Genomic DNA, 57,100 nt, shown 5'->3' with positions numbered 1-57,100 from the left:
TGTACATCCTTACCAGCGGACACGTACAGCGAACATACAAGGTCATAACTCTTGTATAGTTTCACTGAAAGAGTGATTTTAGATCCTAGCGGAAATCAAAATCCAAGGACAAAGACCAGACATGGAAAGCAGACACACACAACATGGAACATAAAATAACAAAAAAGTAAATACAAAGTAACACACTAAAAAATGGGAGCATTGACCATTTGTGTACCGGTAGGGTAAGCGTCCTCTGTGTTTTGCTCATAAAAATTTTAATCCATGGTAGACGAAAGAGTAAATAAAACCATTAAATGTAGGACAAATCAGTTTTCATACTGCAGTTGGATACACCGTAACTATCAACAAGTTAATGACGACCATAAAAAAAATGTTGTGATGACTTTAATCTTGTAGCAAAATTTCTGTATTCCAGAAGCCTAATTGTAAGAGGTCAAACAGTATGTGTAGTTACGGCAAGCTCTGGCATAACTTATCAGTTGTGATTGGAACACTCCATACACATGTGTTGAAGGATGTTGCCACATATGAAAGGACAGTTGACAATGTGGAAAGAAAAGAAAGTCTAGCACGAAAGAAAGGTCCGCCTTGTTTCGCCAAGCTTTGCCATACCGTATAATTTGTGATATGTTAACTGCATTGTCATCTGAGTTGAAAAGATAAAAGATATTCGTGTTTGCAATTACGAGTTATTTCATTAAAAAATGTCTGTTTTTGTGAAAAAAAAAGTGAAAATAAAAAATGTAGTTTATTATTTAAAGAAATATTTGTACTATGAGGCAATAACTTTTGTTATTTTTAAAAATACAAAAGTTTGTGTTTTTTTAACGAAAACTCTCACTTCTTTGTAAATTGTTGATCCGTTTCTGTTTCGAAAACAGCAAAATATTTGACTTAAAAAAAAATACCCTGTTTTAATTAGTTTTTGTTATTCAAGCATCCGTGTTAACCTCTTTACTTCACTGAAATTCCAGCCAATTTTAATGTTCATATTACAAGGTAGAACGAAATTCACCCGTTCAATGGCAGCATCAGATCAAAATAAACTTGACACAAATGCTGCTAAAAAGTATATTATCAACATATATATTGTGTAAGTGGTTGTTATCATTTCTGTTTTCATTAAAGATCCATAAGTATGTTATTTCAATTGAACAAATGTCCATATTTCATAATAAATGGATCATTGTAAACATGTTTGTAGAATTAAAAGCGGTTATAAAGTGGATACTTGCTCAAAATTAAGTAACAAACCAATCTTCATTTAAGGCATTTAATATTTAAGGTATGATAACTTTTACTTTAAATCAAACAGAGTGTACACTATAACATAATTTGTAATGAGTTGGTCAATAATGAAAGAATTACCATATGAATATCGATTAGTGTCTGCTTGAAACCGAACAGTAGCATTTCAAAAGCAAAGTTTATTTTTCGATATTAAATGCATCATACTGACAGTCATCATTATTGTTCCCATGCACAGTCGTGTTATATGTAGGATCATCATACCCTCTCAAGCCTAACATTGTATCATAAACATTTGCATTTGTTGTCTCTGAGGTCATCTTAATTACACGATCAATTCTGTGATAATCATCTTCCTCCGCCTCCTCCTCCTCATATTTACGAAAAGGATTGTCTCGTTCATTCCTTTTAATAACAACAGCGTACTCCAGTCCAAAGTCTTCTGGTTCAAAACTAGTTTCAGCTTTGTACGTGATGTCTATTCCTAAATTTAGGTCACAGTTACCATTACCTCCACCTAATTCATGTTGACCTGTCATCTTAGATCTATATTTGTTTTCAGTCCTGGCACGTTGAAAGTAGTTAAATGGAATCTTTCTCCTAAAGGTAAATAAAAAATAAGTATACATATATATATTCATTTTTCGAATTTCTGAATATACTTGTATATTTATATAAATAAACTAGTAATTATCAATCGGACATCAAGCTGACAAATGTATCAATGAATATTAACTTTTCTCAATTGCAATCACAATGATGATAACAAATAAGCCATCGTTTAACCATAGATTGTCGTTTAAATATTGGTTATAAATGTCTCTTATAGAGAACACAGAAAAACTCATTGTTCGTGCTCACAACCTTGTAAATGAAATATACAACAATAATATATTCGATTTATTAGAAAAGAGATGATCTTAGGTACAACATGAAACCGTCTTAGTTTGTAACCACACTAAACATTAATTTTAACATATTAAAAAAGAAGTTACCTTACAAGTAATATAACCATAACAATAGAAACGCCCAAACCGACGACGGCTACTGTTCCTCCAATTATTAATGCTAGACAATTAAAATAAAGCACAAATATTTTAAAATACATCAATGTATATTTAGATTATTATATATGGCAAAATCCGAACCATATGCCGCTTTATTCCGGAATACCAAATATCAGTCATATGGCCTTCAGCTCGGGGGCTTATATTTGTCGAGGGTGACATGGGATGTGGTACGAATTTTGGCCATACATTATTTTTTTATATAATATATAAGCTAGCTATGCATTATACGCTGTAACTGTTTTAATTGTTACATTTTCACATCATAACGGTCTGCTATTCGGAAAATCACACAGAAACACCGAGTAAGTTAGGGAAATCCGATAAGGATTGTGATAAATGGGTTTCGAAAAAGAACAGGTATGCGACAAAAGAGTGCGATAATGGTTATGCCTGAAACTGATGAAACAGCAAATGCTGTATCAGACATTCAAAACAGCTGTATTAAGTATATATCAAATATATGATACAGATGTATGAGGCAATTGATAGTAAGCATTTGTGTCTGCGACTTCATTTGGTTAATGTGTTCATTGCATATCCTGAGTGGTTAAACTTAAAATCATTTTTGTTTATATCAGGAACAAAAATCGCTTGATAGGTATGTTAACTATTTTGTAATACTTATATGAAAAAAATACTTATAATACTTGTTTTCAGTCCTGGCACGTTTATTATAATACTTAAATTTTAAATTTGAAAACTTTTGTATTGGTTGTCTGTTTTGACTTGTCCGGATATGTCGTTTCAACTTTATTGCTAAGATGGAATGGTGTCACGAATTTGTTGATAATGTCAAACTGTTGGTAATTTGACCTTTTCTAGATTGACTTCCAGTGGCTTTTTCTAACTTATTTGTGTTACTTTGCTCAGTAACAAATTCCCGAGAAAATGATGGATGGCTTATTTCATACGATGCTTGAATAGATATGGAGGATGATCTCTGAAAAACTGGAAGTAAGCTTGATTTATTAGTCAGTCTATTTCCAACTTTAGAGGTTACAATAGTGGTTATTGAATTTTCTGCCTGTATATGTTTCACTGGTTTATTGTCAGGAATAATCGCAGCTATATCTAAAATTAAAAAAAAACATATAATTTTAAGGCTGTAATTAGTAAAAACAGACAACACAGTTAGGAATAACCGAAAACAAGATGTGTCAAAGAAAAAACAACTCTACAAAGCGGTGGAGAAAGCAACCAAAGACAATTTACTGCACTCAACTCCTTGAATGTCCCTTAAATTACAAATATACCGGTGTTACAATAAAGACATAGCACTAAAAATCTTTATTTTGTGTAAATTTACAATTAAAACAAGATATTGGTATTGTATATGCATTTCAACAGTGACGCGATTTTTTTATAATTAAGAAATGCAAATTAAAAAACTCATTAATAATTTCAATTTGCCGTTGGGTCAGTAGTTTCCCATATCTAGTCTTGAAATCGTTTTTAATTTATATTATTGACCGGCAAGTCACACATTCGAGTACCAATAGAAATGTCATTTTTCTGTTCTCACAAAATTTGATACCCATGAAATGAAGTAATACCACATTAGTAAATGATTTCTTTTTTATGTGTTGCAGATTCATAGCCAATTATTAGTACTCATAGACCTTTGTTATTCCAGAAAAAAATCTTATAAAGAAGGAAAACAGATTTCTAGTTATCTTTCTTTAGTCGTTGTATTTTAATGTAAATGTTAGCAGCAATAAGCAAAATCAGGCATTAAGCCTAAAGCCTAGGCAATCAGCTATTGACTAGTCAATAACCTTATTGACTGAAATGTGTTAGGCTTTAAGCTTAAAGACTAGGAAATAAGCCTAATGACTGAAAAAAAGAGGCAGGCATTAGGCCTATTGCCTGGTGCATATTTTTTCTTTAATTTCGGCCTTTTAAAATAAACCAAAGCTCATGAAATTAAATTATTGACAATTGAACACATTTACATTACAATACAGAAATATATAAGGCTAGTGCTTTTGTCACTTATTGTCACATGTGTTGGAAGAATGACATCTGCTGTTACATAACTTTCCCATTTTCCTGCATTTACATCTGTTTGTGTTGCATTTTGTCGTGCAGTTACAACGTTGGAAACCCTGGCCGCCGGAAATTGATTGTTTATTTGCAGCCTCTCTAACACTTAGTGATGTTTCACGACTTGTATCATTCTCACTAAGCAATGTCTTTTTACACACACTGAATTCATTTGAACCGTATTTCCCTTTCAGCTCCCCGTACTTGGTGGCTATTCTACTGAGAACATGTTCGTCTACCTGTAAAATATTGCTTACTTTTGAAAAAAGGATAATGTGTTAGTCATGTTTTAAATGCATATTTTTTTATATAAAATGTAGTTTCATAAAATTGATGTAGCATTCTTCTGCTTCTGTGTCAAGGAAGGGTGTGGCTTATATCTCTGTGTCATATATCTTTAATTTTTAGTGTTCACAATACTGACAGACTGACATACAGACAAATAGACGGACGGACAAAGTGAAAAAATATATGGCGCAACATTTTAATACGAGGCCGTAAATTGTATTTGATATGATATGTAATTAATGATGTAATATTTAGTCTAATAAATACCTCAGCTATCCACCCGAGTAGATTTTTACTGTCACACTTTCCACGGTCATACATTGGAATTGGCACTGCTACTGTTTGTCCAACCTCTGGAGTATCAAGTAGTTTCTTGCTTCTGTTCACCATAGACGCGGCCTGTTTGTCCTGCCTTTCCTTTGCCCCTCATCGATGACGAATACGTCTCGTATCAAGAAAGCAGTGTGGACAGAGAACTTTGGTACCGAAGCCTTCCTCTGAGTTTACGATTTCTTTACCACAAATGATGTGAAAGGAGGTATTACACTATCCACAACTATGCGCGCCTGATTTTTCTAAAGTACACACCACACAAATATGTTGAGGCTGAAATAAAAGTTGTATAAGTGAATGAATGTGACAAAAATACGAAATATCATGGTACTGTAAAATTGAACCTATGTATGACGGACGAACAGGCAAAAGGACTATACCAGCCTCAACAATTGTGATCTAAAAGAAAAACTCAAGTTTCAATAAATGAATGAATTCACGGACACTATATATTCTAATGGATTATTTATTTTACATGTGAATAAGAAAAACCTGTCGATAACAAAACTTTGTTAAATGATCTCGAAAAACCATCACAAATCTGAAATCACCATCTGGATTGAATTGAAAGTCAAACAAATCAACTTGACACCTACTATTGAACTCACTAGAAGATAATGGCCTCACGAGTATTCCTTTGGATACATGTTTTTTCTTCAAACAACAGTTTTCACAATATGCGAGAAAAAGCTCTATACTATCCCTCGAGACATTAGCATACCCCTAATTGACTTTCTTGAGCATTCTGTCTCTTCCCCCATGTCCAGTTTCTTTATGGGCTTTCTCAAAACACCGAAACTGCTGGTACTTTGGTTATTAGACGCTCAATCCCAGCCACAGAGAGAACATCAAATCTGGTAGAATAGTAATATTCAGTCGACGATTTCTTTTCATTTTTCAAAAGTTCCAAAATGTCATTATATTTCTCACGAGAATATATATTCCTAGTTTCCCCTTCTCATAGCGATTTCTCATTTCTGCGTTATTTTTTTCCTCAAATCGAGACATGTTGACACGACTACACAAGATGAGCAAATGAAAACCATTTAATGGAAATCAAGTAAGTAGTGAAAAGAACATTTACTAAATATTACTTGAAAACAACTCATAACCTTATAAACTTATTTAGTTGTACGTTGGTGTGTTTAGTGGCCTTTGGCAATATCTGATGTTCTCTCTATAGTTAAGGATTAACAGTATTAAAAAACTAATAATTTATATGGAAAAGAGTGGAAATGGGGAATATGTTAAAGAGACAACAATCTTTAAAAGATTAAAATGCAATGTTTTCTTTCTTTCATTATTTATTATTGACTAGGAAATAAGTAGATTTTGACCACTATCATTTCAGGGAATAAGCCTAAAGCCTGATCTTTTTAGGCAATTAGTAATTGACTAGTCAATAGCTTATTGACCAGGCTTTAGGCTTAATGCCTGATTTTGGTTATTGCCGCTAACATAAACATTCATTTTGTAAATATGCTTTATGTACCTGTCCCTGTAGTGGTTGTTGTTTTTTTTTTCATGTTCAATTGTATTCGTGTATATGTGAACATTGTTTCAATACATAAGATCGATTTCCTCTTTTATGAAAAGTTTCATTTAATTTATTTTGGGGCATTTTACAGCTTGCTTTATGATATGGGTTTTGCCCGTTATGGAAAGCCATGTGATGACCTGTAGAAATTGCATGACTTTTGGTTGATGACTGCCTCATTGGCAATCATTCAACCTCTTATATTTATATACAGATTAACTTTCACTGTGCTTTTTTTATATTTATATTTGCATACATTAAAAAATACCTGTCGTTTTACATGCATATCCACGAGTATTCGTATTACAACTTCCATAGAAACGTTCTAATTTATGCTGACTTGTGCAGGTACCATACATACATTTGACGGTATATGTCGAACTGTGTATTGCTACAAACCCAAAGGTTTTGTATTAAATGCAGTCTTGTATTGTGATCAATATGTGTTTTACCTGTGTTCTGATATTTTCCCGAAAAAAAAATCACATACATTACAAATTATACTTAATATCTTATGATATTATATACAAATTATGGTGTGATGTAGTTGCTTTCAGAATGAAAAGTACAGTTTTCAGATTACGGATATTAATTTTGGATTGTAAAGTGTAACTAATTTAGTATCAAAGTAGTTCCCTGATTACAAATATTATGCATAATAAATCCAATGTATAAGGGTTCATATTATAAAAAGTCAATTAGTTTAGTGTAATGTTCATTCTGTGGAACAAATTTACGAGACTTCTACTTCGGTGATTCAAGTGATGAAACTTGCTTTAAGAAAACGTAATCTTATAACCCAGTGCATAAGGTCATCTTGATATAAACCATACCTAATAACTCTTACCTTGCTTGCGTACTATTTGATTCTTTCTGTAACGTTTTATACCAGTCCAAAAATATTCGTTGGCATTATTTCTAAAGGAGCAAATCCTGTCCGATTTGACAACTGATGTAATCATTCTGCATTGTTTTTCAATTTCTTCATACGGGCCATAAAATACGGTAGATCCATTCTCTAGAAATGGAGAAACACAATCAATGAAGTAAGATGTAAAGCTTTTCCCAATTCCTGTTTTAATTTGCTTGCTTCCTGGTTGAATATATGTTATTGCTTATGTCGTTTCATTTTGGATTTATCTAAAAGCTTAGTGTAAAGAAATTTCATATTGTCAGACTTTCGTCATTCAATTTAATAAAAAAGAAACAGCAGTGGAATAGCAGTACGACGATACCAATATTTGTGAATTATGTAAATGAATAAATCAACACAAATATAAATTAAGAATCAACTGAAATTAATGTGTATAAAGGAATAAATTATGTTTTTTTTTTATTTTGTTTTGTTTGTTTGTATGGTTAATGTTTCAATATATATTTTTTTAATATTTTTTCCATTACAAGACAAAATGTTATCATAAAACTTTGTGTATTTTACCAAAATTGATTGTTTTTCTGTATCTTTTTTTCACAATACAATTGCTCTTTTCAAATAAGGACATGTTTGTATGTCACTACTGTTACATTGCTTTCTAGGGGAGAATGCTTGAACAAAAGCTGTGATTGAAAAACGTTCAAAATGCACTTCTAACCGACAGTTTTTATCAATACAGATCAAAATGTGATGATGTGAAAATCGGTCCAATGCATTCCCAAATTGATCAGTTTTATGTGCTTCACACCGACCAAATTAATACGTATATACAATTAAATAAAACGTAAACGTTGATTGGTTGTGTTTTCCATATTAACTGCTGCAATTTGTATCTATTGAATATAAATAGATATACAAAAACCTTGTTTACGTATTATTTGGACATGTTGAGTGTATAAAATGTGAAAGCATAAACCGTTTTCATTTGCTTTCATGCTTATAACCGTTTTTGATTGGTCGAGAACGTTGTTGCCATAGAGTTCATACATGCATGAACTTCGTCTGATCGTTCATACTTGCATGAACGCCAGTGAACTTGAAACCAACATGGCGGCTGTGTAGTTCGAAAGAGTGTGGCAACGAACTGAACGGCATAATATAGCCGTAAGAATAGTTTATTGCATGCATATTGATTTTACTGGTCCAGTTTGTTTACAGAGTGTAATTTTCAGCTCGGGGAAAGAAACTTATAACTGCGTCTGACTGAACCCTTGAAAACACCTAGTAATTTTCCTACTTTCTTGTTGTATGTCCTTAATTATTATATTCCTGTTGAATTGTTTACATCTCGTATTTTTCAATGCCAACTAACTGCCTTCACTGTCGTTTTGCACCCGATTATGTGTAAATATTCGTTCGCAAATTTGACAGTTCGAACATCGTTGGGAATTTTTCAGACACTTCTATATATATATATATATATATATATATATATATATATATATATATATATATATATATATATATATATATATATAGCCTGCACTAAGTCCAGCGCCCTAGACCACTCGGCCAGCTAGGCTATATAAAATATAGCTTTTGCAGGCCAGTTGATTCCTCCTCGTAGGATATATCTAGGGCTGCAACTTAGCACACGATGTATGGTAGTACGGGAGAGTTCATCTAGGTGTTATTATGTAGGATAGAGGATCAAATTAATGATGCATGTCACAACAAATCAATATTATACAACGTCTCAGAATGTGACGACTCTATTGTAGTGTAGTGAATAGAGTCGTCACATTCTGAGACGTTGAATATATATATATATATATCTTTTAACTTCAGAAAACTGACATTTTTTGGCAAAAAGGGATATGAAAAATGTGTAAATTTTCCACGAAAAAAAGAACCGTATTCACATATCTATGACTTATAATATCAAACGTATGCAACATTCACTTGACAGGAAATCCTTTCTACTTCCAATTTTGATTTCTGCTAGAAATCGTATAAAATTAATGTAAATGCACAAACCGTTAGCATTATTGCCTTTTAAATTACCTGTAACAGTAAACACTTCAACACTGTTGTCAGTAAAAGCAGAATTGCAGGCGCTGTACCCTTTACGTTGCGTAGGGGCTTCCTTGAAACGAAAGCACTTCGTACTCTACAATAACATGAATTGACAACAATCACAATCATTGACTAAAAAGAAGAAAGGTTTAGTTTCATTTTATAATTTCACTTGTACAGATAAACATGGTATAAATGTTAATACCTCCTTATCTTATGTTGTTTTAAGGATTGAAAATATTCTTTGGTGGCAATGTGTAAATGTTATAATATAATCAGAGTTTTACGTCAACAATTGTTGAAAGAGTAATCAAGGGAACCAAGGTTATAGCGGTAATTAAAAGAATGTAATCCAGGGACAAAGACCCGACATGGACAAGAGACATATCTAAAAGCATTGATTAATAATTAGAAAAGCAATTCTTTAGTCAATAGTCAATTTATACTTAAAGCAGTAACAGTGTGTGTGTGTGTGTGTGTGTGTGTGTGTGTGTGTGTGTGTTTTACAGCAATAGGTATTACAAACTAAAAAGAAAATACAAAAAAAAGTTGCATTCTCCTTTTACCCATCAATTGATTTGCATAATTACGTTTATTATCATTGTTATTATAAATATACCTTTCATTGGTAAACAGACATCTATATTCATTTGAAGTAAATTTAATATTTTGTTCGTACAGCATCAGTTATTTGCATGAACTTTTAACCTAAATTTTGTTTTATTTTTGCAACAGTCCCCATACACAAAATATACACGGTTAAGTAGTTTCTCACTTTGAATGTCCCATTGGCCCATATTCTTCAATTTGTTTACGTTTTGTTTGTATTTTATTTGTATGTGGTTCCTTTTTACCTTTTAAACGTGGTTACAGTTCTCTTATTCATTATTTTTATTTGCGTTTAATTTGAGACACGTCACAACTTATGTTATTTTTATCTGAAAAATCGTCGTAGATCGAGTCTTTCTAAAAAACCGTTACGTGTTTATTTTTCACATTATACGGTAAGTATAGGGTCGAAGCATCTGCGTCATACTTAATATGTAGATCTTCTGTCTAAGACGAAATGACTCAAATTCAAATCTTTCTTTCGGAAATGACGTATGCATATGGGATATTATTGTTTTAACGAAAAGGCACGTGTCTAGGTAGTAATAGATCCCTCCCTTTTTGGATAAGCCTAAAAATCACTACTTGAAATATCATACTACATTTTAAGAAAATTAATAACTTTTCAAAACCGGACGTCGTAGTGACGTAGAACCTTCCCCACAATGTTTCCGCCTACGAGACTTTTCATTTGTAACCAATGTCAAAGGTCAAAGATCCCAGGGCCCAAGCAAATATGTTCACGTTGAATTTGAAGCATTGATATTAAGAATACAATAAGAAGTAAGTGCTTACATGTATTGAACTCTGCAGTTTAAGCTTAGGTATACAATTGCGTGAATGCATGTTAAAACAACAATAATGTAATCATATAAAAAATGTTATTTTGGTGACTTCGTAGTCATCATATGACCTTGACTTTGATAATAAAATGTGTGTGTCTTTGGTCAAATATTGGAACTTCGTGTCTGTATGACTTCAATTTCTGTATTGCATAACAATAATGTTATGCAATTCGAAAGGTCTGATTGCGTCATTTAGAAAATCAAATACCAGAGATTAATGTCAGCAGTTCAAATGCATCTGATTTAAATGTTCATATTTAACATTTGTCTTGTTCATATTCATATTTAAATAATTGATTTTGCATTTTTTTTCAACTTCGCCAAAGGTAGTCATGTGATATATAATTTTGAAGGTCTCAACAAGTATGTTATAACTGTATGTAGGGAAGAGTCATTAAGTGCAAACATTAAAAGTTATTAAAATATATCAGGAATCCTGTCCTCCAGAAATGCTATGAAGATTTTTATCATGTGAAGAAGGTGACCACTGTCACTACATTAAAAGACCAAAGTGGTAAAAAAGAGTCTTAAGATAAAAGGTACGCATACGACTTTACTCATATGATCATATACATAGCCGATGTTCTTCTATAAAAATGCCTTTTCTATTTACTGCATTATCAAGGTCAATTAAATAAATGAAGACATATTCTCTGAATTTTAATAATTGATTAATAGTTAACCAGAATCTTATGTTAAATTAAGAGGCTGTAAATCTAGTATTTCTGATTAAAACACATCTTACGTGGAAACCAATATGGTCGGTGTCACACATTTGGATACATTCTGATACGTTGTTGGCATTAGAAACATTGTTGACGTTTTCGGTAAAATAACACCTGAAATGTGCATGTATAGATTGCATATTTATCAGCTTTGTCTTAGAATGTATATTGGGACTAAAACCGTGAAATATGAAATGTTACAAAACAAAACAAACTAAATGTAACTTCATCAGTATTACTGTAGATGTAACAACACTTTACCAAGTTTTACTATTGATGCATATACGAAATACAAGTTGAACTTTAAAATCGGTCATGATAAGAAAAACAAACATTCTGTAATTTAAGATACAGAAATCATAAAATGTTTCGATACAATCAACAACATATTATATTTTCTGGCATGCACAAAATACAAAGAATTATTATGTATAAGTACAATATTCAAAATGAATTAGACCATTTGCTGAAGACATTGGTAAAACGCTAATACCTATAGGTTTCAACCAAGTATATGTTTGTTATCTACCAAGCCAAATCGACGTGAATTCAAATGAGCATGTTACATCCTCTACGTTTGCCAGGGAAGTGCGGTTTGAAATGCATTTCATCTGAGCTTCATCCCAAGTAACATTTTCTTTGTGAATTGAGATTGATCCTAGAAATTTTATGTATAGTGATGAACTGTACAAAACTAGTGTAACAAATAATAAGATCTACATATCATATTGATTATGCTTTTGAAGTCTGGATACTGTTACCGAATGTAATGGTAAAGAACACCCGTTAAATATTCTAATAATATCATATATACTCATGATAACATGTAACAAATATCAACTCAAACACTTTCTATCCTTTTTTTCTTAATGTCATTGTAAGAAATTGAAAATATTTTATTTCATATAAGCTAAAAATTCTGTTTTAAAATTCGTTCAAACGGAACCCAAAGGAACGAATAACTAGATATTCTTCAACAAGTTTTCGGTTTATTCAGGATTCATTTAGCCAAGTCCTAGTTACTTATCGTTTAGCTAGATCCTTTAATCTCAGTTTATGCTATAAAGATGACGTATTATCTTTGAACAATTCTAGTTTCGGGGACTTAATACATTGCATCTACCCCCAAAGAACTTGAGATAAAGGATATTACATACACTGTGAAGTCAGCCTCATATCTTGACTTCCACTTAGAGATCGACAGAACTTGCCGTAACCACGCAAACCGTTTGTATTGCGTTAGTCTTCTTGGCTTCTGGAAAACGGTTATATTGGTACAAGACTAAAGTCATCACTGCAGAAGTGTTATGATCGTCATCATGAACAGAAGGATTGTTACGGTGTATCATCAGCGCCATGAAAACCGATTTGTTAAACGTGTCATAGTTTTTCTTTCCTCTTTCGCTTACACCGAACTTGACTTTTTATAAGCAACTCGGCGGCTGTTGCTGGAAAAAAACACCTGATCCATGTTTCCAGTTTTAGTGGAGTCCTTGTTGCTCATTTACTTTTGTTACTTTTTATGTATTGTTTTAGTTACTTTAGTTTCTTCGAGGCGATTAACTGTTTTCCATGCTTGGTCTTTGTCCCTGGATTACATTCTTTTGGTTTCCGCTAGAATCTTGGTTCCCATGATTACTCTTACTGAATTAAACAAACATTCCTCAAAAATTGTTATTTGTATAATTTAAGAAACAAAACGAAATTTTCAGTAAGTATCATAGCATTTGCCTTCTTCTGCAATGTTTTTATTGTAATATTTCATACGGATAATGCCTGAAAATACACTGCTTGGATACACAGTTTGTAAAGTCGAGGTTGATGAAAACTAAATACGTTTACAGAAAATATAGTGTCTGCGTTCATTTATGTTTCTTAAAGTCTAACAAAGTATACATTTTGTAAAACAAAAGGAGGAAAACATTTTTACATACCATTTACTTGATGAAGAAAACAGTGGTAAGAAAGTATACCATAAGTAACAGTTAAATATGAATTCATATCGCAAACCGTATTAAACTTCCTGTTTTGTTTTATCACATTTTGAAGTAAACGGATTTTAAATTCAATACATTTATCGATAATGTAAGATATCCAGACTAATGGCTATACTTAATTTTATTTATTTGTTGAAAAAAGGCAACGGAGTAAACAAATACTTTATATTTTATCACATTGTTGTAATCATTAGAGAAAGGGGAAAATATCAATCAGATTGGTTAGAACGATAATTTAGAAAAGTTTAACGCGTAGGTTGTTTCCTTTGAAAAGTGATATTTTATCTCAACACGTTGATAAACAATGAAAAATTGTAAAGCTGTTGTGTAGTAAATCTCCAACTAAAGGTGTGATTCATGAAATATATATTTCAAAAATAATTTAAACGATCATTTTTCATTTTATCCTTTAACAATCCTAATTGCGGGGATTTGATACATATTATTTACCCCAAAGAACTTGAGATAAAGGATACTGCAAACACTGTGAAGTCAGCCTCATATCTTGACCTTCACTTACAAATCGATGGTAAAGGAAAACTATTGACAAACGTGATGACTTTTCGTTTAAAATTGTCAACTTTCCTTTCATCTGTGGCAACATTCCTTTAGCACCTGCGTATGGAGTGTTCATATCACAACTCATACGTTATGCCAGAGCTTGCGCAACTACGCAGACTTTTTTGTATCGCACTAGAACTCTAACAAATAGGCTTCTGGAACAGGGCTATGTAGCTACAAGATTGAAGTCATCACTACATATATTTTATGGTCCTCATCATGAACTCGTGGATCGTTATGGTGTATCCATTTGCACCATGAAAACTGATTTATTCAAAGTGTCATAGTTTTCCTTTCCTCGTTTGTCTACCACGGACTTGACTTTTTATGAGCAACTCGGAGGGTGTTTCTAGAAAAGCAGAGGACGCTTGCCCTACCGGTGCACCTGGTCCTTGCTCCCAGTTTTTAGTGGAGTCCGAGTTGTTCATTTACTTTTGTTACTTTGTATATATGATTTTAGTTACTTTATGTTCTTTGTTGTGTATGTCTGTTTTCCATGTCTGGTCTTTGTCCCTTGATTATATTCTTTTGATTGCCGCTATAACCTTGGTTCCTTTGATTACTCTTCCATAATCTGCAAACGCGTTTCGCAGTTTGCAATATTTTATTAGAGGACTTTATAAAAAAAACCAAAAACAAGTTAACGACTTCATAGAATACGTACATGGTTAACGGGTGTTTATGGGAGATTATAATTCTAAGTAAATGTCTTGTGGAATTAGGTAAAACTATAACATAGACTTTTATGGATATACATATATTTCAGTCAGTGTGGAATGCAAGTTAACTATAAACAGAATTCGGAGGTAGTTAAGAACATGTGTTTATCTACAATTACCCAATAAATTTATCACATGTATTCAAAATTATCTGTAAAAGATTTTTAAAAATCAAACCGAGGCATACTGAATTAACAAAATATGAGTAAAAATTTAACAACAAAATTATTACTTTATAATTTTTTTTAAATAAATGTCAATAATATTAAGAATCAAAGTGAATAAAAATATTTTTTTAAAATACATTTAAGGAATATTATCTAGTGTCACACGTGCTTCCATCGATAGAAATAAATTGTAAACGACCGTTTGTGCAACTTATACCCCCACTTAACAAGATAACTCGTCCGTCTGTCTGCCATTTCGGCAGGCCAAATATCGTCGGCTCACCATATGGCTTGAATAATTTTAAATTTTGTGTTAGGCTTTATCTACAAAAGGCATACCTTGTAAGTGATTTTGGATTCTCTCCGATATCCTGATCTGTTAGCCTTTTCCACGTTCCCTTTAAGTGCTCACAATTGACGGATTGGTTTAAATATTTTAGGGGTGTCTTTATATAGATGGGGCAAACATACCTACGACTTTTTGCGTGATGTCTGATATTAACTTCCAGTAGAAGTGGACATATATATCTAGCGCGACAACGCATGTAATCTTCATGTTGGAAATGTAATTTAGATCCAACCATCAAATGATTTATTTATTTATGAATGTTTATGAGTTAGTACACATGCAAACACGTAACATTTTGTTGCGACCACTGGCTTAAGAATGAGCGTTTTTTTTTTTTTTGTTGTTGTTTTTTTTTTTTTTTTGTGCGACTGAAGTTCTGAAATAATACCCCAATCCTAATTAACAGATATCCGTTATAATGTATTTGGTAGACACTTTGTATTTATTTTCAATATTCAATAAATATTTATCATGTATGATAAACAAAATTCTTTCTTTGTACGCTAATATCTTTCACATTTTAGCATGTTCACGTTTTAATTTTACCAATCACCGCGTCTTTAGAGCGTTTACTCCGGACACCAGCATTTGTTCTTTACAAAGGGCGCAACCTACACTCATGTACAATCTAGGTTTCAAAAGGAAATAATGAAACATTTCAAATACAATTAATGAAACATTTCAAATGCAATTTATGAAAATTTAACTGGATCTTTACCGAATATAACCGAGAACAACGTCGAATTTAATTAGGAACAAGCTCGAATTTAAATGAGACCAACCTAGAATTAAAATACGCTGTGTATCTTAATTTTACGTACACACCGAATCTTATCGGGAATATCCGAATTTTAAATCGATACTCGAATTTAATTATTTTACTTTAATTCTAATGGCACAACTCCAAATTTAACTCGAAACATCGATTTTAATATGTAAATCCTAAAAATTAGGTATTTCACGTTTAAAGTCGATGTCACAGTAGCAAGATCTTTGCGGCGACGAACATGACATTGAGGGGCAAAAAGTGGAGGGCCCATAAAGGAAAGTATAAGTAGCTTACCAGTCATTTTAACAATCAATTATATATAACTTTAATTTACTTAGCTGGATGACTGGCGGTGATGTCGTATTTTTTGCCAGATTTATTTTGGCCTTATCTTGACAATGAATCGGATGAGTGCTCGGTAATTTTGTTGTTAACCTTTTTAAATGATTTATTAATTTAATAGAACTCAATCTTTTATTCTTAAACAACATATTTCGTGGTGGTTATTTACAGGTTGCTTGTTTGTTGGGGTTTAACGTCCGAGTAGCATTATTTCAGCTATATTCAGACGATGAACATGAAATTGATGATAAAATGAAAAAGGGATGGGACACAAGGACAATGGGATCAACAAATTTTGATTGCCACTGGAAATAGGGAGAGGTGGGTAGGGTCGGGCAATTTAGCCTTCCGTGGCGGAGCGCAAAGGTTCCTACTCCTATCGAATACCACAGTAGGTTTCTTTAACGTGCGAGGAACGTGGCATATTTCCCAACATGGTGCACCACTATGGTTTGCGGTCGGGTTTTCCGTATTATAGCCTTACAACCCCAGCATGTAACACGCCAGGGGTACCCCATTCCACCACCTGGGGCACACATCCCAGTTGCTCTGTGTGTAGAGCGCCCTAGCCCCCGGCTAGGTTCCTGAGCACTATTTAGTCGCCTTTTACGACAAGCTTAGCGCTGCTGCAGGCCTATTCTTTTGGCACCTAGACCTGAACGGGATTGCACTTTTTTTACCAGTGATGTTAAAATGAACTGAATCTTTATTTAAAAACAAGAAAATGTATTTGTTTGTGGTTACAACAACCAGCAATACAAACATATTAATCATTTTGACAATTTTGTTAAAGTGGTGAATAATAAAAATAACATTCATAAGGTAGTTATGGCGTGTTACATGCTGGGGTTGTAAGGTATAGAATGCTTGGATTTCCCGTCCATATATTTTCTAGTATAAAAGTCAAAATGATAAAAAAATAAAGAAGTGTGATGGTAGCATTTAATCTCCAATACAATTAATAAGATTGTAAATGCATACAGTTTGAATCCTCGTCTTAGAATAACACCACTTGAAAGAAGGTCTTTTAGCAAATAACTGAAAATTTACATGACCATATAACTATCAAGATGTTTACTATTTTCTTTTTACAAAGAATTTTATTATTGAAGTAAGAGTCTTCGCTTAATGCAAATAAATGTTATAAATATTGTGTCGATCTAACCAGTTTTTATTTCCCGTTTTGGGCCTTTTTTTACAGTTCAGTCAGAAGGTACATTATTATTTATATGGTTATTAATCCTTACAAGTAAGAAAATCAAAATGCGACAATAGTGTTTCTTTAAAATATACCTTTGACTTCGAATATTTGATTTAACTATGCAGGTATCAAGTAATATATTCTACTTCTAAGTTTCACAGTTTATAACACCGTTTGTAATTTTAATATTTCAGTGTGCAATAAGAAGGTGTTGACATTTAAATGAAAATATGTACTTTTAAGTGTAAACAAGTTCTAACAAATTTAGCATAGTTGCCATATCCTTAAATAATAAATCATGTTTGGAAAAAAAAAAACAAAAAAAAAAAAAAAAACAAAACCAATTTCTTTATGAATTAAATTTTGTTCCAAAGCACAAAAAAGGGACTTTGGCCACTGAGATACTATGAGTCCAGAAGACAGGACAATTTACTGGAATTTGATCAATAACATAGAAATACTTATTTCACAATAATTTATCTAAGAACTGCCATTTCAAAAACTTCTTCTTTATAAACCTACAAGTTTATTAAAAGTTTTATTTTATTTTCTCTTTCTAGCTTTTGCTTTTTTTAACTTAGGGAATACAAATCTAATGCGAAATTCTGAAGTCAGAATAGACCTCAGTCTTTTTAAGAGTAATCAAGGGAACCACGGTTATAGTGGTAATCGAAAGAATGTAATCCAGGGACAAAGACCAGACATGGAAAACAGACATACACAACAAAGAACATAAAGTAACCAAATCATACATACAAAGTAACAAAAGTAAATGAGCAACTCGGACTCCACTAAAAACTGGGAGCATGGACCAGGTGCACCGGTAGGGTAAGCGTCCTCTGCTTTTCTAGAAACACCCGCCGAGTTGCTCATAAAAAGTCAAGTCCGTGGTAGACAAACGAGGAAAGGAAAACTATGACCCGTTGAATAAATCAGTTTTCATGGTGCTGATGGATACACCATAACGATCTACGAGTTCATGATGACGTGTAACTTCTGTAGTGATGACATTAATCTTGTAGCAACATAACCCTGAAGCCTATTTGTTAACTCGGACTCCACTAAAAAAACTGGGACCAGGTGAACGGTAGGGTAAGCGTCCTCTGAATTTTCTAGAAACACACACAGAGTTGCTCGTAAAAAAGGTCAATTTCGTGGTAGACAAAAGAGGAAAGGAAAACTATGACACTTGGAATAAATCAGTTTTCATGGCGCAGATGGATACACCATAACGATACACGAGTTCATTATGACGACCATAAACATTCTGTGATGAATTCAGTCTTGTGGCAACATTACCCTGTTCCAGAAGTATATTGGATAGAATACTAGCGCGATACAAAAAGTCTGCGTAGTTTCAACAAACCATACCACTGTATGCAATCAGTGATTTTTTAAATTGTGTCAAATTATAATACCACTCTTTGTTCATGGAGATAAAATAGCCTTGAACCACGTTTTTTATATTCCTTTCTTAATCATCTGAATTTACCTAAATAATGAATTTAACATGTATCAGTGTTTTTCTTACTCGGTTAAAATTTGAAATCTAACCAGAATGTCCGTCATTTAGTTGAATGACAAACGCATTTTTTGTGTACATATAAATGTATTTTTTAAGTAGCTATTGTTTTTTAATTATTTCAGTTAAAACCTTCTTACCATTGCTTCTGTTCTACCGAATTCATGCTTTGCGAATAAAAAGATTGTTAAAAGTGCATGCTAACAATTGCTAAATTAGAAAACGTATGGATGTTCTAATTTTTTCTAATTTTTTTGCAATATAGTTGTAGATATTCTTGATGAAAATGCTGTCACAAATTGCATTTATGTCTTTTGTAAAAGTCCTTACCAAAAAAACAACAATTATTTAGTGGAAGTTTCAAAACTAAGCTTAGTGCATTTGCTTTTTTTTTCGAACGTTTAATAAAATTGAATGTTACAAAAAACTTAATCAACAAATCAAGCATTCGAACACTTGCCAATACAGTTTTCACATTAAAGACAAATCACACCATTGTTTATAAACATTGTATGGCGCAAACTATAAAGATCGTCGCCAATTTATAACGTCGATTTTTGCGCGAAATTCGCGATTTATTCCCCTTTGACCGTAAAGCAATATGACGTCGAAATTCCAGGGACGCTTTGGAAGATATTTCGGTAAATGCTAGGCGTCCATCCTTGTGTCCGTCTGTCCTACACAAACTCACGACTACAATTTTATAATGGATTCCGAGAAAACTTATACCAAATGTTACTAAAAATGCTAATTAGCATTGTCCGATGTTTTTATGTGGAGTTATGCAAATTTGATTACGAGGGTCGGATGGGAGATAAGAAATAATGTTTGTTTCTTGGAGAATGTGAGCTAGTTTTCCTAATCCCGACAAGTTGTTGAACTGAGAAATATTGAAACAGTCAATTAATTATTGTTGCAAATAAATCATAATTTGCCAGTTTATTTACTAGGATAAAAATTAGAAAGTTTCACGCGGAGTATCTAATCCAGGTGCGAATTCATAAGTGCGGATCTGGCGAATGTTCCTTTCCCGAAATTTGAGTTTTTTGTTTTTTTGTTTGTTTGTTTTTATTTGCATGAAATCATGATTTTTTACAAATTCTATCCCCACACATATTCTTGCTTCGCTTCGCTCGGCCTTTAAATTGTATGTATTATCCCTTCAATTATAGATCCCATTGACTGATTGTCATTCATTTGCAAAACAACAATCTGAGTAGGATTATCAGACTAGGAACACCGGAAAAATAATACGCCCTTACAACCAGGATGCTTGTTTACCAACAAGGTTGGCCTCGGAAAATCAACACGGATTATCTAAATTCCTTTTTACAGGATAAGGTGATCATGTTTCTTATCCATGTAACTTCAAAAGATGGATCACGAATTCCCCCATCCTTTGCAAGGAATTTGTTCTCCTCCTTAATCAAAATAAGGAAAGGAATTGAAATAGGATTTGCGTTATAATAATAAGGAGATTTTTCAATAATTACCTATGTTCCCCCCCGCGAAACATTTTTTACTCAAATAATTTCATCAAGAACTTCTCCAAAATACTTATAATCACCATCCAGGTACAAACAGGTAAAAACATGAGGACCTATACATTTCTCTCCATTTTTTTCTGATCTTAACTACTAATACGTTCACATTGGAGAGTTTAATAGAATGCTTTAATTAAGCTGCTGTCATTTTTAGCTTAATGGTGCAGAATATGAGAATTCTCTATCATTCTTTGTTAAGTGGATCATGTGGAAAATGACCTATCTTTTAGAGGCGGAGAGCCAGTTTAGATGGTCGGTGACACCTTTTTTGCATTTTTATAATGCATATATTAAAAGTTTTCAAAGTGCAAAGTAAAATAAATAAGTAATTCCCAATTCATACCATCGAGTCTCCTTAAATATAAATATTAAGTGATAGAGATCATTCATTAATTTTGTATTTGGTCCATATTCCAAAATTATTGTTCATAAAATTGCATATTTGAACAGTGAGTGCAAAAGGTTTTCATCCCCGCAATTATGATGTGCAATTCATTAAAAGCGTTTAAAATTAGCATTCATTTCTTGTTCTGTTTATAGCGATTCAGATGTAAAATTAAAATGAATTAAATTTGTATATGAAAACCGATTTGTTTTACCCTAGCGTAGATGTTATGCCTTTTCTATTGAAAATGTTTTTACATGTACTTTATTGCAGTACATTAATATATAGTTCATATATCTCAGCGTTTCCTCCAACTGATGATGAGAAACTTTGAAAAGACAAATGATGCTGTGCTTTTTTTTATTCAAAATGTTTTTACCATGTACATTATTGCAGCACTTTAATATTTGCTAATTCAGTATATGTCGTTAATAGTTGTCAAGAGCAATTTCAGTAAATTCAGTAGCTTCACCCAACATCAATTAATTAGTGTTAAGAGTGCGTTAAAAGTGTTCAGTAATTTCCTTTTAGGAAAAACAGATTTATGTCTTGTATTGTTAAGTGCACACAATTTCAACACACTAACACTATATTTATACTAAAATTAGATATCTAAATGAGATTAAGTTACCTCCCCTAAATAAGAATGATTTTAAAGTCCAAATATAAAGTGTAGTTACTAAGGTTATTTTTTACGTCCTTGGCTAACCCTTGCGGGTCTCGTAAGGGTAGATAAATTGGTTCATTTCCATTTATCCAACTTTTTAAACATTCTGGTAGTACAGATAAAAAATGAAGTTGGATAAGTGGGATCAAAGAAATTTGGAACAAAAGAAAGTTAAATAGGGCTTGGGTTGTGTGTCACCTAAAACTATGTCAGGCAATTTTGTCCATAATTAGTATATTATATTGACATTAAATTTCAATATGTACTTATGTATGTTTTATTATTTATTCCTTTTTTTTTTCTTCTTCTTTTTCTCTCTCTCCCTCTTTTTTTTTTTTTTTTGGGGGGGGGGGGGTTGTTTGTTTGTTTGTCTTTTTTTCCCTTTTTTTATTGTGATTTCCTTTTTTGTGCATTTTTCATGTCTTTTCTTGTTCTATTTTTTTTTGTAACCCACATATTGATTTACAAAATAAAAAAAAAGAAAGCGATATGTAAAGCAATGATTTATTCATAAGAATACATATTTATACATAAAATACATATTTTTGACAGCGCAATATTATTATAGCACATTAAAAGCACATTCAAATATACATAAGAAATATACATTAATAAAAAAGTCAGTATTGTCCGTGTTAACCCAACTTGAGAAGATGTGACGCTGCATCTATGTAGTGAAATACATCTATCTCGCCCTGTTCTAATCTCTGTTTTAGCTGCTGAAGTCTTTCTGACCTTTCGTTTACCTCCTGCAGCGTACTGTACCAGTTTAATTTCATTTGCAGCTTGGGCAGTTTTGTAGTTTGCTGATGATTCAGTAAAGGTTAGGATGTGCCTTGGACAATTGGTTGTTTAGTTTGTGGTTTGTAGTACGGGGTCCCTCTGTTGAGTAATGGTTCCATTTCTCTGGTGCCGACTCTACCCGTGATTTGCAGATCATCTGTTTCGTAGTGATCAATAACGTGGAACCAGATTTCTTCTACTTGGTCGAGTGGTACTAATGGAAGAGCTGATGCACGTCGGATATGTTGATGGACAGCTGGGTTGTTCTTGTATGCAGTAGTAAGTCCAAGTTTCTGTACCCTCCCTTTAGTGTAGTGACAACCTTAGATGTTTGGAAACGTTGTCTCAGCTGTGTTCTTTGCTCCTGATTCATCGTAAATGACACCTTTTAATCCCTTAAGTAAACAATCCAAGAGGTGAACAAAATTAAAATTGGATAAATGGGAATACCTAATTTTAACATTTGGATAAATGGGAAGACACCAATAAATTTGGTGGGCTCTAAATCCCAATTATTTTTCATATTTTCTTTATCATAGTAAGATAAATAAATAAACTAACTGATTAATTAATTAAATTAATAATTAAAGTAAACGTAGTATTATTTATTAGTAATAAAATGATAAAAAGTGTAGTTTAGGGTTAAATATAGAATATTTATGAGAAAAAAAAACACAATTGAGATAAATGAAAAATTGAAAATGCCAACAGATCCGTAGGTGGACGAAGCCTATGATAATAAAGTTTATATCATTAATTTAGTTGGTGCTTTCTTCAAGAGAGCGATATTCTGAAAACAAAATATTTTCGAACCAAGTTATTTTTAAATGTAACACCAGTCGTTTATTATTTTAAATGAAAGAGGCACATATCAATATATATGAAATGGATTATTATAATAGAAAATAGAAGTTATGTTTTAATGTTTGTTATCGACCTCCTTGCATAAATATGAAATAATGTAAAAATGTCCAATAGTTCTGAAAAAAAAACCTGCTTGTCTTAATTGAACGTAAAACAAATGTGTGAGAAACTCTCAAAATTAGACAATCATCTTTGTCATATATAGTAATGTTAGGAAAATTGTGTTATTTAGATGTTTCTTTTTCAAAACGCCATTCACTACATGTATCAATCATTTCCATGAGCACGCCATGGGAATATATTTGCGTATATAAGGGACAGGCGGTCTAATAAACAAACGTGTCAACTCGCCTTGAATTAATTCACAACCCTGTTAATTAGTCTGACGATGATATTAAATAGCGCTCCAGCTAAGAATCATGCAAAATGTGATTCATGGGTAAAAAGCCTACATATTTTTATTTTTGATATTTTGTTTGAATTGCAAACAGAAATTAGCATTCAGTTTTTCATATAACCTGCGTTCTTAATAGATAAAAATTATATATAATGCACTGTAGATTTCAAAATTAAGGGAAGTAACTGTGTAAATGACACCCAAATACAATAGAATCTATTTGGATTTTCAATGTTGATTACCTCCCAAGAATCGGCAGATTTGAATGAATAATTGCTCATTTCATGGTATAGACCCATACAACAACTTAATTGCAAAAATGAAAATATGTAGCCTTTTTGGGGTGTATCACATTTTTTTCAGATTTTCCATGACTTTTATAAAGACAATTACTTAAATATATCGAAGCACCTTCCTTTATTTAAATGAAAAAGAAAAACAAAACATATCGTTTTCTTGGTGGAATTATTTTCCTTAAATCCTGATTAGGTACATACAATATAGTAACACAACGCTGGGTTTCTTTCGAATGTTTCATCTACCTAAAATGGTTTTATAATGAAGAAGTTAAGGCATCCATTCAGTTAACCTATTACATTTCCCCAGTCAAATCTGAGTGTGAAGTTGTGATTAATTTTTCAGACGGAAATATACTCTCACAATAATGAATTTTCATTAGATAGAACTAAATCAATCATTATTTCATTATTATTAGAGATTTTACTATGTTTGGGGCGCTGTCTTTTGGTTTCAGGGTAGTGAGTAAGCAATACACAAAACGTTCTTAAAATAAAAATAGCAACAAAATTACCGAACACTAATCTGATCCATAATCAAGTCAAACCCAAGGAAGAGGCGACTAAGACTGTAAGACTCGGAAGTGCAATGATCGCGTTGACCTGCTGAATTACGTTGAATATCTAACGCTAATGCACGGAAGTGCGTTGGTATACCACATTCAACATTGCCACGAAATTTTACGTGCATTAGCGCATACAGTGTTATAGAGAAAAACTAACAATCTGAATGGCAAGTAATGAAAGTAGCTAGTCATTGCTAATTTTGAGTGTTAGCAGTACATGCATTAAATGCAGTATCAAAACTTAAAAGATACGTTACGATACTCGAGGTAATTCGAGAAACCTAAACTGCCCCCTAAACAATATCATACACAGGTACATCGAAAGAGTTGCCCCTATATATTCCAGTAAAGTAAAAGAGAAAATGAAACAAGTCATATAGACGCCAGACATTCCGGACTTTCGGCAGGCGTCAAATGAAACTGCTCCTACACTTTTTGCGTCGTCAAAAGTTCACAGTCCTCACCCCATTTCATGACTTACGCCTTTCAGTTTCGCTCATTTTAATTTTATATTATTCTTGTAGACACCTTATTTTTCATTTAAGTTCTGGAAGATGTGTGATTGTATATCTAATAGCATGTAACTTTAGGATTTGATATTTGACTACAACCACGGAAGGCAAATTTAAGAAGAAGTGTAATGTAGAGTAAAGGAAAGTCCCTGAGTATAAGAATTATCACAAAATACCATATAGTCTTAAAATACATTTATGTTTACACACACACACACACATATATATATCTGCCAACCAGCAAACTTAATGGGTATCGGATCGTCCAGTCATGACGATGCAGCACAAACAAAAATAATTATATAAATCTAAAGGATTGTACGACGATACCGATAAAGACGTTAACACACTATAATAAAGTATATAATGGGCAAAATTTTCAGTCAAGAAATGACCTTCTTCAGTGCCTTAAATAAACTGAGTGTGTATGAAAGTAAATGGTCTGTGAACACAACTCACTTCCTAATCAGATGAATACAAGTGACGTATAATATATATATAATATATAAGGATCTGAAAAAATCCCTAACGATGTTAAAAATGTCAAAGTCCCTCCGCGGGACTCGAATTTGTGCCGCTGTGACATATATGACAACATCGCCTGCACTAAGTCCATCACTCTAGACCATTCGGCCAGCTCGGCTATATAAAATATAGCTTTCACTGGCAGGGTCATTCCTACTCGTAGGATTAATCTAGGGCTGTAATTTAGTACACGATGTATGGCAGTACGGGACAGTACATATATGTGTTATTATATAGGATATAGGATCAAATTAATAATGCATGTGACAACAAATCAATATTATACAACGTCTCAGAATGTGACGACTCTATTCGCTACACTGCTCCATCGGATCAAATTAATACAGAGAAGATATCGTAAACTTATAGAAGGTTCTGAAAAATTCACAACAATGTTAGAACTGTCAAATTTGCAAAGCAAACTTTTGGTCTTTTATATATATAGTGACCCTATGCTTGCAAGGAAGAAATCTGTAGCCATATAAAAGTAATTTTAAATATGTATATGTAGTATTCGAAAATATGTATATGACCATTAGACGATTATCGCGGGATATTAAAAAGTGCATTATGCACACCAAGGATTTAATAATTTTGCATAGCTACTTGCATTAGGTTAAATTTATTACTCTCATTCTAATTAGTGTAGGTCTATCTAGATCTACATGTGTAAATATTTGAACAAAATCTAATAATCACAATTAATATTTGAAATATATACTTGATAGAACCAGTTCTGGTAACTTAAAACTAAAACGCACTTACTTGTTTGGCAGGATTCCTCGGCGAAACACAAAGGGAAACATAAATTAAAAAAAAAGTTATTACAAAATCATTTTAAATTTAAGTAAACAAGAGGCTCAGCACAAGATTATAACTATTTATGTTCAATTATATTGTAACTTTTGTATTATATATCTGGTGATATTTAAAAAAAAACAAAAACTGTAAGGTTGATAGAGTGGGCGGCTTCTTTTACCTTAGCATGGTTCGGCAATCCGTGATACATAGTAAAAACAAAATTGACGTGACTCCCTAAATTTAGTACGCAAAATAAAATGACATTAAATAATTTAATTTGGACATTTTGAAAACAGTATATGTTTATGGACAGTTTAATTCATCTAGTTAACGGTTAAATTAAATCGGCATTGTTTTATAAACTCGAAACTCGAAATCGAAAATATTGTGGGCCAGAAATTTTAATAAACATTAATTAAATATGTCTTAAATGAGTGCACGCTGAATATGTTAATGAGTTTTTGGAATTAAAATTCAATTACAAGTAAACAAAAACAAAATTAAAAATCCAAAAACAAACCAAAAAACAAAAACAAACAAAAACAAAAACAAGCACAAAAACAAAATATTAACAAACAAGATGTTTATGTAGCTGGCATATGTAAACTTGCATACTTGTACATTATGTACTATTTAATTGGAGGTCAAAGGGCGATAACAAAGATATTTTCTTATACTTAATCACACTGAACATACTCTTATTTAGTACTTGACTCAACCACTGAACATTACTGAACAGCTACAGAACATACTGAATTTACTTTGAAGCGAACTACTGAACACACTGAACGCTATACTTAATACACTGAACACGACCTGTGTTAAACGTACTAACTTTGCATTGAATAATTTAATTTTACTGGACAATTTTATTGTCAGTACATTCAGTGTATGTTCAGTGCGTTTTGGCCGTTTCAGTAAATATATGGCCAGCTAGTGGCAGTAGTAAAAATGAATATTTAAAGGAAAATGCGTTTATTAAACGATACATAACGGTAAAAACCGGAAAGTTAGAAGATACTGCAATAGTCCTGACTTGGTTGAGGCATTTTGAATTTAAAAGGTGCTTCCAGTACGTGTTGTTATTTTTGGCCTGTTTCAACACAAAGGGCAGGAAAAAGTTGCAATCAGTAAAAATTGGTCAAATCATTAGTCAATACAGTTTAAAAGATATGAACTGAATAATTAAGTTACAATGAAAAAAAAATTAATGCAATCAGACTTATGTAAATACAAGCCACAAGGTTAAAAAAAAGTTAAACATAGTGGGGAAAGAGGTGATTATTGTTGTCAAATTCGAGTGAAGGTCTTGCATGACGCTGAAGAAGTTTCTATAATTTTTAGTTCCGGGGTTTTTATAAACGGAACCATTATCTTAATTTAGAACTATTGATGGAGAGAACATTGTCAATATTCCGATATGTAAAATATAGGATATAACTTTTAATATTTTTGTCTTTCTCAAGTTTTTGAAGTTATTCAAAGAGATGCAATATAAGCATGAAATAAATGTTAGTTTTAAAGTAATTTCAAATCAAAAAGTGTTTATATTTTTGGAAATAAACTTTGTAATACTTAATATGCAATTTAACTCCTTACCAATATGACGGATCCGATATCGTTTTATGTCAGTCTATACGTTATTTAGCCATTCATCAGTGTTTGCTATAGAACAAACTCCCTCAGTACGTCCGGATGAACTGCCTTCTTTGCATCTAGTTTCCATGTAAATTATTGTATGACTGTATCTTGTCTTATTCGTCTATTGAATTTAATACAAGATATTAAGTTCTAGAAATAAATTAGAAAACATTTCTATTGTGTCAATAAGTTTTGGGACGTGACTTGATAATAGATAAATGTTAGCTTTTTTTTTCGTTGTTTCCTTTATAAATAAAAAAAATTGAATATCTTACCTAGTACCATGCATACTTTTACTACACCAGAGCATTTATATCTGCATCGATTGTAAATAAATGATAAAATTTTACGGGGCGTGCCAAATAAGAACACCTGTTTCCCTGAAAGGTTCCTTCAATGTGGTAACTTAAATATTCTAAAGAGAATAATAGACAGGGAATCCAAACAACCACACAGAACATACAAAATCCGATTTAATACGTACATATAAATTAAAATTGAACCAGTAACTCCGTTTCTTTAACAAAAGTGGAAACATGGAGCTGGTGCACCGGTAGTGTAAGTAAATCTCTGCTTTTCTAAAAACACCCGCCGGGTTGATCATTAATTGTCAAGTCCGGGGTAAACAAAAGAGGAAAGAAAAACTATTACACGCCGAACAAATAAGTTCTCGTGCTCCAGATTGTTTCACCGTTACGATCCACGAGTTCATGATGACGACCATAAAACATCTGTAGAGACGACATCAAACTTTAAGCAACACAACCTTATTATAAAAGCCGAAGTGTAAGAAGTCTACCACGGTTCAAAACCTCCGCTATGTTACAGCAGGTTCTTGCATAAAGTATGAGTTGCGAATTTAATAGTCCATACGCAGTTGCTAAAGATATATTGCCAATGATGAAAGAAAAAACAACTGTACGTAATAAGAAGTCACCGTGCTTGTCGTAGAGGTTAGTCCTGAGTTTTTCGTGCCACTGATCTCTTAGTGCATGTAGCGCCCTTTATCTCAAGGTCTTTGAGGAAGATACAATGAATAAAATCCCCAAAACAAGGATTGTTTTAAGACAATACGTATTATTATATTACGTACAACTATATAGCGGAAATTAAGATCAAAGGATCTGGCTAAATGATGTTTCTTTTTTGGGTCAAATCAGTTCTAGAGTCAGCCTCATAAAGAAAAGGAATATGTTTGCGAGAAGTGGGGCACAACTTGTCCTAACACATTAGAGTGATGGCCGTTTGTTGAAAAACGCTTCCACGACAATAGAGGTTTTGGAATCGTTTGTGCATAGTATTAGGAATCTCTATGAAGTACTACGTATAATGTATATGTTGGAAATATTTGTAACAGTGTAAAATATTATCGAATCGGGATTTAAATTGAGTAAAACGAAAAGTTGAAAAATCGTTGACTTTAATGCTATTTTTCTCTGATAATAGTTAAGCAGTGAGATTTTAAGACCTTTCAGGATCTACATTGAATTGACACTATTACGGGAGAATCAAATGTTGTAGTAAGAAACAAAATTTGACAGTTTTGAGTATGGTAGTTCATAGTTAAGAAAAGCGGCTTGCTGGAACATTTTGCAGATCTAGGTCTATGTACATTTTTGGTCGAGTACTTAAATCAAATACATCACAATCAAAGACCAAGTTAGGATATAACGGATTTATGTTTTTTTCACTATCTCCTCCCTTTAGGATGTGGTAGCAGTATTGGTCTTATTACTACTGTTTGTTTTTCCTACGTCTACCTCCGATAATAAGCAGTGGATACAATGCGTTTTGTAGACAAAAACAATGTTGGTTATAGTTTACAACAACTTGTCATGTATATAGTAGCCTATGTTTTTACTACAACAAAAAATAATGTAGCATTGACAGTCATTTTCTTGCTTGGCACTTTTACACGTTTAAAGATTAAATACCTCAGCACACAGATTTAACCCACTCTTAAAGCGAATCGATGTTTTCTTTTTGTAGGTTTATCCATGTTGTTGCATAGTCTTAAGCAGAATCCATAAAATTTGTAAGTTATAATTCCAATTTATGGATCGTTGTTCATGATGCTTGGGACCATTAGCAAGGACGAAGACGAGATTCGTTTTATATAATGTTTAAATATCTCCTGTTATGAACTGACCGGAAGGACAATATTTAATTAGACACTTTTTTAACGGACGGCTGGTTTAGCTTGAAATCCTGAATCTCAAGGTACTGCAATATTTTTTAATATCCGAAAGTTTTTGATGCATGGGTAAAGCGTAGGAATATAAAATAATCGGTATGGATTTGCCTTCAAAATACGGCAAAAAATTGTTCGTGACTTTTTAAGAAAATGTACGCAAAATCAGTTGCAATTGAGCGAATTTCTTCATCTAAATCTTTACTATAAACTGTTGAAAGAGTCTGCAGAAAATAACATCGGTGTCTGTATAATGATGAGGTAGACTCACATACTGGAGTGTCAAAACCTGCTTTGGAAATAGCCTGTAGTATAATGAGAGGTATAGAGTAATGTGCCATTACATCGATAAAATATTGCATTACCTAGTCTGCGAATCCTTCTTTTCTCTTTTTGTTCGATGGGTTTTTCTTTTATCTGGTATAACTGCATATGTATAATAATTACCTACGAAAAATTATTTGACAAACGTGAGGACTTTTCAGGATTGTCAACTCTCCTTTCATCTGTGGCAACATCCCTTCAGCACCTGCGTATGTAGTGTTAATATCACAACTCATACGTTATACCAGAGCTTGCCGAAACTACGCAAACTTTTTTGTATCGCGCTAAAATTCTAACAAGTAGACTTCTGGAATAGGGTTATGTTCTAACAAAATTGAAGCCATAACTACAGAAGTTTTATTGTCGTCAGCATGTACTCTTGAATCGTTACGGTGTATCCATTTGCACCATGAGAACTGATTTGTTCAACGTGTCATAGTTTTCCTTTCCTTTTTCGTCTACCCCGGACTTGAATTTTTATGAGAAACTCGACGGATTTTTCTAGGAAACCAAAGGACGCTTACAGTACCGGTGCAGCTGGTCCATGCTCCCAGTTTTTTAGTTACTTTATGTTCTTTGTTGTGTGTGTGTCTGTTTTCCATGTCTGGTTTTTGACCCTATCATACTTTTAATCACCGCTATTACCTCGATTCGCTTGATTACTCTTTAACACCATCTCTGTATTGCCTGAATAGCATAATGCATATGTTGATACGGGTAAGTGAGTATTGGTCTCTGTGCGAGAAGACAATGAGCATTATAAGCGACGTATAATAACTTATCGAGTCAAATGTTGATCAAGAAGACCTGAATTTCATTGTACAATGGAAGCAACAATAAACAATGGCCCAATATTACATACATTAATAACACAGAGACATATTTATACTATTGTTGTCCTTTTTTTTATTTGAACATGGTACTTTAAAAAAAAATTAAAAGTAAATACGTCTTAAACAGGATTTAGGTTTGATGAATGTGTAGTCCAACATAATTGATTATTTTCTATTCATTTGCAGATGTTGACTCATTGTCTATAAAGAAGTTAACAAGATATAGTCCGAAATTACTCTAGATGTCATCTTTTATTTCAAGATATCCTTGTGACGAGTAAAAAAAGACCGATAATCAATGAAAAAGGGTTTTGTGCAATGACAAATATCCAAACCAAAGAAAACTTGCCATAATCAATGGTGAAAGAACAATCAAGAGAAGTTATTCTATTTTTGCATTATACTATGACTGGTTTATATGAGAAATAAAATTTATACATTCCCATCTACTGTGGAATTGATGCATTTCAATATCCGTAAAGTACTGATCTCTGTACAGTGTACTATGTAATATTTTTCGATAAAGATGCAAATTCAGCAATATTTCAGGCTTCAGTGTGTCTGTAATAGTGTTCATTGTTAGCCACTTGAAAACATTATGGTTTTTTTTTTGTTTTTTGTTTTTTGTTTTTGTTTTGTTTGTTTGTTGTTTTTCTTTTTGTTTATACAATAATGCATATTTCTTCAAACGAACATAATTTCAATGTTTCAAGTAAACTACAAATTAAGATTTTACCTAATTATACTCTTTTTCTGTTAAAAATGTATATTTTTGGATAACTTTGTGTTGCTCATCCCCTGAAATTTCATAAACGGTTCGATAGGCTCTCCCTCACCAATCGTTGCTTAAGTTTAACATATTATTCTGGTTTAACCTAGTCAACAACAGTGTACTACCCTAACTACTTTAATTGCTAACTCATTGATTTCACTGCATCGATGGTCATTCATTATAAACATCGAAACAAAATGATTCAAAATATGTTTTTATAATGATACAATATGATACAGTCTTCGAAGTAATTCTGGAACAATGCATCAATTAACAACGTTGTACAGATCATCTTTGTTTTCTTTTGTGAAACCAGCATGCATTGTTATAGTATACGTTGGATCATCATTCGCCCTCAAACCCATCATAGTATCATAAACATTTAGGTCATTTGATTCTACCTTGACCTTAAGTTCACGATCAAGTCTATTATACACCTCGTCTTCCGTATCACACAAAACTTTAATTTTGTTTTGTTCATTGTAAACTTTTGATTTTGTCTTGACAATTGCATATTCCTGCCCTGAAACTTCACCATGCTCCAATACGTGACCTGATTCCATTTGTCCAATGCAATTCATAATAACTGGTTCTTCATCGTTTCCAGCTGTATCTATTGGCTTTGTTGGATGACTCATGAGACGAAGATCCATTTCTTCACAGCTGCTTTTTTGGCCCATTTCTATATTTCTGTCATTGTCGTTAGTTCGTCTTCTGAATATAAAAAAAATCAAAATACGATTGCAATGCAGTACTAGTTACTCACACATGGAGAACTAAAAAATATAACACTAAGGACAGAAGTTACTGTTTTTTGCTCATAATGATTCTGATTATAGGATACTCCTTAAATCATAGCTGACTGAAGTATATGACACATACATTTATTTTATATAAATATTTGTGTACATGGTACATGTAAAGGGAAGATAGATAAGTGCGTCGAATATAAAGCAACGAAAAAAATGTGAGAAAAATAAATACGATAGATCACTTAATCTACATGAAATCTATTTACGGTTTACCTGAATAGTTCATTAAACTTAAACGGTGAACTTTAAAAACATCAATTTATAAATACAAGTACGCAGATAAGTGTATACTTACTTTTTACAAAAAATGATTCCACTGACAGTTACAAAAAGACATGCGAGTGCAGTTGGCACGCCTACAATAATTCCTGTAATAACAAATGTACAGAACTAACAACAGAAGTTGCTTAAGGAAAGTTTTGATTAAATTTTAAGTTGTTCATTAAATGCCCTATTTTGCGTTACTTGCATGCAAAATGTGAGCACATGACCAATTCACAGTCAGGAATCTTCAACTTTTTATTAAAATTTTTGAAACCGCCCATGTCTGTAAGAGATGGTATCATACCAAAGTGAGCCACAGGTTGAAGTATACAAAAAAACAGAGAAAGATTTCCACTGCATGGCCAAAACTTTATTTCACATTCTATTATATTTAATTTAATGTTGCCAGATAATTTTAGTTTAATAACTTCTTATATTAAAACTTGTATTTGCAGCGTTGTTCGATAAGTATTTCATTATTCTGTTAGTGAAATTACTTCTTTGTACAAAAAAGGAGGCAATCCAATATGTTAATAAACATCAACTTGAATATTGTAATCATCTGCCGGCCACTGTCATCACCTCTCAAAACAATTAACAGTTGAGGACATGCATTGACAACCCATCAACTTTCTTGTAACGCCAATGGCGACCTGGGACAGAGGAAGACAGTTCAAATTAGGTAGAGGGTAGTAACCGTGATCTTCCGTCGTCACCTGGCTTAATGGATGACAGTATTTCATCGTTTTCCCAAATTCATTTATCAGAAATAATAAACTTGAAGTAGACATCAGCCCACAAAACACTGTCTCCGGACAAACACTACAATTTTTGGTTCATATTGTGCAAGCACATGTACATATGAACTTGTAAATATGGACGTATCCTTTCGTAGTAACTTTGAATTTGTTGCCGACGCACTTCCTCTAATGCGCTCAAAATAACCCTACGCACTAAAGCGTGAAATGATGCCCTTTAATATCGAACATGCTGCAGCGTCAAATCATTGCGGTTCGACATACTCATCGCACGTCCGTGTGGCACAGATATTTGGTAAAATTAAATTTCGATAAAATGTTTAGCTTAATGCTTAACACTTGAACTTTTAAAGTTCGATAAAATGGTTATCTTACCTAGATAATTGCTACTATATGCAAGCATTGTTGTGGTTTCGTTATGGGTTTGGGTCGCATTATTGGAAATATTTAGCAGGATCATGTTTGATGGTTTCGTTATTATAGTTTCCCTGGTCTCATCTGGTGCAGACTGAGTGGTTGTCGCGTTAATCTGATGATCTGGGGTAACAGGTAATGATGAAGTGACAAAAGTCGGACTAAATTTTATGAGTGATGATAAAAAACTGAATACATGACTTCGTTCATTTTCAGAAGATGTTGATATATCCAAATGACGGATAGTCGTTGATATTGGTGCCGTTTTGGTGGCGAGAATATGACTCGACGTCAAAATTGAAATTGGTCTTTTTAGTTGATAAGAAGTAACAAGGGCTTCTGTTGACAAGGACGTGTCAAGACGTCTGATTGCAGTCGTTAATATAATGTTAAAAGGATGGATAGGTGTTGAAGAAAACAATGGACCAATCATATATCTCTCGATTGTCGATGTTGATAATACAGTTCCCGGGAGAAGACTAGACAGTGGTTTTGTTGGCATGGCGCCCAGGTCACAACTTGACAGATTGGTCGATAATGATGACTCTAAATAAAAACAATATATAATGATATATATAACGATAGGAGTATTTCTCTTACTTTTATCAAAACCTAAAACACAAACAACAGTAGTGAGGTGATGCAACAAATTCAAATATTTCTAAACTGTGAAAAACGAGGCTACAATTGATCACAATTTGTTGAAAGTTGTGTTCTTGTAGGAGAAAGGTAATTATGCAATTCAAAACATCTATGAGAACAGTTTTACATTAAGCAATTTTCAGTTTGATTAATTAAAACACAACAAAAAATAGAAATCAAATGTTAGATCTAGAGGACATATCTGAAACTTTAATAACGTATACCAAGAATACTAAAATATATACTAGCAAGCAATTGAACCTTTCCTCTTTCAGAAATTAAACTCTAAAAATGATTTTGTTTCGTTTTAGTGGTTTTGAATACTTATGGATTTTCTCCTTTTTTTCATTGCCCATGACCAAGTTTAATTTATTGTAGGGCTAAATTTATTTATACTTTTATCAGTTTAAAATATTATTTTCACCTTTTAATTACTCCCATCGAATTAGGAATAGTCTCAGAGTTTTACCAAATCGACACTTTTCATGTTGACCTTTTTATCCATTGACAGATTGTATTTATTTAGATCATTAAAACTATGAATGAATACGGGGACAGACTAGCTCACCTAATAAACAGGTTTGTAAATAATGAAACGGGTACATACTTTTATTAGCTCATGCTAAAGACACATCCTTAAAGTCGATTGACCAAATACCATCAGTAACAAGGATCTAAGGGAATACAAAAAAGAGGTCGACCTATATAACTTATTTGATTTACTCTCGCTATTCATTAGATGACAGCGTTTCAAATATCACATTTTAAGAGGTTATTGAAAAGTGGTCTGTTAATTGAATGTAATAATAAATGCACTTACTGTGATAGTACATTTATTCGTGGATACCAATTTTCGTGATTTAGGGAAAATGTATAAGTTTGTAGATTCTTACGTTTGTGGATTAGACTACTCTGCCATACAAGCTAATGGAAAAGTTCCTTTTCGTTTGGTACCAATTTTCATGGTTTACAATACTCTAGAAAACCATGAAAAGTGGCAACCCACGAACTAAAATACAGTAACAAAGACATTGATAAGGTAGTTCATATCATATATTTTTTTCGTTTCCTTTGTATGTCTGATTTTTCTCTTTGACCTTAAGGAGGCTCTTCTATGGAACCTCAAGTCATCTGATCGCAATTCTCTTTCCCAATTGGCCAAATACAGATTACTTACTGGCATTCAAAAAATAAAACTGTATCGAAAATTTGAAATTGCGTGCCATGTGTTTTCTTGAAAGAAATGAAAATGAAAAACATATTTGATACAATAATATATATAAAAAAATACAAATTAACAAGACAGCAGACAAAAGAAAACTAGTATTTATGACCTGAATTTTAAGAAGAGAGCAGGTACTCACGAATAATAATGTTTAATCCAGAGGTTGCAAATGGACGTTTGTGAATGCATATTGCCACTTAAAATAGGGGAAAATCACGTTTGAAAAGTTAAAATCATCGCGTTTATCATAGAGGTTCAATTTCAAACGCCAAGTGGCGATAAGATTAAGGATTAGGTATGTTAACTTTTAATTACTTTCGTATAATAAAAAAATCACTGAAACCATTTATACTTATGCATATATCTTTGTATATCTTTTTTACACAAACACTATAATACTATGGTAGAGAGAACACACTCAATACAATTTACAGAAATATGTAGAATATTTGTCAAAAGTACACGTCTCTTTATTACTATGTTCTGATAATACGTACATTGTATGTACATCTAAAGCCATTAGTTCTTATTGTTGCATTTCATTTGTTTTACATACCTGGCTTATTGAAGTTGATTCGTGAACAAATGTATGCATATCCATCAAGTTTGGCATTACAATTCTTTGACAAAAATTTTTCTTTCGATATATCATTGTTACAATAAGCATACGAACAGTTCCGTACTGTAGCTGAATTATTTAAATCTGAAAATATTAATACTTGTTGAGATAATTTGATTTATTTATATTTTTAATCATTCCGATTAATTATTAATCTGATATTTTAAGCCCCTTAATACTATGTCAAAGAAATAATCAAGTACAAAAGGGTGTAACGTTATTATTGTGCACAATTTATTACCTATATCAACCGTTTTGTACTAATAATAACTTATCTGCACGTTCTGTTGTATCAATTTGCCTATATGTATTATTTATGTGCTAAATTAATGTAGTCAACAGTCAAATTCGTGCTAAACGCTACTTGTAGGTCAAATTGTTCAATACACTTAAAGCATACGCATACATAATAATTGCTTAACTATATTTTAAATAAACCTACGTCTTGTTCCAAAAGGGATATGCCAAAATCGCCGAACGTTTGTCCACACATTTGAACCCTCTGGTAAACGTTTACACATTGTTTTGAAATCAGTGTTGCTTTCAAAACATTTTGTTTCTGGTTCTGGTTGTGTACCTTTATCTGGAAGCAATTCATTACCTAAAACAAATTATTATTGTTCGAAATATTAGGGCTGTGGGGAAAGGGTATATTATATGTATAGAACTGCATACATTTATTATAACTTAATGCAAACATTGGACATTATAGTTAACAAAATTATCAAACAGCAACTGTACTTAATTAGTGTCATGACTTCATGATTTGTATTCTTTCATGTGTTACGATGATATACCTATTTTTACAATGGAATTATAATAAAAGTACATGTAATTTAATTTATGAATGCCTACCCTCATTCTGCCATGCTGTCAAGTATTGGATTTGGAATTTGTTTTTCACGCCATTATTTTTGTATTTATTATAAATTGTGCCTAGGGCAATAACAAATGTTGCCCAAAATCTTAAGCTTGTGATAAAAAATAAAATAATTATGATCACATAACGCTGCTTTTAGTAGCATTAACAAAACTTTACATGTGCGATCAATTGCGATCACTATATTCCATAGTTTCACTTGACTACTAACATTAGTTATTGACAAATGTATTTCAAGTTTATATTATATCTGATTCATGTACCGGTCTATAATCATGAACCAATATTCGGCAATGTTTATTTTGCAGACAGGCAGTCAATCAAATTAATAGGCCAGATCATTTAAACTGAATATGACGCTGTCCAAAAGATTAATCAATTGAACCAAGATTAAAGCGGTTCTCAAGAAGAATGTAATCTAGGGACAAAGACCGGACATGGAAAATAGACTTACATAACAGATAACAAAACGTAACTTGAGTTATACATATACAGTAACAGAAGTAAATGAGTAACTCGGACTCCATTAAAAACTGGGAGCATGGACTAGGTGCACCGGTAGTGGGTTATGCTTTCCAAGAAAACACCAGCTAAAGGAGTTCTCAAGGTACATAAGCACAGAAGAGAAAAAATTCAAACTGTTTTCTATAAAAATAGTACAAACTAGATTTCTTTTTAGCATGTATTAAAATAAATTATTATATTATTAAATAGAATTCCATCAAATAACAATCATAACTCACATTTCATGAAATTGAATTTTTAAGGCCTAACAAACAAACCGTGTGTTTTTAAAACAAATGTACTTCTACAAAAGTTTCGCCAATAATTTCTGCCATTATCGGTACCAATATTCTGGGGCCACAAAAGCATTGCAGAATTTAACCTGATATTAATTAAGCTATTTTCAAAACGAACAAAATTCATCAATGCCAAAGTCCTCTTCAAGTCAAATGCATCAGCATCACGCGACTTAAAGCCCATATAAAAATCCGCAATTAGGTAGTAAATATTTGACCAAATATTTTTAACGAACATCGACCAAAGTATAAGTGAACATATACTAAATTGCGACTGATGCATGGGTGATGTGATATGCTATCAATTACATTTATTACTCAGAGTGAAGTGTATAAGAGACTTAGAAAAACTATGGCATGCTAGCATGCTAGACAAAAATATATATATGCTCAAAAGCATTTTTAGAAGTAAACCCATGTCCGTTTTATTACTTTGTTTCTGTTCCATTGACACAGCTTTATCTTAAGCATTTTAGTATCACTTTGTGTATAATATTAGGAATGTACGGAATCAAATATCTATGTCCTATTTGTTGCAGCCAGATGTTTGTTTGAAATGGTTATCTACCGATTATGGTTGTTGTTGGACCACTCTTGACGGTAGCGATAATTCCTGATTTAATCCTAAACAGTTAATGCATAAATCCTTTCAATTAACGTGGAACACCATGATTCAAAAACTATGCCATTCGTGCATCTGGCGGGGTCACGCACATTCTGATGATAAATGCAATTGCAGGTGAATATGTTGTGACTTTCGGATTTATATTGTCTCTTACGTTTACTGTTCAACCGCGTTATTGCGCTAATTAGGAAAGTTTCGATCGGTAATACAAAGTGGGACACATACAGCTAGTAGTAAACCACTGTCGGTTCCAAATTTGTTATCTTCGTCGAATTCCTCAGCTCTAATCGGTTCTTCGTACCATCCACATAATATAGTCTCGCTATTCGTAAAGTTGTGTCACAACATAAGTTGAGCTCTTTCGGTTCTCATTTTTCTAATATTCATTATTCACGGTATTAATATATATGAAGAAGTCGTAAAAACAGATTTACTCTTGAACTTGAACTTTAATAAAACTTTACATTACTAACTTGCACTATTTACGATAACCCCATGCTATATAAAAGTATTAAGTTTAAGTAACAACAGTTGGACGAACCATTGGTCAGATTGATAGCCACCTTATACCCTAAACGCATACATGTAATTGCGCATCCTGGAAGTAGAATAAAATAAGAGTGCACAGCATCGTATTCTTTCGAGTAAACGAATGTTCTGTCTGACTTCAGTTTTTTTCTTATAGAAATCGTCAGTGTTTTAATTCTTTAAAGATAAGAAATTATATTTACCGCAAAGTACTCTATGGAAGGAGTTGCAATTGTCTGGAATTAGATTTGCTGTCAATAAACTACAGTTAACGTAAAGTCCTAAACAGGTAGTATTTGACCACTTATGTTCATTAATACCCACATCAATATCTAAAAACATAAATATATTTTCAAAATTCAACACGTATAGAAGATGAGTAAGAAGAAATAATTTGGTTGATATGTGCAATCATTAGAAACAAAAATCCGCCTGATTGCAAAATCATATTTTCAGCTAGTCATGGAAACTAGAGTCTTAAAGCAGGTCAAGAATTCATTTCTAAGTATTTGTCTTTGAAACATTTTGCTTCAGTCTAAGTATAGGTGTATTTGTTAGCAAATGCAAAGGCACCAAAAGAAGACGAAGATTCATAAGGAATAAAAATAGGCAAATTACGGATTTATTAAAGTTTTTACTGACGCGTTTATATTTCCTTGTTATGCCACACCTGTTTTCTAAATAATTAACCACTCAATGCACTACACACATACATGTATAACTATTTGAAATGACATTTTCCATCAGTCATTTGCGATACCCTGTAACGATGATTGTTTTTTTTTTTAACAAGACATGACAAGCAGACTTATGTTCCAATAATATCAGGCATATACTACATTTGTCGGCAAAAACGTCCTTTCGTGGCTGTCCTGAGTTCACTTCCAAATCTGAGGAGTTTTCAATGGATGGTGGGGGTAATGTTATTTGACTTCTTGCAGTAAAAGCTTTAATTCATATACTCATTCTAAAGCTTGAAAAATAATAATTTGAATGGTTTCTAACATACTCTAGTATCAGTATTTCTTACTTTAAAGCATTAATTCGGAATAATTTATTCATAGCTTTCATTGTTACTTAATCTTGAGCTGGCGCCGTAATTATATTTTGGCAAACAGGTAGAAATGTACGCTAATATTGAGTCCTATATAAGTTGTCAAAACCCCTTCTTGGGAGTATGCTCGCACATGGTTTGCATATATATATAGAGTCGTCACATTCTGAGAGACGTTGTATAATATTGATTTGTTGTGACATGCATCATTAATTTGATCCTCTATCCTACGTAATAACACCTAGATGAACTGTCCCGTACTACCATACATCGTGTACTAAGTTACAGCCCTACATTAATCCTACGAGGAGGAATCACCCGCCCAGCGAAAGCTATATTTTATATAGCCTAGCTGGCCGAGTGGTCAAGGGCGCTGGACTTAGTGCAGGCGGTGTTGCCATAGATGTCACAGCGGTACGAGTTCGAGTCCCGCGGAGGGAACGACAAAAATTTGCTTCGCAAATTTGACAGTTTTAACATCGTTGGGAATTTTTCAGACCCTTATATATCCGTGTTTAAGACGTTATTACAATAAATTGAAATATCATAACGTGTTAACGACAAAAAATGTCTATTTACCTAACATTATAATTAACAATATTATAACATTCAAGTAAATTACCCGAAATAAAGGACGACGAAATATTATTTCCTTTCATACACATCACACGTTATACTCTTTCCAAAAAATCACATACAAATAATGAAAACGGACAGTTCAGAAATGACAGAGTGCAATTAACTTGTACCTTTAGTTGAATGTATTCGATGCATTCATATTACATATCGACAATTATTCTCCATGTAAAGGTAAACAAGAAGACCATGATTATAGTGGAAATAAAAACATGTAATCCAGGGACAAAAGCCTGACAGTAAAAAAAAGACGCACACAATGCTTTGGAAAAGATCTGTACAGTAAAGAAAAACTTTCTTTTTTTTTTTTTTTTGGCTTTCTTATATCATACTCGTCTTTTTGTGTTTTAATCAACATTATTATTCATTTTTTTTTTGAAGAACGAAGATGACTATCTAAGCATTATAAAGATATCGTATACCTGTAATACTGTAAACAAAAGAATACTGATCAGCGCTATTAACGGGTGGCTGAATATCATTTTTGCATTGGCTAACAGTTACATTTATTGATGGCATTCGCTTTAGACAATTGCAACGTCCAGTCTATATCGATGAAAAAAGAAAACAGGACACATTTCAGAACAATAAATGTTTTCATTTCTTTTATGAGGCAAGTATAACCTGTTAGAGTACGATGTTGTTATTATTCTTAATCATGCCTTTTATAGTATTTCTTTATATAGGATGGGTTTTGTCATTTCTAATTTAACGGAATGTGAGCTTTAAACAGATAACAATAAAATTTTGTTTCTGTTTAAGTTATGGAAATAAGCTATAAGCGCTTCTAGGGTAAAATGTGCATGATATATTTTCATTTAGAATTTGCTTACCTTTTGACTGGACCGTTGTCATTTAAAAAAAATATGGTAGGAATATGTAAAGATGCAACGTTGAAAATTGACCTATGATGTGAGGTTGACTTTAAATGCGAACAAGGGATCATCTTAATAATGCAAATGATTCACAATTAAATAAAGTATTGACGTAAATCAACAGATAACTGAACAACATAAAAACTTTTGTTTAATCAAGTTTAATACAACCATTAGTTATTTGATAAGTTATCTTGAATTTAAGAAAAAGAAAGCATAATATTAATTTTATATAAAAACAACCTGCATTTTAAGGGCCCGGGGTAGCTATTTCAAACTCCCTTAACTGAGGCTGACTTTATAGCTGATCTGATCAGAAAGAAGGAATATTGTTTGGCTAGATCCTTCAATCTCAGTTTCCGCTATATAGATGACGTATTATCTTTTAAACAATCCTAATTTCGGGGATTTGATACATCGCATCTACCCAAAAGAACTTGAGATAAAGGATACTACAGACACTGTGAAGTCAGCCTTATATCTTGACCTACACTTAGAAATCAATGGTAAAGGAAAACTACTGACCAAAACGAAAATGTGATGACTTTTTATTCAGAATTGTAAAATTTCCTTTCATCTGTGTTAACATCCCTTCGGCACCTGCCATACTTTTTGTATTGCGCTAGAACTCTAACAAATAGGTTTCTGGAACAGGGTTATTTTGCTACGAGATTGAAGTCATCACTACAGACATTTTATGGTCGTCATCATGAACTCGTGGATCATTATGGTGAATCCATTTGCACCATAAAAACTGATTTATTCAACGGGTCATAGTTTTCCTTTCCTCGTATGTCTACTCCGGACTTGACTTTTCATGAGCAACTCGGCAGGTGTTTCTAGAAAAGCAGAGGACGCTTACCCTACCGGTGCACCTGTCCATGCTCCCAGTTTTTAGTGGAGTCCGAGTTGCTCATTTGCTTTTGTTACTTTGTATGTATGATTTTAGTTATTTTATGTTCTTTGTTGTGTATGTCTGTTTTCCATATCTGGTCTTTGTCCCTGGATTACATTCTTTTGATTACCGCTATATTAAATTAATAATTCATACCAGATAATGATACATCAGCAGAATATGCCGCGGCTACAAACAACCACATATGACGGACAATACACATTGTTCTTCCTTATTTCTAGACTATAATTATTACTTCCTTCATCTTGTGTGTGTGTGTGTTTTATTTACAAACTTCGGTCTTGGTAAGGGTCATTATAATAATGTTGAATAAGAGGCAAGGATCACAATCATAAGTAGCTTGTTTAATATCTTGACACTCAACCCGACAATAAATAATTAAAAACAGTACAAAACATTCAAACAAACTTCTTAAAAAATACAGAATTTCATTTGTTGGATTGCTGTTCTCATAAGACACGTGGCGTTTCTATTACCATGTACTTTGATAATATCGTATGTGCACAACTGCCTTTGTCATGGTTGTAGGACCACTTAATAGTATCTTGACATCATATTGATAATATTCAAGTAACATCGGTATGAAGGAAGAACTTAACTAATCACAAAGGTAAACTAACAAAAACGACGTGAGGTTGGTGGGTAAACTGGTGTATTCCGGTAGCATTTACACTTCCTGGAACGTGTGGCATTTCTGGTATAGCGTTTAATTTGTGCATAGTGTGCAAGTACCGTAGGGTCGTTTTACGTGCAGAGTTGGAAGAATACTTTTAAATTTTCTGAATACCTAACATAGCTACCTGCTGAACTGTTGAACTAACATATGTGGAAAATGTAACTATTGTTTACTATTGACAATTTCAGCCGAAAGTATTTTTCCAAATGTCATTCAATCATTCGTAAGTTCAACGACGTTCTAGATCCTGGTAGAGTTGTATTATACTGTTCTGTACCTTTGTTAGTCCAAACAGCAAGTAGCGGTACATAATCCTGGTCTCGTTCATACTAAAATTCATCACATTGATTATATGTGTTATTATTTGTTAGTACCTCACAACAAAACTAAATAAATCTTTTAATATATCTTTCTATTAATCAACAATTATGATATTTCAAAGAATAAAATTGAACAAACTGATGCTTCCTAAATACAAATAAAGCTCTTGATCCTAGTAGAATTGGGTTGACTTGTATGCGGGTCGTTTAACTTCTGTGAAGAGTTTAGACTCCATTCTTTGTTACATTTGTATGGTAGAAATTGCATAAATAAATGCGAGCATCCAAATCTTCAACGTTCTTGAATTATCTTTGCTGTCCTTACGGACAGCACCAGATCTCTCATTGTAAGTTTTAAAAATAGTTTATCGATACCAATCAACTTTTCTTTTTTTTCCATTTTCTTCTCGATAATGATCGAAAACAGATATTTGTTGTTTATTTATTTTTGACAGAAAAAATATTCTTGTTGTAAGTAATTTAACTTATATGTGCTCCAGATCCCTACAATGCAGGATATGTCAAAACATCAGTATAAGTTAATTATGATGAATGTCATAGAAAATGATAACGTTAAAAAACAATTTAGGCAAAAACTATTACAATTTCAAGGATGATAAGGAGAAAACACGACCCACCCTATGCCTCATTAAAAATATAATTGCCATAATACATGTACTACAGTGTTGAATGGAAAACAAAACAAAAATGAATTGTAACCTAAAGAGACTAATTATGTATTTGCATTAAAAACCGATGGCATCGTTTCAAAATCATTGTTATTGCTCGGCATGTCTGCACTTACGCGAACTTTATCGTACATATCATTGTTTTGCAACTCAGGAGCAGTTGATTGTTGCTGTTTTCCAACATACCAGATTTTTTAGTTCTTGTTGGAAATTGACTGTTTGTTGGTTTTTTTTTTCTTTTTTTTTTTTTTTTTTTAATAATCTTTAAAATATAATTAGGCACGTATCATATCACTTAAAATGTGAAGATGAATATATGCGTTTATGAATTTCAAAGATTATTTATGAATGAATTTAACAAATTGTTTCCATTTGAATAATACAACAATATATGTGTTGTGATTACATGTATCTGTTTTCCCTATCTGGTCTTTGTCCCTAGATTACATTCTTTTGATTTTAACTAGAATGTGGGTTTTCTTAATTACTCTTGCAACATATATAATTGGGTGTTGTTGCATTAAGACAATGTCACGAAAGGTTCACGGCTTCAGTGCACCTGGTCGATACACCCAGTTTTAGTGGAGTCCGAGTTGCTCATTTACTTTTGTTACTTTGTATGTTTGATTTTAGTTACTTTATGTTCTTTGTTGTGAATGTCTGTTTTCCATGTTTGGGCTTTGTCCCTGGATTACATTCTTTTGATTACCGCTATAACCTTGGTTCCTTTGATTACTCTTTTGTTACTTTGTATTTTAATTTTAGTTACTTTATATTCTTTGTTGTGTATGTCTGTTTTCCATGTTTGGGCTTTGTCCCTGGAATACTTTCTTTTGATTACCGCTATAACATTGGTTCCCTTGATTACTATTTCACCGAAAAAACCTTAAGCTCATCTGTTATTTCAACAACAATTGTGTTAACATTTTCGTTTAGATTATTTGTTTTCAAGATAGATTTTAACAATAGCATTCTCTTCATTATCTTAGTTTGATAACTGCTGAAAACTTTACTACTGTGATCACGAAATAAAATATAGGAATTATCTCTTTTTTTATTCTTAACTATAAATCAACATTTGATGTAATTAAATTCTCTTATAACCTTGGTTCCCTGGATTATTTTTAAAACATAAAAAAATCTTCTACCTGTGAAAATTCTCCACAATATTTGAAAGTGCTTGAAATTCTTGATTTGTGACAGTCCTTTTTATTGAGCCTAAAACATAAATGTCATCAAAACTTTTAAAGCCTCTTTTAGGGAATATGGAGAATTCATTCTATTACAAAGCTCCTCCTATTTCGAACCCTTTCTTAAAACATTTGTTTTTCAGTCAGGTAACTCCTTGCAAAATGATATACCAGCAGCTATTTGGTAGTCAATGCCTTGATTGCCTTGTATCATTTTTTTACTACAAACCCATTTGAATCTTCAAAAGAAAAACAATTGTTTGTATATAAAGGGCCTAAATCTCTTACACTGTCTGCAAGATGAAATTGCTGGTGCACATTGAGAGTCATATATTATTCATCATACAAACTTTTACTCAAATGTTGTACAACAACTTTCTGCATAGCATACTTTCTAATCAGTAGAACCAGTCTTCAACAGAATTTGCATATAATTAACAATGAGTTGATCATGACTGTATTGTCGATGATTTAATATTCCCTGCAGAACAATGGCCTTATAGAATTGTAGAAAGATCTAAATTCAGATGCTTTCCAGTACATAAGGTCCTTGTAAGTCGATTTAGGGAGTCTTTCATCTACAATACAGACTGAATCATTTCTACTAATACTACATTTGTAGAAGTCAGCAGAAAACCAAAGTCGAATCAGTAACCTCTGTAAGCCAAGTAATATTTCATAAATGTAATCAAAAGATATACCGTTTTGTATGTTGAACTTGGGGGAAAAGTAGCCAAGATGGTCCTTTTATTCCATGGATTTTTTTCTTTTCTAACACTGCTTGTCTAGCATAACTTTTTACAGATTTGGGAATTCTACTTGGTCCCTTTGGAGTATCAGGTATGTATGGGAATGCAAGGCTGTGACCTTTTCCTACTGTTGCTGTGTTTCATTTTTAAGACATTTCCAGCACCTGAATGCACTATTGTATCATTGTATTGATTACAGTTACACATAAAGCTCTTTGAAGGAAGAACTGTTGTATTCCATCTCAAGTAATGTTATGATTACAGCAAAATGTTGCTTATAATAACATCAATGTTCCATAAGTTTTGGCTCTAGAGTTAATTGGTTCATTATAGTGTTAAGCGCGATACTGCTACAGAAAATGAGACCTAGAATACAATATCGTTGGGTCAATTTCAGTAGAAATATCCGTCATTAATAAAAAGTGGTTAATATTAGGACTGTACCGACCACAAACAATCTCGGACAACGGTTTTACAAATGGTGTTTAAAAAACATTAAAACTTATGACCAAATGTCAGTGAAATATGACAACATAATAGTCTTGGCTGATCTGAATTATGACTTTCAATCAAAAGAGAAAAGTGCTCTATTAATAAATATACTTGATATTTGTGATCTGGGAAACATTATAAAAGGGCCGACATGCTTCACGAAATGTTCCGATCTAACATTGAATGATATAATTCTTACAAACCGTAAAAATCTTTTACAAAATGTAACCAACTTCAACTGTGGCTTACGCGACGCTACAAACATTTAAATGAAGAAGATTTCATCAAAGACCTGACAAATGCAGAACTTTCATGCAAAATTGACCATGCAGAAGACATAAACTTTCAATCAGAAAAAAAATTAAAATTGTTGATTAACATATTCCAAAGAAAAGACGCAAAAACGTTGTAAAGCAAGCACATTTCATGAATAAACAATTACGATTTTTTGAAAAGCAGATAAAAAAAAATAAATGTAAATAAAGCGACCGGAATAGATGGTACATGTATATCTGTAAAAATGTTAAAAATGTTAAAATCAGCTTTATTAGAGCCTATCACTAGACTTGTGAATATGTCATTAGAAAAAAAATACCATTTCCTGACGCTTTTAAAAAGGCTCAGGTAGTACCATTGCATAAGAAAAATAGCCAACTTGAGGTCGGAAACTACAGACCTGTTAGTATTTTACCTGAATGTCGAAGATCTTTGAGAGAGCCATTTACCAGCAGCTAATTGTTTATTTTGATAAGATTTTGCATCCCTTTTTATCTGCCTTTAGGCCAGGGTACGACTGTAATACTGCATTACTAAAAGTAATTGAGGACTGGAAAAAGCAATCGATGAAAATAAATAAATATGTTGCTGTTGTGGTGATAGACCCCTCATAGGCCTCCACTGCCCACCACATGATTTTATGTTACTAAAGGTAAAATCTTATGGTCTATCTGAAAATGCTGTTGATTTAATATATAGTTATTTATCTGATAGAACACAGTGTGTCAGAGTAAGGTCTGTATTAAGTACATGGCAAAATATATATAAAGCAGTTTCCCAAGGTTCTATTCTTGGACCTGTACTGTTTACTATATTCTTAAACGATATTTTCACTTTTGTTACAGAAAGTACTTTATATAACTATGCAGATGATGTCACACTCAAGCTTAGACATCGAAGGATTAGTCAAAACTTTAGAAAATAAAAGTGCTACTTTAATAAATTTGTTTTCAAATAATCACATGAAGACTAATCCGGAAAAATTCCAGGCAATTACGATTGGTAAAAAGACTAAAAATAGGGATCTAAAATTTAATTTGGACGGGAACAAAAATGTTTGTCAAGATGAAGTGAAGCTCCTGGGGGTGACAATTGATTATCAAATGAAATTCACTACTCACATTAAAAATATATGTAAAAAAAAAGCGTCAAGGCAGTTAAACGTTTTAAAACGCATTGGAAAACATTTGTCAAAATTGGGAAGGTTAACAATTTTCTTTTCTTTTATAATGTCTAATTTTAATTACTCTCCAGTGGTTTGTCATTTCTATAGGAAGGCCAATACAAAAGAAAATACACTTAATTTACACTTACACTTATTTTGTTAGAATAATGAATGTACATATGAAGAATTACTTTTAAAATCTGGTTTTCCATCTCTTAACATAAGACGTCTTCGCTATATGACAATAGAAGTTTTTAATATTATCCATAAAAAGTCTCCAACATATTTACATGACATTATAACTTTAAAACAATCTAATTACTACTTTAGGAAGGACAATTTGGCAGAAGTTCCTAGGGTAAGAACAACAGGATTTGGTTTACACTCAGTAAGGTATATTGGGGCTACATTCTGGAATGAACTGCCAAATAAAATTCGTTCTCAGTCATATTTGGACCCGTATAAAATCATCATTAATAACTAGAATGGCAACTCATGCAGATCCTACGTTTTTTAGTTGCTCCTAGTTCTAGTTTTATTTTTCCAACCATTTAGGTACACAGTATCTCAACTAACATTTATTATTTATTTCACTGTATTGTGTGTGTCTGGAGAATTTTTTGTGCTGTGCTTCTTGTATGTGTCTTGTTTTATTATTTATTATGTTATGTTATAAGTATCATACAAAGCTTATGTTTTATGTTATATTGAGACCCGACTATAGTCTTAGTCTTAGTCTTATCGGTCCAATTGGCCTCTTCCTCACTATTATCTGATACATGAAACCAAATCTCATGTTCATCATCTGTAATGCCCACGTCATAGGTATCACATGATGTAACTGATTCAATTTCTTCATTATGTTCATCATCTACATTATGTATTTTTCTTTTATTAGTAAAAAATATTGACTGCCAAATCAGGACCCTTCTATAAATTGAATGAAAACAATGGGTGTTGCAATATGCATGGGTTTTCACATATGTTGTATAAAAAAGCACCGTAAATAAGCCACTCACACTTTTTTTTTATTTTATTTTATTTATTTTTTTTACCCTCATCATAGGGTGGATTGCCTATACAAGACAAGACAACTCGGCAAAAAGAGAGTCGGGAAAGACTTTTAAAGAAAGTTTGACACAATAAAACTAAATTAAAATACCCCTTCACCAAATAACTATAAGAAGTAATATACATCATTAGCTTCTTAAAATTCGTTTTGTCTTTAGACTTAAATTAGTTAATTCGTGAATGAAAGTCCTATAAAAAACTCGTGTGCCTGTTTGAGATAAAAACAATATGTAATAGACGAAACAAATACGGTTGGTATAATTCGGAACTCGTATTGCTAGTTTCATGCTTATTTAATTACTATTTTTACTATACTAGTACTTTAACTGTTCATATCAGTGTTTAAAGAATTATTATCTCCGATGTTGTGGACCTATTGTGACCGGAATCCCATTTGCCAAATTTATGAGGTTAATTCGCTAAAAGATTGATGTAATAGCATTTCCAAAAATAATTAAGTCTTTATGGACAATACGAATTTCACAATATCGCCAGTGAGTAGTTACCCTGTATATATGTGCATAAAATATATTGAACTCTCATCCCATTGTCTGTTCCAGATGACTCTGCAATCAATTGTTACGTCAGAGTTTCCCTTCGCTCCGACTCGGGATCTGTACCTCTGATATTATCAATAGTTTCGATAGAAACTGACGCCACGTCTTCTACCATGAAATTATTTTTGTCATTACTTTTTTCTTTTATTTTTCCATAAGGACCTCTCCTCTTTTTCATTCGAGGTTCGTCCATTTTTCTCATGCAGAAATTTGATCATTAGTTTTATTATTAACACCAAAGAGGATCATCGCATGAAAATGCATTATTGGTCTTGAAACAGTGGTGCTTAAAATGGAACAAATTTCCTTTGCACACCTTATAAATTTGCTTTTCAAATGTAATATCAATTTTTAGTCAAAGTAAATGAATACTCGGTAATCATTTTTTCTAAAGAAAAAATCCCCAAAACCCGTGAATACCTCATTCTTCGGCCATCAACTTCAAATATCCGTCATCTCGCTTTGAAGAAATTTAATATCTTGTGTGTTTAACAGTTGAATTCCGTGAAATAGTCATGAATACTTGTATTTATCTAATGTAAGATGCCAGTCTACGTGTTGTTTGACTAAACAAAAATGACCTTAACTTTTAATCGGAGCGTCGAGAAATATCAAAAATTACAATTAAGTGGGGGAAAAACAAGTACAATGGTACCATCATCAAACTACAGGTAAGTTCCTATTTTCTTTTAAGATAATTATTGTCGGTACCTTATCGACATAGATTTAAACGCCGGAGTATTTTTCGCTAGAGAATCTACCTAGCGTTGTCTGTTATTATTTGCACCGAATTTAATTAGTATCGTTGTCGAGATACAGACGATGTTCGCTTGAAATATGATATACATGTATATGTTCATCGTTTTTATTCTATATATTTAAAAAAGCATTCAAAAACATCTTTTGAAATAATTTGGAGCTTATTATAAATGTCCACGAGCCATGAATGAAGAATCTGGGAACAAAGGTTGTAAAATCATACTCTGTACACGCTCCTTCACAGGAGATCAAATAACATTCATGTACAATTTTCGGATTCTTTTTTTTCATTACCTAGTCCGACATTGTGATTCCTATGTTGTTAAATTTAGCTCCAATATCAGCTAATGACTTGTTCAGTACTGATAATATTGGTTTCGTGGTCATTGTGAAATTTCATTATACTTGATGCCAAGTACAGGAGATCTATGGAACTATTTGACCGTTATTATCACAAACCGTATAAAACAGGCACAGGAGATAGGAACATTGAGAAAAGTTGCACTGATTCTCGTATATAACCCACTCGTTCTTCCAATTTTTTTTAACCGTAAGACTTTTCAAGTAAACAAATTATGAAAAATAAGTGCATTTCTAACGCTTAACCTGTGGAAGGGGCATTTGTTTTTGTTAGCAGTCTAGTCTAGTAGACATTTGTGAGTATATTGAACTATTGAATAATATTTTTTTTATTTTTGTTTTTGACAGATAATGAAGAAAAATTGACAAAGTTTACTACTAAAACAATGGGACCAGTGCAAGAAAAGAATATCTAAAAGAAAAGTGAAACTGATGCTAGTTAATCTAGATCTATAATCATGTACGATTTGATGTCTCAAGTTGTTACATCAGAATCTGAGAACAATTTACAACTCAGAATTAGGATTCTTTATTAATGTCATTAGATCGTAGACACAGTAGGCACCTTTACCGGTAATAACCTCTTTTCAAAATCTTTAAAGCCGTTTGAAGCATATAAAGATCAGATTTCATCAGTCACCAATTTCTGCTACTAAATTTCCTCCTTCAGTGCAGCTGGCTAGCACTTATCAGGAAATGGCAAAATTTCCTCAATATATTCAACAGTATATTCTAACATCTAGTACATCAAACTCCACATATTGTCAGCCATCATTAACATCCATGCTAAATGCATGGAGATTGGTTTACAATTTTGAAAATTTCGATACACAGCCACAGGAGCATGCAGAAGACAGAGAAGTATTTAGAAATAAATCAAAGATTGATATTTTATTTGTAATTTGCTTATTTTAAATAAGGCATCGAATAAACAAATAAAAATATGTTTAATGTGCCTGTACAAATTAACACCATTTACACATGTAAATGTCTGGTGGAAATGTTATTACACATTCTTACACTTGATTGAAGTAGTTACTCACTCTATGATTAACAGTGAACATGTATATATCGATGAATGTGCTAGTAATTTAAAAAAAAATACACTACCTATAGCATATGTATAATTTTTTTATTGACAGTACCAACTAAAGAGGACATTGCTGCTATCGAAGGGTTGCTAATCCCGATGTGTAAATTTTCCTGAAATCAGCAGTGGACTGTTTTCCATGTCTGGTCTTTGCCCCTGGATTACATTTTTTTATTACCGCTATAACCTTGGTTCCCTTGCTTATTTTTTCTCTAGTCCTTTTCATGTAGACAGTGTTTTTATTATGTCGGTAATGATTATAAACATATATGCATAATATACCAATTTGAAGATGATTTGGTTTATATATTTTTGTTCACATATCCTATCTTATATGTGCTTTTTGGAATGTCTTAAAATTCGGTTTTTTTGCATGTCCAATATTTTTGTAAGCATACCTCGCGAACTAGTTAAACACAAACAGAAAAAAACAGACCTAAAAATAACTGAAGTAAAAGTATTCCCCTTATCCGTCCCGTTATTATTTGCAGACATTTATGAACTCAACAATAAAATGCATTCCCATTTTCAACTAGTATGTTTTGATGCCATAGTTATAAATGCACAGGAGGTTTTTTTTTTAAATTATAAATTATATTGATCTTGAATTTAATCATATTCGGAAGATACTATTAGGACGGGGAAAAAAGATTGAGTAATATCATATATCTACGTTATTGACCTGATATGTAGGTTCTTCACCTAAAACATCACAGGACTGGCTGGGGCGGTAATGGTTATAACCTCTGCTTTTACAGTTATATAGGTTTTAAATGTTTTTGTAATATTATTTTTTTACAGTCATTGTGACTGTTTTTACCAGGTAGAGAATGGTACAGTTTTTACCAGGTAGAGAATGGTACAGTTTTGTTAGTTTTATTATATTCTACATAATTTATTTTTTGACTTTTGCATATTGGTGTTCCAAGTCACATTATCACTTGAGTACGTCTACTTCAAGATACAAAATGCCATCACACACCCCTTCCAACCAATATATGCTATAATCTCGGCATAACCTTTATGAATAAATACATGTTTTTATTGCTTTTAAATATTCAGCATGGTTTGAATGAAATTCATTCGAAAAGACAGAAAACAACCAGATGACAATCCTAAATCTGTTTTTTACTAAATCCTCCTCACCCTCCCCTATTATGGTACATTTACAACTAACCAATTTATTTAAGAATCGATCCAACCCTTACTACTTCAAATTATTGGTAAGGATTGTAGGAAAACAATTAGAAATGAAGCCACTATTGAAGCCTTAATAGATTATGTTTCTTTGTAGTTACCCCTTCCCCATCTGAAAAAGCTGTTCCCGTAAACTTAATTCTGTGAAAATCAAACAGATTCAAGGTTTCATCCCAATTTTTGAAACCTACCATTGCATACAAAATAGAACTGACGACAAGTTTGGACGGATAGACCAAATAAATTATATAAACCCCGCAACTGGGTATGATCTGGAGAAGTACTAGAGGTCGGGTGGTTTAATTGTGACAATACCATTTATTAATTTGTACTGTGACAATCGTATACATGCATTCGTAAACTGAGAAAATAAAACAAACATGAAATAGTTCTCCATTTTTCATTTCTCCATTTTTTTCTCTTTCTATCCCTTTTTTGACTGCCTCATACTCTTTTCTTGCCAGCTCATTTGTAGACTTTTGTTTTGATGTTATTGGTAGTTCATCATCATCCGAAAAAAACATCTCCTCCTAGTTCTTTTATATTTACTGGAATTGGTTCCTGTCTTAATTCCCCCTCTGGCTCATTTCTTTCACGATTTAAACCAATAATGTCCCTCCTTATCATCTCTACGATTTCCTCTTTATTTTCCTTTGGTCGAATGACCTCCTTATAGCCTACAAAATTATTTAAACTTTTAATGATATTTCTCTCATGCATAAAACAATTACCTGCACAAAACATGATGAAGTTAATGCAAAATGTGAACCTTATGTATGTATGTTTATTTATGTAACATTTATTGTCGTTGCTTATTCATTTTAGAAACGGAGTTCTTTATTTAGTTGATAATAATGTAAATTTGAATACAATGAAGTAAATACATAAACTTGTGTATAAAAGTTAAGTAGACAAAATTTATATCTACAATACTGTGAGTTAATTCAGTGACGTGTAACTGTCGTTTTCAATAAAATATCATACTATTATTTGATTTGTTGTCATCATGTTATGGATGTTTACCAGTCGAGTACACGAGTGGAACTAAAGCCTATTCGATGCAGTTTTTATTAATGATTGTGCTGATACAAAAAAAAGTATTTATTTGAAAATATGAATATTTGGTACGGTAAATTCCGTATTTAATAAAATACATATTTTATTGGCAATGTTTTTTCTCTGAAGAGGATGTACTCCTTACCCTCCAGAATAACGCTCCTCTAAATTTCTGATTCTGCTTACAATTTCTTTCAGTTCCTGATTAATGATAACAGCTTATTCTTTTGTAAGGTTTCTTATTTGATCCGCCATTCTGCTCTTCAGACGTGGAAAGTCTCCTGTCTTTATTCCAGCAATGCTAGAGGTTGTCTGGCAAGCTACTTTCTGACTTGGTTCCATCCTAAACTCTAACATCAGACATTTTGAAAGCCACCGCAAATGTAAATTACAAATATACTTAACAAAAACGTAAAGCAACATCACTACATGTACGTGAAATTGTAATTTGTTGATTTTTTTAAAGTAAAGATGTGGCAAATAAAATCTATATTTCTGATATATAATTTCCATAGTTGCATGTAGTTTAAGATATAGGAAGCACATGCGTACATGTACACATCTTGTTATTACACCTATCCCTTTATACATGCATCACATGTTTAGTATATAAGTAATTTAGTCACACATTTGTTAAATGCTCAATATGGATAGAAAGGAATAGTTGTTTGCACTGTATATGCAAAACCGAAGACAGAAGTTTGTATATTTTCCATTTAACAAGAGGAAGATTTCTTGTTTATATTTATGATTTTTTTAACGACTACATTCATTTTCATCGACAAGCAACAGTGCAAATTGTGTCTGTATCTTTGTCTCAGTCATCAGGCAAAAACTAAGAAAAAAATCAAAGTACGCATGTACTGAATCAATTTATATTGATGTTTGAATTTTTACGCCCGAATGATTATTACAACAAAGCAATGTCACCAGATCTACATCATAAATTAACATCATTCCCGAGATATGCATTATCGAAATTTCGATGTTATTATCTAAACATAGTTTCATATAATTTGTCATCCAAGTATTTTTTTTCTTATGCGATACCATCTTATTGCTCTAAATATGAAAACAAAGTAATTTTAATGTGAAAAATGTCCACATTTTTTTTGTTCCAGGAGAACGAAAGTAGCCAAATTCCATAAAGTATTGGTAAAAAGTACTCCTTTTTGAAATTATTTAGCTATTTTAGCTAATACGATGCCATTGTATTTATCTAAAAAAGAAAATATTGCATTGTTGATATAAAAAAATGTCCATTTCATTATACATGCAAAAATATTTTCGTTAGTCTCTGAGTATGAAAATATTAAAATTTCATAAAAGTAGGGTAAGATTTACTCAATTTTTAGCTAATAGAGTAATTTGACTGATGCGATACCATATAATTGCTATAAATATGAAAAGAAAGTAATTTTTATGTGAAAAATGTCCGTTGGGAACACATTTTCCTTGTTGCATTTCATTACGTATTGGTAAAAAGTACTATATTTTGAAATAATTTAGCCATTTCAACTAATGCGATACAATCTTTTTTGTCTAAAAAAAGGAGAAAATGTTGCATTGATGATATGAAAAGTGTCAATTTTTATTATACATGGTACATTGCGAAAACATTTTGACTGGACTGGGTATATGAAAAAAATGAAATTTCATAAATTGGGGTAAAATATGCTCAATTTTAACATAAACATGAAAAAAAGAGTATTTTTTTGTTTATGCGATACTATCTTATTGCTCTAAATATGAAAAGAAAGTAATTTTTATGTAAAATATGTCCATATCTGTTGTATATGGATAATTGGGAACACATTTTCCTTGTCCCAGAAGAATAAAAATAACAAAATTTTATAAAGTATTGGTAAAAAGTGTTCTTTTTAAAAAATAATTTAGCTAATTTAACTAATGCGATACCATTTTATATATCTTAAAAAAAATATTGCATTGTTGATATGAAATGTCCATTTTTATTATACATGGTATACTGCAAAAACATTTTCACTGGTCCCAAAGTATTAAAATT

The 57,100-nt window shown here is 32.3% G+C and overlaps 2 protein-coding genes and 1 pseudogene across 2 annotated transcripts; all 3 read right to left on the bottom strand.

The window, feature by feature from the left end:
* Nucleotides 1–1,271: 1,271 nt before the first annotated feature.
* LOC148598935 (uncharacterized) lies at nucleotides 1,272–11,760 on the bottom strand. The gene is made up of 7 exons (XM_088561758.1): nucleotides 11,672–11,760; nucleotides 9,461–9,566; nucleotides 7,370–7,540; nucleotides 6,791–6,913; nucleotides 3,135–3,392; nucleotides 2,247–2,319; nucleotides 1,272–1,851 (listed from the first exon to the last, which is right to left on the bottom strand). Exons 1-7 carry the CDS (start codon nucleotides 11,699–11,701, stop codon nucleotides 1,431–1,433), a joined length of 1,182 nt encoding a protein of 393 aa, XP_088417884.1. The 5' UTR covers nucleotides 11,702–11,760; the 3' UTR covers nucleotides 1,272–1,430.
* Nucleotides 11,761–31,895: 20,135 nt separating this feature from the next.
* Nucleotides 31,896–42,260, bottom strand: LOC148598934 (uncharacterized). The gene is made up of 7 exons (XM_088562065.1): nucleotides 42,059–42,260; nucleotides 40,150–40,278; nucleotides 37,556–37,714; nucleotides 37,051–37,197; nucleotides 34,589–35,173; nucleotides 33,487–33,559; nucleotides 31,896–33,093 (listed from the first exon to the last, which is right to left on the bottom strand). The coding sequence occupies exons 1-7, from the start codon at nucleotides 42,153–42,155 to the stop codon at nucleotides 32,646–32,648; spliced, it is 1,638 nt and encodes a 545-aa protein (XP_088418191.1). The 5' UTR covers nucleotides 42,156–42,260; the 3' UTR covers nucleotides 31,896–32,645.
* A 4,070-nt stretch (nucleotides 42,261–46,330) lies between these two features.
* On the bottom strand, nucleotides 46,331–47,232 carry LOC148598933 (uncharacterized; annotated as a pseudogene).
* Between the last annotated feature and the right edge of the window lie 9,868 nt (nucleotides 47,233–57,100).

Source organism: Perna viridis, chromosome 14 (assembly GCF_037379345.1).
Source record: "Perna viridis isolate PV_CMFRI_1.1 ecotype Kerala chromosome 14, ASM3737934v1, whole genome shotgun sequence".
Classification (NCBI taxonomy): Eukaryota; Metazoa; Mollusca; class Bivalvia; order Mytilida; family Mytilidae; genus Perna; species Perna viridis.
This window is presented reverse-complemented; position numbering and strand designations above follow the sequence as displayed.

Coding starts and splice junctions, on each gene's coding strand:
- LOC148598935 (XM_088561758.1), bottom strand. CDS start 11,701: ATGTGTGACACCGACCATATTGGTTTCCAC. Junction 7,541..9,460: donor TGAAGTGTTTACTGTTACAG/GTAATTTAAAAG, acceptor CTCCATTTCTAG/AGAATGGATCTACCGTATTT. Junction 1,852..2,246: donor ATGGTTATATTACTTGTAAG/GTAACTTCTTTT, acceptor ATTTACCTTTAG/GAGAAAGATTCCATTTAACT.
- LOC148598934 (XM_088562065.1), bottom strand. CDS start 42,155: ATGCCATCAATAAATGTAACTGTTAGCCAATGCAAAAATGATATTCAG. Junction 40,279..42,058: donor TTTTGTTTACAGTATTACAG/GTATACGATATC, acceptor TTATGTTTTTAG/ATATTGATGTGGGTATTAAT. Junction 33,560..34,588: donor ATATAGTAGCAATTATCTAG/GTAAGATAACCA, acceptor TTGTTATTACAG/GAATTATTGTAGGCGTGCCA.